The sequence below is a fragment of the Leucopleurus acutus genome (genome assembly GCF_964270905.1).
Source record: "Leucopleurus acutus genome assembly, chromosome: 8".
Lineage (NCBI taxonomy): Eukaryota > Metazoa > Chordata > Mammalia > Artiodactyla > Delphinidae > Leucopleurus > Leucopleurus acutus.
This window is the reverse complement of record NC_139151.1, coordinates 31,893,434-31,965,522: the sequence shown is the minus strand read 5'-3', so window position 1 is coordinate 31,965,522 and position 72,089 is coordinate 31,893,434. Positions and strand designations below refer to the sequence as shown.

The 72,089-nt window shown below is 39.0% G+C and overlaps 2 protein-coding genes across 3 annotated transcripts; one reads left to right on the top strand and one right to left on the bottom strand.

The window, feature by feature from the left end:
- The first annotated feature begins 9,122 nt into the window (after positions 1 to 9,122).
- BIRC2 (baculoviral IAP repeat containing 2) lies at positions 9,123 to 29,171 on the top strand. 2 transcript variants are annotated; one of them, XM_082845621.1, is made up of 9 exons: positions 9,123 to 9,660; positions 10,892 to 13,049; positions 13,145 to 13,244; positions 17,722 to 17,800; positions 18,364 to 18,412; positions 24,003 to 24,242; positions 27,270 to 27,524; positions 28,264 to 28,305; positions 28,386 to 29,171. In XM_082845621.1, exons 2-9 carry the CDS (start codon positions 12,149 to 12,151, stop codon positions 28,577 to 28,579), a joined length of 1,860 nt encoding a protein of 619 aa, XP_082701747.1. In that variant the 5' UTR covers positions 9,123 to 9,660; positions 10,892 to 12,148; the 3' UTR covers positions 28,580 to 29,171. The 2 variants fall into 2 exon arrangements, with proteins under 2 accessions (XP_082701747.1, XP_082701748.1); XM_082845622.1 differs by lacking the exon at positions 9,123 to 9,660 and adding an exon at positions 9,713 to 10,127.
- Positions 29,172 to 54,695: 25,524 nt separating this feature from the next.
- On the bottom strand, positions 54,696 to 68,124 carry TMEM123 (transmembrane protein 123). The gene is made up of 4 exons (XM_082845204.1): positions 67,529 to 68,124; positions 61,174 to 61,590; positions 59,857 to 60,010; positions 54,696 to 57,303 (listed from the first exon to the last, which is right to left on the bottom strand). The coding sequence occupies exons 1-4, from the start codon at positions 67,629 to 67,631 to the stop codon at positions 57,279 to 57,281; spliced, it is 699 nt and encodes a 232-aa protein (XP_082701330.1). The 5' UTR covers positions 67,632 to 68,124; the 3' UTR covers positions 54,696 to 57,278.
- Positions 68,125 to 72,089: the final 3,965 nt, after the last annotated feature.

The window sequence follows — 72,089 nt, the reverse complement described above, 5'->3', positions numbered from 1 at the left end:
CCCACAAGCTGTGCAGCACAACCAAATAAATAAATGAATGAATGAATAAATAAATAAATAAATCATGCCACTCCATTCTGGCCTGCAGGGTTTCTGCTGAAAAGTCAGCTGATAGCCTTAGGGTAGTTCCTTTGTATTGTTGCTTTTCCCTTGCTTCTTTTAATATTCTCTCTTTAATTTTTGACATTTTAATTATGTCTTGGTGTGGTCCTCTTTGGATTAATCCTGTTTGTGACTATCTGTGCTTCTTGGATCTGTGTGCCTGTTTCCTTTTCCAGGTTGGGGAATTTTTCAGCTATTATGTCTTCAAATATGTTTTCTGCCCCTTTCTCTCTCTTTTCCTTCTGGGACCCCTGTAATGTGAATATTAGTGCACTTGATGTTGTCTTAGAGATCTCTTAAACTGTCCTCATTTCTTTTTATTGTTTTCTTTTTTCTTTTCAGCATCAGTGATTTCCATTATTCTGTCTTCCAGCTCACCGATTTGTTCCTCTATTGCATCTAATCTACTCTTGATTCCTTCTACTATATTTTTCATTTCAGTTTTTGTATTCATCTCTGGTTCTTCTTTATATTTTCTAACTAACTCTTTGTTAAAAACATCTAACATCTCTGTCCATTCTATCTTCTCCTGAGTTCTTTGATCATTTTTATGTTCCTCTGTCACCTCATTTTGCCTAATTTGCTGTTTTTATTTCTGTGTATCTGATAGGTTGGTTATGTTTCCTAACCTTGGAGAAGTGGCCCTTTGTAGGAGCCATCTTACACATCCCAGCAACACACTCCCCTCTGGTCACGAGAGCTATACACTCTAGGGGTGCCCCCAATGTGGACTGCATTGGTCCTCTGTTGTGGCGGGCTGACTACTTTGTGTGGTCTAGTAGGTGTGGCTGGCCCCCAGTTTGGTTGGTTGCCAAGTTCTTCCCAGTGTGTAGACTGCTGGCCACTGGTTGGTGGGGCTGGGTCATGGGGCGGCTGGCTGCAGAGCCTCATGGGGTTCCCAGGGCTAGTACAGGCTCACTGGTGGGTAGAACCAGGTTACAGGGCCAGGGTTTCTAGATCTAGTGTCAGCCTGCTGGTGGGTGAGGCCAGTTCCTGACATGGCTTGCTGCAAGCTCTGTGGGCTGCTGGCCCACCTGTGAGTGGGGCTGGATCCCAGAGTGGCTGGCTGAGGGGTTCAAAGTCTCTTGTAGCTGGTGTTGGCCTGCTGGTGGGCAGAGCCTGGGCTCAGGATGTCCTGGGACTTGTGCTGGTCACTGGTAGTCAGAGCCATGTCCTGGGTTCTCTGGGTGCAAAACCCTGGGGTCCTGAAACTAGTGTCAGCCCCCTGGTAGGTGGGGCCAGATCCTGGGGCCACTGGCTGATAGGCCCAAGGTTCCCAGAATTGGTGTTGACCTGATGGTGGGCAGGGCCAGGGCACCGGGGGTCCTGGGGCTGGGGCAAGTCTGCTGGTGGGTTGGCTGGGTGCTGACAAGGCAGTATGTGTGTTGTTGTATTCCTGGGACTAGTGCCGGCCCACTGGCAGGCAGAGCAGTGTCCTGGGATTATCGGCTGTAGGGCCCTAGGGGTTCTGGAGCTTGTTTGGTCTGCTGTGGGTGGATGCTGCCTGTGGGGTCTGGGGTGCCCTGAAGGCTTGTGTCAGCCCACTGGTGGATGGGGCCAGATCCTGGGGCAGCTGGCTAATTGGCCCAATGTGTCTCAGAGCTGGTGTTGGCTTGTCGGTGGATGGGCTGGGTCCTGCTACGGCAGGCTGTGGGGCTGCAGTGGTCCTAGGGCTTGTGCCCACCTACTCGTGGGTAAGGCCAAGGCCCAGGGGTTCCTGGGGCTGGTTCTGGCCTGGTAGATGGAGCTTGGTCCTGGCATCTCTGGCTGCAGGGCACTGGGGTTCTGAAGTTGGTATATTGACCCACTGATGGGTGGAGCCGGGTCCCAGGGGGTCCTGGGGCTGGTGTCTGCTCACTGGTGGGTGGCTGGTTCCAAGGCTAGTGCCAGCTCCCTGGTGGGCAGGCTTGGAGATCCTGGGACTGATGCCTGCCCACTGGTGGGTGAGGCTGGTCCCAAGGCTAGTACAGGCCCACTGGTGGGTGAGGCTGGTCCCAAGGTCTCTAGCTGCAGGGTCCTGGGGTTCTTGGGGCTAGTGCTGGCTCACTGGTGTGTGGAGCCAGGTCCTGGACCCTCTGTTGGATATGACCATATCCCAGGATGTCTGTGGGCTCAGTGGTCTTAAGGCTGCCTGCCTTATTAGTCCTGATGCTAAGAAGCTAGAGTGAGGATTCCAAAATGGCACTTGCCAGCACCAGTGTCCTAGGGGTAGAATGAGCTGCCAAAAGTGGTTGTCTATGTCTCAAGGGTGAGCTCCATTTGCCTCCTGCCTCTCCAGGAGGCTCTCCAAGATCATCAGGTGGCTCTGACCCAGGCTCCTTTCAAATTACTGCTCCTGCCCTGGGTCCTGGAACATGTAAGATTTTGTATGTGCCCTTTAAGTGTGGAGTCTCTATTTCCCACAACCCTCTGGCTCTCCCCAAAGTAAGCCCCACTAGCCTTCAAAGCCAAATATTCTGGAGGTTCATCTTCCAGGTATAGGACCCCTGGGATGGGGAGCCCTATGTGGGGTTCAGACCCCTTGTTCCTTGGGGAGAACCTCTGTAATTGTAATCATCCTCCCCTTTGTGGATCACCCACCAGGGGGTATGGGTCATGACTATACTGTGTCTCCTCCCATGCTACCCATCTCATTGTGGTTCCTTCTTTATAACTTTAGTTGTAGACAATCTTTTCTTCTAGATTCCAGTCTCTTATCAATAGTTGCTCTGTAAATAGTTGTAATTTTGGTTTGCCCATGGGATGAGATGAGCTCAGGGTCTTCCTACTCTGTTATCTTGGCCACTCATCTCCATGATTCTTAAATGAATGAAAGAGTTAAATAATTTATTCAAAGGCATGTTACTCAAGGAGAAACAGCAGAGATTAAAGCAAAATCTGTTTCACTGTAATGCCCAAGTTTTTGTGACATATTGCACATATTTCAAAGATTAGAATGATTTTGCACTGTCATCTATAAAAGGGTATGTTTTCACTAACATAGTTTACCTATGTTAGTGAAGAGAGCTCAAATTTCTAAGTCACCTGAAGTTTTATTTATTTATCGCACTTTACTAAGGCTTTCAAATAATTCTACTACAGATTCAACTTCTCAGTTTCTCTCACATGATTATTTTCAGGAAAACCACAGGAAAAACTTTCTCTAGATCTGCATCAGCTATTTGGATCCTAGAAGTCTTTTATCTTCTCCTCCCTTGACAGGAAATATGCACAGAAAGAACAAGGTCCTCTATGCCTTGCGTTTGCCAACATGACTTCTTGTGACTATTTTTCTCCAATCCTAAGGCTTTTCCTTTTGTTATGAGTTCGAGGATTTGGGACTTATTAAAGAAAAGACCACCAGGTGGCAGTAGCACACAACAAGCTTTATTTTGGTGTGCTTGGCAGGTTCAGACAAGGGGAAATCCCTCACAACAGGCAACCTTCCAGAGTCAGGTGTGGGGCCACCACCATAAGGGGAAGAGGACAAGGGAACTCCCAGGCAAGAGGGGTACCAGAGAGGAGGCTTACATAGCTAGGCGATGCTGCAGACAGCTTAGTCATGGATCTCAGAAGGGTAGCAGTGACTTGGGTTCTTAAGCTGAGGTTTGTCCTGCGGATGCTGGGCATGCAAAACAGGCAGGCTCTAAATGGCTTAAAATACGGTTATTTAGGATATAGTTAAAGCAATTAGATGTGTAAAAATTTGAATTTGGCAGAGGCAAGCTTTTGAGCTAGTGGTCCCAATCTGCTATGAAGTAAAAAATATAGAGCCAATATGCAGGGGCCATTTTTAATCCATTTATGTAAACCTTTATCATCCTAACTTTTAACTCATTGATTTTTTTCAATTAGAGCTGCTGAGATTCTACTTTATATTAAACAAAGTTCACTAATTAAGCTTTTAAATATTTTTGATATTTAAAAATTTTGACTTTTGCTACAGACAACAAAATTTTAAAGCTGTCATGACTAAGATATATAGTGGGTTTTTTTCAACAGATAGAAAGGTAATGCTTGGGATGTTTTAAGTAACTAGACTTCGGGAAGAAAATTGTGATGTGGCCAAAATTTCCAAGTTCTTTTTTTTTTATTATTTTATTTTTATTTTTTAAAATTTTTTATTGGAGTATAGTTGATTTACTCCAAGTTCTTAATGTGTTGGGTTTTGTTTATTGAATTTTTTAAATAAAATACTTCAAAAATTCAGGGAAGTATACATTTCATTTACATACTGAGGGGTAACAGAGTATGCCACCCCAAAATGTACTTTTGGCAAATGGATTATTCTGAGCTAAAGGGTATTGAGATCTATCATGAAAAGCTCTAAAGTAAATTTCCATTTGTAGAGGTGTCTCCCTCTTCAGTATCTGAAAGAGAAGTACTCTTAAAACTCTTATCAAAGGAGAAGGCAAGGACTCAAATCTGCATAACAAACCTCACTAAACAGCTCTTGTTTACCATGTTCTTCTTGGTGACCTTCCTATAACTTGCCTCTCTCACCCAGAAGCTCCAAACCTCTTTTCCTTTGTTGGTATTAAAACCCAAGTTCTAACCCTCTCTTTAAGGTTTCTCATCACTGAGGGTTCTTATTGGTACATGTGCAATGCACATGTTAATTAGCTTGTTTTTCTCTTGCTAATATATTTTTGGCTAGTCTAGTTTACAGGACCCCAGCTGGAGAACCTAAGATGGGCATAGGAAGAGATTTTTCCTTCCCTACGGTATATACTAATGCAGGGGAGAAAAAATAATTTTCCCTCTACCTTTCTGAGTTCTTGGCTGACACCCCTGTAGTAAAAGACTGATTAACAAGAAAAACCAACAGAAGTTTCACATATATACCTCATGTATACATGGGAGATACCCAGGGAAAAATGAGTAACTCCCTGAGGTGGACTAAGCCACAGGCTTAAATACCATTTTCAGCTCAAGACAAAAGAGAGAAAGAAGGGTGTGAGGAAGCCAGTTATGTGTAAATTACCAGGAAAAGCATGGTAAACCAGGGTAAAGTTTGTTATGTAGATTTAAGTCAGTGCCGCCTCCATTTGTCACCCCCCACCCCATCTTTGGCCTGTCTAGCCCAGTCTTAGCAAGAATCCTACTAAGTCAGGTTAGTGAGAATGCTCCCACCCTTGATATCTGACTAAATTCTTTATCTTCCACTTTTGATGTATAAGCCCTTGGCCAATCTTCAGCAAGAATCCACCTGCCCTTGATGTCTCCACTAAGTAATTTTTCTTCCACTGACCCCTTCATTCCATTGTTTGGCTACAAATCCTCAGCTATCTTTGCTGTATTCAGAGTTGAGCCTGATCTCTCTCCCCCATTGCAATGCTCTTATTGCAGTAGTCTTGAATAAAGTCTTCCTTACTTGTAGTTCCTTACTTGTTAATGTTTTAACAAGTGTCAGAATAATTTTTCTTTAATAATACCACATAATCAATCCTAACATTCCTTTATACTTTTAAAAAAATAAACCATTACATATGCAATTGATACACTAAAAAGATTATCGATCTTATTCATAACACAGCAATGAAATTAAAACCACACTGAGATTCTATTTAACAGACTGGCAAAAATCCAAAAGTTTGACAACATACTCCCCTGATGAAGCTGTGTAGAAAAAAGGAATTTACATACATTGCTGACTGGGTTGCAAAATGCCAACAGTTCCATGGAGGGGGAGGGGTATTTGATCATACTTAGCAAAATTACGTATGAATTTGCTATTTGACCTAAGAATCCAACTTCTGGAACATATCCTAAAACAAGATATCCATAACTATTCATTACAGCATTATATGTAATAGCAAAAGATTGGAAACCACCCAGATGTCCATCAATAGGGAAGTAGTTGAATACATTATGGTATATGAAATAAAATTATATTTTATGGCAAGACAAGAAAAATTTAAACATAAAAAAATTTTCTCTGCTCTTTGGTCCCCTCTTCCCACCTCTACTGTGCATTGTGTATCTGCATTATGCATCAACCAAACCTCTCCATTGGCAGGAATACCTGCTCAACAATAAAGAGCAACATTCTCCTAGCCCCAACAAGCCAACTCCTTACAAGATAACATTCCTTCTTAATCTTGTATGGGGCCACAATGACCCATGACCCACTACACGCTAGATTATATTAACTGTCAATAATACATCATTTAACATACAGCCCTCTGTCTCAAAAACTTATATAACTGTGCTTTGACCTGTAAAAGGCAGAAAAGTTCTTGGAGCTTTCTGAGAGACTGTTCCTGGGTTATAACCCTCAATTTGGCACAAGTGGGCTTTCCTGGTGGCACAGTGGTTAAGAATCCAGCTTCCAATGCAGGGGACATGGGTTCAAGCCCTGGTCTAGGAAGATCCCACATGCCACGGAGCAACTAAGCCCGTGTGCCACAACTACTGAGCCTGCGCTCTAGTGTCCACGTGCCACAACTGCTGAAGCCCGCAAGCCCAGAGCCCGTGCTCCACAACAAGAGAAGCCACCACAATGAGAAGCCCATGTACCGCAACGAACCCCCCCCCACAACTCACCACAACCAGAGAAAGTCTGCACGCAACAACTAAAACCCAATGCAGCCAAAAATAAATAAAGTATATAAATTTATTTTTAAAACATTTGGCTCAAGTAAAATTTCCATTTCTTTCTTAGATCAAATGATTTTTTCATCAACAGGGACTAGTTGAATATATTGTGCTACATCTACACAATGGAGTACTGTGCAGAAATGAGGAATCTCTCTCTATATATACTAGTATTGAGTGATCTCCATAATTTATTAGTAAGTAAAAAAAGGTGGAAAAAAGTATGCTACTAGTTATCTAAGAAAAAGGGAGATATGGATAAATGTACATAAACTCTATTTTTAGAATAAAAAACATTAAAAAATGTTTAAATCATTGCCTACAGGGCAGGAAGGGAGTACAGGTGAGAATAAGGATTTTTCCGTGTGCAGGAAGGAAGGAAGCTGTACAATCAATGAGGTTAAATAAAACCTTGAATTCCTGAATTTGAATTGGAAGTTAGAGTTCATGATGCTTTTTATTAAAAAAACCAAAAGGCCATATTTACCCAACTGTGTCCACAGAACAGGTTATAAAAACAATACAACTCAATAACAATTAGTACCACAAACATTCAGATTATGGTCTTTATATATCATTTCCCACTAAAGGAACCAGAGCACTTTGAATAAATGGCTAATTATAGGTATTGGGTAAGAAATGTACAAAGCCAGCCAACAAAGCAATCAAAGACTACTATGGCCATGCCAAAAGGACCCAGGAGTCAACGTGAATAAGCTCCCATTGGTCTACTATGGCCTACAATAACTGCAATGGATTATAACTCAAAAAATATGTTTAAAACCCTGGATTCACAATCATAGCTGTTCACTTTTAGGGTTTTTATCCAACAGCAATTTTTTTTAACAGTTAGGTGATTATCTAATTTTATTTTTCATTAGAATAACCATTCATTCAGTATTACTTATTGACCAGTTAATCCTTTTCTCACTGATATGTAATACCAATGTCATATATCAAATTCACATATACATACATATCTTTTCTGGGCTATTTATCTTGCTCCTTTATTTGTCCATCCTTGTGCTAATACTGAATTACTATGAATTTATATATAACTTGTTATCTAGTGGACAAGCCCCTTCAGTCTTATATTCCTCCTCAAATTGTCTTGGATCCTGTAAATATTTTTCTACATAAATGTGAAAAATATTAGTATAGCAACCTCAGCAGAAAAACACAACTTATTTTTAAAAATCACCAGCAATTCTACACTGGAAATATGAAAAAGATTAACTGAATAAGTGGGTAACAATAAATTTAACACTCAATTACAAGGTTATATAGGATTAAAAGTTATAAAGTAGTATTTATTATACCTGAATGTTATTACGTGGTTTCTTGGGGAAAATATATAAGGACTTCGAGTTTTTGAAATATGAATTTTCCCCTATACTGTTTTGGTAAGGACAACAACTGAAAAAGAGAAATAATCTTTAATAATCTTGAATCCAGAACGAACAATTCTTGCTAATACATATTTTCCCACACATAAAAAGAAAGTCCCGTAACTTTCCCAGAAATTGCAACTTGAACTACATACTGAACTACTATCAAAACTCATGTGCATATTTGTAAGTTTTTAGTCATTGGGAGCCATGACATTTCTTTTCTCTGTATCACAAACTGTTACAAATACTTTCTTTTTACTATTAACGCTGGAACAGAAGCCCTATTCTGTGACTGATTGGCATGCAGAAATGACAGGGACAGGAAATGGGAAACAGTTCAGGGTCTTGGAATTCCCCCGGCTGCCTAATTAAGTGGCTTGTTATTTGGAAGTTTTTGAAATATTTGCCCCCTGGAGTTCCCCTGAAAGAAGAAAACATCTGATTTCATTGACAAAGAGTGTCTTCACGGAACATAAACTAAAAAATTCTCTCGCTGCAATGCAGCAAATATTTACTGTGTTCACCGCACTGCTAGAGAGGGGGGAGAAAAACGGTCCCTGACTAGGAAAACCAAGATTTTGTATTTACAATTTTTCTATCAGTTAACTAGTTAAACATGTCATTGATACAGGGCTCCTCTGTGGTTCACGTATGATTTATATATACACACGTATATGAATGTATACACTCCATCCTAGTCACATTCAGGAAAAAAAAAGGGGGGAGTGAAGCCTGGCCTGAAGCACCGAACCGTTGCTAGTGATGAGCTTCTGAAATTAGGACACTTTCGTCAGTGCATTCGCCTCCAGAACAGAAAAACAAAAGTTTAAAAATAAAAGATACAGTGGTTGATTATAAAATAGATATACTCCCCAAAAGACTATAAAATCAAAGCTTCAAAATTAATCCTCTGATGCTGTTCTGCTTTCCAACACTCGTCTTTTTTCCATTTTCACGGCCAGCTGTTTAAGATTGACATCACAAAGCTGCTGAGGAAAACGGTTACAACCGTTCACTTAACCGAAGCCGAAACGCCGCCGGGTTGACTCCGCCCCCGGACGACGCGATCACCCACGCCGAGGGGAAGCCCCACTAGAGGAATCCGGCTGGGGCTAGACCCCAACCGGGTGACGCGGGGGAGACGCTCACCGCCCGCGCTGGGGCGTTTCCGCAGGGCTTCCCGCGATTCAAAATCTACGGCTCACGCTTCGCCACGTCCCCCTCAAGAGAATGTCAGGAACGGCGAGGGAAGGAAACGTCAAAAGTGCTCACGCAGCGAAATTAAAGGTTGGAACGCCGAGGGGACGCGCGGCCCCGCCGCCCCCGCGGGCTAACAGACTGCGTACGGCCTAGTGCCCGCTTCGGGCCGCTCTTCGCCTGCAGACGCCCCGGCGCCCTCGCGCGGCATGACGCGATCCCGGCCGGCGCGCTGTCGTCACTGTGCGTCGGCGTGGGCCCTGCGCGGGCGGGGGGCTTTGTGAGCACCGGAGCCGAGCCGTCCGGCTTCTTATTCTGTCGGCGTAGCAGCTCTCGGGGCTGTGGAGGATTCAGACTGCCGCGCCGTTTCCGCGTTTGCTACGCCGGCCCAGCGGTGAGTGCAGCTCCTTCCGGGCCCCGGCCGCGCGAGGAGGGTAGGGGCGCTCGGGCCGCGGGGCCCCGCTTCCCTGAGGCTGCAGTTGGGTGAGGGAAGACAGGGCCGGGAGCCGAGGCCGGGGGTCGCAGTGAGCTCTCTGTCCTCTACTCTTCACTCTCGCCGAGGCTGTTTAATTCGGAAGCTCCAGCTCCAAGACTTGCTGTCGAAAATAATTTTTTTTCAATTGACCTGTTTGCAAGTCTGCTCTGGCCGCCGCCCACTTCTCCGGCCCTTGGACTCTGACCAAGATGTTCGTCAAGTTTTTGCAGGGTTTTAAACTTAACCCTCGGTATTCCTTTGTTTAGTATGTTCAAACGGAGACAGTTGTGTGGCGGCAGATTCCCTGTATCAGATAGTTGCAACCGCGCTCTGCCACTTCAGTGGTCTATTGTGTATTGTGAGAAATAGCTCCGGGAAATTAATAGGTAAATTCCATAGTTTCTCTTATTTTCCCTTGCAGTTTGTCTCCCGCCTTCAACCCCCAAAGCCACAGTTTGCCTAAAGAGGGCAAATCCGCCGTACGGTGCTTGTAGATAAAAATCTGTAAAGATAGGACACCAAGTTCTGGTGTAACGAAAGCATTCATGCAAGTAGTCACATTCCCAAGGCCAGTGTTTCACAAGCCATTACTGTATATTGTTCTCAAGTTGTTTTCTGTGGTTGTTGCTTTGGAATTGTGAGGGCATTGTAGAGTTGTAGGGTTTTATGGGTGGGTTCCTGATGCATTTACTCTCACTGGTCAGTTTGCCTAGTCCTGGAGAGACTTGACATTAAAAAATAACTTTACAGTCTACTATGCCATCTAAATAACTGCTGCACTGTTGCTGATGGGTGCAGCCTCTTTCACCACTAGTCCCCCTTTGCCTGTAGAAACTGCCAGAGATTATCCTTAAACTATTAAAACTTGTCACCAGAAGAGGGGAGGAGACCAAGGCCAAAATATGTTTCTGTGTCCATCTGTCTTCAAAGTTGTGCATTTAAAAAAGTATTCTTAGTGCTACGGGGAGTATATTGCATTTATTTTGATTAAAAGCTTTTCTAATTAGTTTTGTTGACAAATAGCTGGAATGAAGCTGTATTATCTAAAGTGTAAATCACTTTTAGAATTTACTGAATAAATTGAAAAGAATATAAATTGTATTCATCGTGAAAATAGTTTTCTAAAATAGCGTTTGTTTTTTCTTTTCAGATATACAGCCCTGAAGAGTCTACTTTTTCCCCCTCATTTTTTCCCCTGCAGTAATAAATCCTATTATGGAGACTCAGAAACTTTATAAAGGGATATAGTTTGAATTCTGTGGAGTGTAATTTTGTGTATGAATTATACTTTTAAAATATGAAGGGTTTTCAGAAAGAAGGCTAGTAGAGTTAATTACTGGTTTATTATGCATGAGCAGTAATTTTGTTGGTAATACAGTACCTTAGGCATTTGTGATAACACTAGAAAGGACAAGCTGTATCTTGATAAATTGATTTACCTTTAATTACAAAATGAATGATATTATAGATGCATGATTCTTAAATGAAAGACAAGTTATTTAATATTTTTGTAAGAAGTTTCAGCTGTGGAAATTTTATGGTTAACTAGTTTATGGAGAAAATACCTTCATTTGATCAAGTATACTAAAGTGGTAGGCAAAGTTAGGAAGAAAGACAACATAATAATGATGCTGCAGGAAATGGAAACAAATACAGACAATATTTAACAAAGAAGAGTTAGCAGTTTGTGAGTTTTAAGCAAAATTCATTTCATTTGACACTGTAAGCAGTATAACTGGTTTAGGTTCAACAACACTTGTAGGTGTTGACATCTCCAAAAGTTGTTAGCTGAAGCTAGTTTAACCTTCTTAAGTAAATACTATGATGATAAACTTTGTGAAATTGGCCTTTAGATAATGTGACCATATGAAAACTTTAATTCTTCTTGTTTACTAGAATAAAAGAAGATTAAAAAAAAATGTTAAAGTGCTCATAGGGAAAGAAGCCCGCATATAGTTTTTTCCTCTTGTAGCATAGTCATTAATTGGCTTGATATCCCGGCTTTGTAGCTTGTAACTGAAAGCAAATTAAAGGCATAATTTAGGTATTCTATCCTTGTTTAGAATTTTTGGAATATAAACCTCCTTGAAAAGTCAAGGAGTCTTAGCATATTTTTGGAGGTGTGTCAACTTCTTTCAGGCTATTAGGTCAGTATTACGCCAAATAACGAGCAAATAACATTTGAGTTAATATAATCCCAGAAAGTATTAAATAGTATCTTCGTAATTTAGGAGAGATATTCATCCTACCTGAGTATCAACTCAGGTATAAATCCAGTAAAGAAGGTGTAGTGAATTTTCCATAAGTAGGGGCCTATCATTTGATTCTTTTTTATGGAAAAAATCTAATGTGAAGGGAAGAGAATTGTCATGTGAAGGGTTTTAGCAGTCAAAAAGTAAAATGACTCATGCACAAAACTACCTCCCAAAGACTTTTCCCAGATCCCTTGTATCAAAAAATTAAGAGTATGATGGAAGATAGCACGATCTTGTCAAATTGGACAATCGTCAACAAACAAAAAATGAAATATGACTTTTCATGTGAACTCTACCGAATGTCTACATATTCAACTTTCCCTGTTGGTGTTCCTGTCTCAGAAAGGAGTCTTGCTCGTGCTGGTTTTTATTACACTGGTGTGAATGACAAAGTCAAATGCTTTTGTTGTGGCCTGATGCTGGATAACTGGAAACAAGGAGACAATCCTATTGAAAAGCATAAACAACTGTATCCTAGCTGTAGCTTTATTCAGAATCTAGTTTCTGTTACTAGTCTGGAATCCACCTCTAAAAATGTTTCCTCTTCAATGAGAAACAATTTTACACATTCATTATTACCTACTTTGGAACATAGTAGCTCGTTCAGTGGTTCTTATTCCAACCTTTCACCAAACCCTGTTAATTCTAGAGCAGTTGAAGACTTTTCCCCAATGAGGACTAACCCCTACAGTTATGCCATGAGTACTGAAGAAGCGAGATTTCTTACTTACCAGATGTGGCCATTAACCTTTTTGTCACCATCAGAATTGGCAAGAGCTGGCTTTTATTATATAGGACCTGGAGATAGAGTAGCCTGCTTTGCCTGTGGTGGGACTCTAAGTAACTGGGAACCAAAGGATGATGCTGTGTCAGAACACCGGAGACATTTCCCCAACTGTCCATTTTTGGAAAATTCTCTGGAAACGCTGAGGTTTAGCATTTCAAATTTGAGCATGCAGACACATGCAGCTCGACTGAAAACATTTATGTACTGGCCTTCAACTGTACCAGTTCAGCCTGAGCAGCTTGCAAGTGCTGGTTTCTATTATGTGGGTAAGAAAATGTATGGCTATACATTTTATCTAGTTCATTTTGATTTATATATTAGGACACGTATGTATTCAGTTTTTTTATTGTGTTTTCTTTAGGTCGCAATGATGATGTCAAATGCTTTTGTTGTGATGGTGGCTTAAGGTGTTGGGAAGCTGGAGATGACCCATGGGTTGAACACGCCAAGTGGTTTCCAAGGTAATTGTTTTGAAAGGTATTTCTACACAAATTCTGTGCTTAAAAGGAGTAGGCATACTTGAATGATTAAGTTTACATTTCAATATAACAAAGCTTCTTTATACCATTAGGGAATTAGCCTTTTTAAAACACCAAATTGTAACATTAATTGTTTTGGTACAAAATGTTGTATAATGTTGTATGATTTCTTTTGTAAGCCATGTATTCAGGATATAATTTAACTTATTCTTGATGAGTCACTTACAGTTATGGCCATACATTTCATTTATGTTTTCCATTTTGCTTTAAAGAAGACTTAAGTATTATAAAAATATGTAAAATAGAACGAAAAGGAGATAAGTAAGAAAAAGATAAGAAGGAAAAAGGAAAATAAGGGACATGAAATGGATCTAGGAAAAGGATAAATACAAAAATGCATATAATAAAAGCTGATTGTACAATCAGTATTAAGTCTGATTATAATTGTAAATTATTTTTTCTCTGTACAATTTTATCTTGTCAAGGGAGATATGTCAAATATCTCCCTTTAGTCACTCTGTTTCTCCCACTATGTCCTATTTTTTACTATAGCCTAGAAAGAATTTAGAGGCAGTGCTGTTGATGGAAATAGAATTAGAAATTAATTCTGTCTTTGTTACTGAGTAGCTATGTGAACTTGGACAAGTCATGTGACACCTTTGATCCTTTCCTCATTTGTAAAATGAGGGAGTTGAAATAGATAATATGGTCTTTTAAAAAAATTGTAAAATGTACCTAACATAAAATTTGCCATTTTAACCATTTTTAAGTATACAGTTCTATGACATTAAGTACATTCACATTATTCCTCATTCATTACCACCATCTATTTCCAGACTTTTTAAAAATCTTCCCAGACTGAATCTTGTACTCATTTCATTAATTCCTCATCCCTCCGTCCCTGCAGCCTCTAGCAACCACCATTCTGCTTTCTGTCTCTATGAATTCGACCATGCTAGGTACTTTATATAAAAGTGGAATCACATCATGTAGGTAATGTTTTGACTGGTGAGTGCCTTTCACAATAGTGAGGAATCTCTTGAACCTCTTTAATATTCATAATGTATCAAGATAAATTGTGACTTTTTAATTCTCAAAAGTGATACATATTTTGTTTACTTTAAATTATTATTGTAGGAAAAAAGCATGTTCCATTGTCAGAATTGTATTTTCTTTTCTTTTTATATTTTTGGCCCCACCACATGGCTTGCGGGATCTTAGTTCCCCAGCCAGGGTTGGAACCCAGGCCACAGCAGTGGAAGGGCCGAGTCCTAACCACTGGTCCACCAGAGAATTCCTGATTGTCAGAATTTTAAGTGATTTGATTGTGCTTGGCTCTATGAGAGTATGTACATATAATTTGAAATTTAATACTGTATTAAAAAGACAGAAACAGCTTTCCAATTCCAGTGTTTCAGTTGCTACATTTTGTCCTTTATAAAACAAAACCAAACAAAATCTTAGTTTACTTCTGTAATTTGTGTTTTGTTTTAGATGGTTAAGTAAGGGAAAAGGCCAGTGGTGCTTTTTGTAAGCAACAGATTTCAATTGTGGATAATCTTTAATCTCAGAAAATGAAAAACCAAAGTGGATAATCATTATCATTGTATTTTAACACAATTTATTCATTAATTAAATATTTATATGCCTACTGGATACTGTTTTATTTTATTTTTTCCCTTTTAACATTTTTAGTAATAATCATTTGGAAGAAGAGGTAATAGGGTTTACATTTCTATATACAAAGGAATTTCTGTTTTTCATCAGTATTGGTATTTACACAACAGTGTGGAATCAAATAAAAAACCAAGCCAAAGCAAAAGAAAGAAGAACCAAATTAAAGTGAAAGGCAAAAATTGTGGTACCGTTGCATATGAGGTTGAAAATGAAATGAATAGGCAGACAAATGCAGATTTTGCAGCAGACCAGGAAGAATACTGGGTTTCATTTCGATTGAGCATGATAATTCATGACAGTAACAGCATTGTCTGAAGGCAAGAGTCCTAGGAATAAGTAGTTGAAAGTAATGATGGGAAATCAGACATCATCATGAGGATCTTTTTTTCCTTTCTAATATCTTTTTTTTAAATTGAAATATGTGACACAATATTATATTAGTTTGAGGTGTACTACATGGTGATTTGATATTTGCATACATTATGAAATTGTTACCATGATAAGCCTAGTAACCATGTGTCCCCATACAGAGTTATTGCAATATTATGACCATATTCTTTATGCTGTATATTACATCCCCATGGCTTATTTATTTTATAACTCAGGTTTGTACCTGTTAATCCCTTTCACCTATTTCCCTATATCCCCCTGATCACTATTTTAGATGCTGGGAATATATCAGTGAATAAGACAGACAAAAATCTCTGTCCTCATAGAATTTATTGGAGAAGGGGGAAATACGGGGCAGCCAATGTTCATTATACTTCCTGTCTTTAGTCGTTATGAATATAAGTTAGTCAGTCCCAGGATAAAAATACTTTAGAACTATATTAAGATCATGAGCAATGAAAAGCTGTATTCTCTGCATGATGAACTTGAGTCTTGAGCATGCTTACATGATCTCTACTAAATCTAACCATTTACCAGTTGAAGGACATTTGGGGCAATAATGAATAAAGGCACTCTAAACATTAGTAAACCTTTGTGAACATATGTTTTTGTTTTGCTTAGGTAAATGTTGTACTTAGGAGTAGGATTAGTGGGTTGGATGGCAAGTTTTGTTTTCTATTGTAACTTTAGAAGGAACTGCCAAATCGTTTTCTGAAGTGGCTGTACCATTTTAAATTCCCACCAGGAATGTATGATACCTCTAAGAATTCCAGATTCTTAATGACACACGGTATTGTCAGTCTTTTTGATTTTAACCATTCTAATTGATGTGTAGTGGTATTTCACTGTGATTTTAATTAGCATTTCCTTAATGATTAATGATGGTGAGCTTCTTATTTGCCATCTATATACAGTTGTCCCTCAGTATCAGTGGGGGATTGGTTCCAGGACACTCCCAGGGATTCCCCTCAAGAAACCAAAATTCATGGATGCTCAAGTCCCTCATATGACATAGTACAGTCAGCCCTCTGTATCTGTAGGTTCTTCATCCTTAGAACTGTATTTTCTTTGATGAAGTGTCTCTTTTAAATTTTTTTTTTTTTCATTACTAAGTTCCGAGACTTTTCAATATATTCTGGATACAAGTCCTATATCAGATGTCTTTTGCAGCGTTTCAGTCTGTGGCTTGTCTTTCCTTTTCTTATTAGTGTATTTGATGAGCAGAAGTTTTTAATTTTGAAGATGTCAGTTTATCAATTTTATCTTTTATGGATTGTGCTGTTGGTCTCTTAGCTAAAAAATCTTTACCTAACCTAAGGACAGAAAGATTTTCTCCTAGGGTTTCCTTGATGGTGCAGTGGATAAGAATCTGCCTGCCAGTGCAGGCGACACAGGTTCAATCCCTGGTCCAGGAAGATCCCACATGCATGAGCAGCTACGCCTGTGTGCCACAACTACTGAGCCTGTGCTCTAGAGCCCGTGAGCCGCAACTACTGAAGTCCCGTGCCTAGAGCCCGTGCTCCGCAACAAGAGAAGCCACTGCAGTGAGAAGCTCGTGCACCGCAACGAAGAGTAGCTCCGGCTTGCCGCAACTAGAGAAAGCCCGCATGCAGCAACGAAGACCCAACACAGCCAAAAATAAATAAATAAAATAAAAATTAGAGGAAAAAGAAAAGATTTTCTCCTGTGTTTTCTTCTAGAAGTTAAATTGACAGGTTTTGTATTTAGGCATATAATTCATTTTTAGTTTGTTTTTGTGTATACTATGGACATAAATCAAGTCTTGTTTTTTGCATATTTTATCAAGTTGTCTAGCACCGTTTGTTGAAAAAACAAAAGGGAAGAAACAGAAACATGTTATATGAACTTCCTGGAACACCATTGAGAAATTCTAGTAGTTTGAAAGCAAGTATTTGGGAAACACTGTCACATGTATAGATGAAAATACTTGATTCTCTATTTTTTAGAGAGAGGGTTTGTGTTAAGTATAATGGTAGAGTGGACAATGGAGATAGATTAGCAGATATTTTGTGAAAGATCACATTTTAGGAATAGCAAATTAAAGTTTCTGCTATGTTAAGTCCCCAAAGTAAATTATCTAGAACAGTATTTTTCAAGCCTTAGCTTGTGCTCCTTTGAGATCCAGACCTTTTTATTGTTGTGATTGTATTAATGCAATCAAACAAAATATCACAATGCATCAATGCATAGTAAGAATTTGTAATATTGTATGAGGGTTTTGTTCCTGTTAGATGTGTATATGTACTAGGTTGTGATGTAAAATGTTTGTACTTTGGGATACAATCAAATAATTTGAAAGCCACTTTTCTAGAGTAATCAGATTATATTTTTGTTATAAAAGAACTTAAAAATTTTTCCTCTTACGTTTTAGGTGTGAGTTCTTGATACGCATGAAAGGGCGGGAGTTTGTTGATGAGATTCAAGCTAGGTATCCTCATCTTCTTGAACAGGTAAATATGTTTTTATAATTGGCAACATTGAGTTCTCCTAGATAATAATTACAAATATGATTAGAAGTGACAATTACATCTGTTTTCTCAATTATAGTTACATGTTTTGTGTCCATCTTAATGGACATGTTTGTTCAGGGGCTTTTAAAAAATGACTCTTTTTTCCTTTTTTTTGAAAAATCACTCAACCTGCCACTGTACAAATTTGTGGTGGGGTTGGAGAAGAGCTTTAGTGTCTCCTCCGTATTTTTGAGAAAAACAAAATAACTTGTTAGCAGTTTGGAGTCTCTGAGAGTGATTCAGCTGAAATATGACTTTCTAAGTGGGATGAGAAACCATTAATACTTTTTCCTGTTTTCTTGAAACTAGAGAAATACTTGAATTCTAATTTGGAATTGGGTGATGTGTAAGGAAATGTTTTATGATGATTAAAGTAAAACATAGCAAATTGAAGTATGTTTTCAAAAGCGTGTATACAGTAATTAAGATAAACTTAATGTTGCTATGTTCAGGTTGTTTGAGATTTCTGATTTTATCTATTATTTTTTTCTACTGTTGCATAGCTATTGTCAACTTCAGATACTCCTGGAGATGAAAATGTTGATCCACCAAGTATGTATGAAAATATTCCAAATATAGGATAGGATTTTTTTGTCAGAATATTAAGAATGAAAGTATGTAAACAAAGGACTTCTGAGGTCATAGAAAAAAGTGCTAGAAAGTTAATAAATATTATGTATCTACTAAGATTCATGACATTTTTAGAGGATTCTTGGAAGTATTCTAGTTTTTGTTCTTAAAGTGCTGACATTCTCACTGGAGAGAAAAGACAAGTGCAAAAGAAAAACAACTTCAGGGAATACCAAATGAGAAGAGCAAATAATAAGCCCTCCAAAGAGGAAATGTTTGTATAAGCTAGCATGTTTGGAAAGACCCAGTTCACATGGTTTGAAAATTGGGCTAGATATTATGTATTTGCCAGGTATGTAGTAGTTTAGTGCAAGGATAGGAAATATGTCTTCTGGTTATAATTTAATTTTAGCCACATCTGGCATTTAGTGTATAGTGTTATTCAGGTCTCCTTTTTCCTTATTAACTTTCTGTCTGGATGATCTAGCCAGTCTTGAAAGTGGGATATTGAAGTCCCCTACTATTATTGTATTGCTCTCTATTTCTTCCTTTAGTTATGTTAATATTTGCTTTAAATGTTTAGATGCTTCAATGTTTATTGCATATAAATTTACAATTGTTTTGTGTACTTTTTGTTTTGTTTTGTGTACTTTTAATGAGTTGACCCCTTCATCACTACATACAGTGATCTTTGTCTCTTGTCACTGATTTTGACTGAAAGTCTATTTTATTTTCTGTAAGTATAACCATTCCTCATTACTTTTGATTACCATTTGCATAGAACACCTTTTATATCTTTTCATTTTCAACCTTTCTGTGTCCTTAAAGCTAAAATGATTCTTTTATAGGCAGCATACTGTTGGATCTAGTGGGTTTTTTTTAATCCATTCAGCCATTCTGTGTCTTTTGGTTGGAGAATTTAGTACATTTACATTTAAAATAATTATTGGTATTGTAATTATTGATATATAAGGACTTTTTATTAATTGTTTTCTGACTTTTTTTAGTTCCTTCGTTCATTTCTTCCTCTTTTGCTCTCTTCCTTTCTGATTTATTTTCTGTAGTAGTGTGCTTTAATTTCTCTGTTGTATTTTCTGTATGTACTATAGGTTTTTTCTTTGTGTTTACCATGAAGCTTATGTAAAATATCTTAGATACAATAGTCTATTTTAAGCTGATAACAACTTACCTTCATTTACAAAAACTCTACAGTTTTACTTCTTCTCACCCCATGTTTTACACTATTGATGTCATACATTTTATATTCTGCATCCAGTAACAAGTTAATATAGTTATAGTTAATAATATTATTGTTTTATGTTTTTTATTTTTATGTTTTTTTCTATAAATTTTTCTTTTAATTTTTATTGGAGTATAGTTGGTTTACAATGTTGTGTTAGTTTCAGGTGTACAGCATAGTGATTCAGTTATACATATACATATATTCGTTCTTTTTCAGATTCTTTTCCCATATAGGTTATTGTAGAATATTGAGTAGAGTTTCCTCTGTAAGTCCTTTTTGGTAATCTATTTTATATATAGTTATGTGTGTATGTTAATCCCAAGCTCCTAATTTATCCCTTCCCCCCACATTTCCCTTTTGGTAACCATAAGTTTGTTTCTGAAATCTGTGAGTCTGTTGCGTTTTGTAAATAAGTTCATTAAATCAGTTTTTAAAAAATTAGATTCCATATATGAGTGATACCATATGATATTTGTTTTTCTCTGACTTCTCTTAGTATGATAATCTCTAGGTCTATCTATGTTGCTGCAAATGGCATTATTTCGTTCTTTTTTATGGCTAATATTTCATTGTATATATGTACCACATTTTCTTTATCCATTCCTCTATCAGTGGATGTTTGGGTTGCTTCCATGTCTTGGCTATTTGTAAACAGTGCTGCAGTGAACATTGGGGTGCATGTTTCTTTCCAAATTATGCTTTTCTCCAGATATATGCCCAGGAGTGGGATTACTGGATCTTATGGTAGTTCTGTTTTTTAGTTTTTTAAGAAACTTCCATACTATTCTCCATAGTGGTTATACCAATGTACATTTCCCACCAACAGCATAGGAGGGTTCCCTCTTCTCTACACCCTCTCCAGTGTTTATTGTTTGTAGACTTTGATAATGGCCATTCTGACTGGTGTGAGGTGATACCTCACTGTAGTTTTGATTTACATTTCTCTGATAATTAGTGATGATGAGCATCTTTTTATGTGCTTTTTGGCCATCTGTATGTCTTCTTTGGAGAAATGTCTATTCAGATCTTCTGCACATTTTTTGATTGAGTTGTTTTTTTTTTGACATAGAGCTGCATGTGCTGTTTGTATATTTTGGGAAGTAAGCTCTTGTCGGTCGCATCATTTGCAAATATTTTCTCCCATTCTGTGAGTTGTCTTTTCATTTTGTTTATGGTTTCTTTTGCTGTGCAAAATATATTGTTGTTTTTTAACTTATGCTAGAGATACAGTATAGGGTGTTATGAATTTGACTACATATTTACCTTTACCAGTAAGTTTTATTTCATGTTGTTACTTAGCATCTCTTCATTTTAACTTGAAATCACTTTAGTATTTCTTCTAAGCCAGGTTTAGTGTTGATGAACTCCCTCAACTTCTGCTTGTCTGGAATGTTTTTATCTCTCCTTCATTTCTGAAGGACAGTTTTGCCAGTGTTCTTGGTTGGCATTTTTTTTTTCTTTTAGCACTTTGATATATTAAGTCATTCTCTCCTGGCCTTCAAGGTTTCTGCAGAGAAATGTGCTGATAGCCTTAGGGGGTTCCTTTGTATATGAGGAGTCATTTTTTTCTTGCTGCTTTCAAAATGGTTTCTCTGTCTTTTAATATTTTGACTATAATGTGTCTTGGAGTAATCTTTGGGCTGCTCTTACTTGAGGTTCCTTGAGCTTACTGTTTGTGGATATCCATATCTCTCCCAAGATTTAGGAGCTAAAGTTTTCAGCTATTATTTCTTTAAGCTTTCTTCCGTTTTTTCTGTCTTCTGGGATTCCCATGATTTGACTGTTTATTCATTTGGTTGTGTCCTATAATTCATGTAGGCTTCCTTCACTCTTTCATTCTCTTTTCCTTTTGTTCCTATAACTGGCTAATTTCAAATGATCTCCATTTGAGTTCTCTGATTCTTTCTTCTGCATTAGCAAGTCTGTTGTTGAAGTTCTCTATTGATGTTTTTCAGTTCTGTCCTGGTATTCTTCAGCTCCAGGTTTTCTGCTTGCTTCTTTTTTGTGGTTTCTGTTTCTTGATTAAACTTCTGATTTTGTTCATGTATTGTTATCTTCATTTCATTTAGTTGTTTATCTTTGTTCTCTTGAATTTTGTTGAGTTTTTTTAAGGTGACTCTATTGAGTTCATTGTCAGGCAAATCATAGATCTTCATTTCTTTGGGGTCAGTTCTGGATCTTTATTGGTTTCTTGTGATGGTGTCATATGTGCCTGATTTGTATGATATTTATATGTAGCCTTGCCTTGGTGTCTGTGCATTTGAGGGAGCAAACGCTGCTTGCAGTCTTTATTGACTGGTTTTGGCAGGTAAAGACCTTCTGCTTTCAGTCTTGATGGATACTGAGCTGTTTCTGGGTTTGTAGCTGGGACCATGGTCAGGGATTCAGGTGCCTGGTACAGGCCAGTCTTCTCAAAATGGCTCTCCTTGGTCTTGGAATACACTTGGGTTTCATAATCTTATACCTAAATCCCAAAGCCTCCCACAAAAGGCACTTTTGTCCTTGGATGGATTCTAAAATGTTGTTGCGTGGGGTACAAGTTGGGGGCAACTTAACCGGCAATCTTGCTATCATAGTTTCCTGCATTCTTCTTAAGGTATGTTCCTCACTTGGCTTCCTGGACACCACATTCTCTTTTGTTTTGTTTTGTTTTTTTTCGGTACGCAGGCCTCTCGCTGTTGTGGCCTCTCCCGTTGCGGAGCACAGGTTCCGGACGCGCAGGCTCACGGGCCCAGCCGCTCTGCGGCATGTGGGATCTTCCCGGACCAGGGCACGAACCCATATCTCTTGCATTGGCAGGCGGACTCTCAACCACTGTGCCACCAGGGAAGCCCTGGACACCACATTCTTGGTTTTCCCCTATTTCCCTGGTTGATCATGAACAATTTCCTTTGGTGGTTACTCCTTTTTCAAACCTCTAAATGATGGAGTACCTCTCAACATTCAACCCAAATGTATTTCTCCATTTCCTGAGCTGCCGACTGTTTAACTACCTGTTTAAATCTCTACTTGTTTATACTGGGTGTCTCAGAGCTAATATAACCAAAGCAAACATTTTCTCCCTGTCCTTCATCCTTCAAATTTGCTCTTTCTCTGGTCTTCCCAACTCAGTTAATGGCACTCACTTCCTAAGGTCAAAAGTTGACTTAAGTTAGACATCATCCCTGATTCCTCCTTTTACTTGGTATATTTAATCTGTTAGAAGTCCTTCCATCTCTGCCTTTATAATATGTCCCAAATCTTACCACTTCTCTCCATCTCCACCACTATTAGCCTGATTCAAGCTGCCGTGAGTGCCATAACGTCATTTTATGACTTTTTGTCATAAAATCCTAACAGGGCTCCCTGATTCCATTTTACCTCATTAAAATTTATCACAGAGCTGCCAGAATCATCTTTTGAAAAAACAAATCAGGTTTTATCAGTACCCTACTTAAAACCCTCCTAGAATATTGTAGCAAACTTAGAATAAAATATAAATTCCTCAAAAGGCTCTACATCATCCAGGCATCACCCTCGTCTCTGACTTTGCATCACCTTTCTGTTTCTTGAATATATCAAGCTTTTCTCTTGACTTGAGGCTTTTATACTTGCTGTTCTCTTTGCCTGAAAGACTTCTTTCAGATATTCCCATAGCTCACTCCTTATCTTTCAGGTGTTTGTTCTGGTGTGTTCTCTCTTCAGACAGGGTTTCCACATATGTTTGAGCAAGGGAGCACATGCACATTGTATATTTATTTTTATTATAAAACAGTTTTCCAGCAGGTGGCAGTAAAGTGTCTTGAAGAATTATGTCATTTTGTAATTTTCACAGAAGTGCCATATTGGCTAACATTGACCCTGTTCTCAGAAAATGCTTCTCTGATCACACTCATCTATCCACCTTTCTAGGTCTTGTCCATCCTTTAAGTTCAAACTCTAATGCCATCTTTTCCATGAAGTTTTTGTTGATTTCCCCCACTTTTCTAGCTGAATTAAGATAATTTTTCACTTCTAAATTTGTGTAGCATCTCAGTTTCCAAAATTGACTGTACATCAGAATCATTTGAGGAATATTTAGAATATTCCTATGCCCCATCCCGAAGAGTCTCTAATTAAGTAGATCTAGGATGTGGGAAGTGGTATTTTTTAAAAGTACAGCCTATTACTACACTCTCATTTGATACTTATCAGGTTCAAATGTTTGTTGGAGTTATAGGTAGTTGGTGTATATAGCTCATCTCCCTTACCAGGATATAATCTGTACTAGAGTAAAGACTGTATCATAGTCATTATTCTCTGTATTTTTATATTTATGGAATTTATACAAATACATGTCTTTTAAACTAGTTGTTCATTTTGGACCTGGAGAAAGTTCTTCAGATGATGCAGTCATCATGAATACACCTGTGGTTAAAGCTGCCTTGGAAATGGGCTTTAGTAGAAGCCTGGTAAAGCAGACAATTCAGAGTAAAATCCTAACAACTGGAGAGAATTATAGAACAGTTAATGATATTGTGTCAGCACTTCTTAATGCTGAAGATGAAAAAAGAGAAGAGAAGGAAAGACAAACTGAAGAAACGGCATCAGGTATTTGGGAATGTTAGTCACCTGCGTTACTTCCATTGAGGGCTCATAGGACTGTCTCACATGTTGCAGGACAGTGAGCATGCCCGTCTGTTCACTAACTGCTGGTGACAGCCACCAGTCATTTCCAGCCTCACATCCCCTTCACTGTGGGTAATGTATCACCCTAGTCGAGAAGCACTGACTACAGTTGTTTTTGTTTTTTTGAATGCTTATTTTCCAAGAAGATTGCTGATTTATGCTAAGCAGAGGATTTTAGCATAATTCCTTTCTTGAGCTATATTGCATTTCTTCCTCATACATTAACAAATTTAAACTATTTTGAAAAAGCAAGATTTTATAGTTGGGTGCCTGTCTTGTTTCTACTTTTTTAAGTTCCTTCAAATCATAGTCTTAACATGGTGTTTGACTGTCTAATCCTTGCTTAGTGATCCTTATGCAAAAAATAGAACCCATGATGAAATCCTAGGCTTTGATGAGAAGCACCTGCCCAGTCCAAAGATAGTAGAGAACTGATTTTGGTATTCATCCAGTTTTATGTTAAGCCTCAGACTCCCAAAACAAGTCTTTTGGGTAATCATTCCTTTAATAAATGTTAATTGAGGATGAGCACCTGTGCCAAATAATGTGCTTGCTATTCATGGTGCTTGCTTTCAAGGAGCTTATAGACTAGCTGTGGAAACTAGTATGCAGAAGATAGGGTTAAAGGGCCAGCAGAGGTGAAGGTTGCATATATAGTGTAAATTGGGGCATTTGGGTTGGAAGACACTTTCTTGGTTTAAGCTTTTAAGTAATGTTAGGAATAGTTTGAGAACCTCATTGTTTGGCCATGTTACACAGTGTTTGAAGTCTGATTTCTAGTTGAGACAGGTTTGTGTTTAAACCCTGGCTCTGTCAGTTACCAGGTTGGCAATTAACTAGACCTCAGTTTTTCTCATCTGTAAAATGGGAATGATAACAGTATCAATTGCATGGAGCAGCTATAGGAATCAAATGAGATGTTACAAGTAAAACAGTTTAGCACAGTGCCTAGAACATCAAAAAAAAATTTTAAGTAGATTTGTTTGGGAAATGGGAAGGGCTTCGTGAAAGAAAGGGCCTGAGGAAAGTGAAAAGATTTTAAGATTGTTAACCAGTAATAAAACACAGGTTAAATGAAATCACTCTAATAAAACTGGTCACCATAGTTTTGTGACTTTCTTATTCTTTGTAAGGTCCAATGAATAGTCTTAAATTATGGATTTTTTGTTGTTTGTTTTGTTTTGTTTTTGGCCAAGTGGCATGTGGAATCTTAGTTTCCTGACCAGGGATCGAACCACGCCCCCTGCAGTGGAAGTGCAGAATCTTAACCACTGGACTGCCAGCGAAGTCCCTTGAATTATGGATTTGAAATTGTTTCTTAATAAGCAAACAAGTCAAAAGGAATAGGGAGGAAGAATTTAGGATACTAATAAGAGAAGATCATTGAGACACCTGACTACATCTAGACTAGAATGGGAAGTAAGCAAAGCCAGGAGACAACTCTTGTGTTAGTAGTTGGGAATGACATGGAGATCGAAGAACAGATGTTAGTAGTGAGGTGAATTAGTAAGGTAGAAGGCTATAAGTTGTGGTCAGAGAAGAGAATTCCATAATTTTGAGATGAATAGAGCGTTTGACTTCTAGAAAGAAGTAAAAGGTCAAGGAAATGGTCTTTTTTTTTCCCGGAACTTTACAATAGACTTCTTTTTTATTTCTCATTAAACTTGTAAATATGGAAATGTACTTTTTTTTTTTTAAAGGTTGAAAGCAGGCAATTAAATATTATGGTGATTGCGGGCAACAGAAGAGGAACTTTTTGAAAAATACTGTAGGAATTTATGCCCATATTCCATAAATGTAGGAAATTTAACAATGGCTTTTGTGCTTTTTAAAAAAGATTAGGCTTGATTCATACAGAGTCTTTTTTAATTGCTATAAACCTAGACCTTTATTTTTTTTTATTTATTTATTTTTTTTTTTGCGGTACGCGGGCCTCTCCCTGCTGTGGCCTCTCCCGCTGCGGAGCACAGGCTCTGGACACGCAGGCTCAGCGGCCATGGCTCACGGGCCTAGCCGCTCCACGACATGTGGGATCTTCCCAGAACGGGGCACGAACCCGTGTCCCCTGCATCAGCAGGCGGACTCTCAACCACTGCGCCACCGGGGAAGCTCAAACCTAGACCTTTATAAGACAATATTGGTAGCTAATTTTATGTGCCAGATATTGTGATAAATACTTCACATGTATCTCATTTAATCCTTACAACTCTTTGAGAAAGGTACTATTATTATCTGCATTTTACAGATGAGGAAACTGAGGTGTATGGAGGTTAGGGCACATAGCTAGTAAGTGGCTAAGCCAGTGTGGGGCTTTAGGTCTGTCCTAACTCTACAGCTCAAACTCTTCAACACTGCTTACTGCTTCTTCAACATGGAGTTGAAGACACTAATCTAGGAGACCTGATTCTATAACTGATTCTTTCTGTGACCTTGGATAGGTCACAGTTAATGATATTGTGAGTCTGTCTCTCCCTATCTGAAAATGAGAAGCAGTCATACCTGCCTTGTTTAATTGATAGGATCTTTTTATCAAAGGAGACAATTCATATGAAAATGCTCATAAAAGTAAAGTGATATAATGCAAAGAGAAGTCAGTAGTAATTCCATGGGGGCAAAGTACAGAGGTTGCAAATTTATACTGCCCTCTAAAATTCACTGCTTACTCTCAGCAGGATAAAGCAGGGTTTTAAGACAGGTAAATATATAGACTTTAATAAGTTAAAAAAACAGAGACCATGTGTGTACTTATATATAATATGCCTTAGCTAAATCTTCTGAAAGTTTTCCATGTGACAGACATTAAACTGCAGAGGAGTAATTTTGTCCTTCTTTTTCCAGCTCCTATTTATTTAGTGTCTGAATTGTTCATAGGGTTGGTTGTTAGTATATGAGTGTAGTTGGAGCAGTTTATAATCTAATGGATTTTTCTTTCTTTTTTTTAACATGAAGATGATTTGTCCTTGATTCGGAGGAATAGAATGGCTCTCTTTCAACAGTTGACATGTGTGCTTCCTATCTTGGATAATCTTTTAAAGGCCAATGTAATTAATAAACAGGAACATGATATTATTAAACAAAAAACACAGATACCTTTGCAAGCAAGAGAACTGATTGATACCATTTTAGTTAAAGGAAATGGTGCTGCCAACATCTTCAAGAACTGTCTTCAAGAAATTGACTCTACATTATATAAGAACTTATTTGGTGAGTTTGTTGGTAAAGTTATTTTAGAAATTCTTGGGATTATGTCCATCTTTGTGTTTGACAAACAAAACGAATCCAATTAGCAAACTATACATTTAACTTGTTCTAAAAAGTGAAGTCTTTTATTACCCAAGTAGCATGGTAAATAATTTCTGATGATAAATAGCTAGAATCTGTGTTGTTCAGGATATAGTAGGTGAAAAATAATAGGTAGTAGATGAAGCAGTCTTGTATTTGGTAGAGTGATGCCTTAAAAAAATTTTTTTTAATTGAGGTATAGTTGATTTACAATATTATATAAGTTCCAGTTGTACAGCACAGTGATTCAAAATTTTTGTAGATTATACTCTGTTTATAGTCATTATAAAATATTGGCTATATTCCCTGTGCTGTACCATAAATCCTTGTAGCTTGTTTATTTTATACATAGTAGTTTGAACCCCTTAGTCCCCCTATCCTTATCTTCCCCTCAACTTCCCTCTCCCCACTGGTAACCACTAGTTTGTTCTTTATATCTTTGTCTTTATCTTATTTGTTATATTCACTAGTTTTATTTTTTAGATTCCACATACAAGTGATAAAATAGAGTATATGTCTTTCTCTGTCTTATTTCACTAAGCACAATACACTCCAGGTCCATCCATGTTGTTGCACATGACAAAATTCATTTTTTTATTAAAAAAAAATATTTTTAATGAGTTATTAGAGTGATATTTTTGTTATGTTTTTCTTTCTTCAGTGGAAAAGAATATGAAGTATATTCCAACAGAAGATATTTCAGGTAAAACAAAATTAAGACTTAGGACCAACATGAAATATTACCCTTTCATTTTTTTTAATGGAAGTTTCTGTTGTTACTAGGTCTGTCACTGGAAGAACAATTGAGAAGGTTGCAAGAAGAAAGAACTTGTAAAGTGTGTATGGACAAAGAAGTTTCTATTGTATTCATTCCTTGTGGTCATCTGGTAGTATGCCAGGAATGTGCCCCTTCTCTAAGAAAATGCCCTATTTGCAGGGGTATAATTAAGGGTACTGTTCGTACATTTCTCTCATAAAAGAAAAATAGGCTATTTGTTGCCTGCATATAAAAGTATTTAAAATACTGTTTGAACATTTGAAGCTATCTGAAGTAAAAAAGGAATTATTGGTTCTTTAATTAGTAACATTTTTGTTCTACTCTGCTTTCTTTGGTACTAGTAATCTTGTTTCCAAAAGAATACTATATATAATATTTAATCTTAACCTCTGTTTATATGAAAGGTAAGATTTATGTTTGAGTTATATTACTGTACATGTATGAACACAGGAGTAGTTAAAGGAGCAATCTTAATGCTATTATGTATCATTTTAGGAGTGACTAGGTTTGGTATTCTTTCTGTAAGCTTTGAGTACTACTTTAGAGTGTAGTTGAAAGAAATGGAAACCAGGAGCTCTGGAGTTTATCACAGTTATATTGCCAAATTCTCATTGGTGTTTTTTCAGTTGTGTTGTGAAATAAGGATTTTTCTCTTACAGGTAAAAATGCTTTTCCCTAATTTGTGAGAAACATCTTAATAAAGGTCTTTAAAAAGACTACATCATCGATTTTTTTCCTCTGATTTAAAAAGTAATTTCCTTAAGCCTTCACAGGGTTATATAAGGATGAGATAATGTACATAAGCATAGTATCTGTCACATTGTAAGCACTTCAGATGCTAGTTATTAAGTTAAAAAATTGAATTCATGAAATATTACCATGAAGTGTTTTTTTAAATAATAATGGGATTTATGAGAATTTCCTTTAGATGGTAATATCTGTCTAGTTGCTTTGTATATTATAGATATTATTTGAATTAAAAATCCATATCAAAAATTATTAACAAATAGAATTATGTAAATCTTCATTGGAATTTAAAAAAATAGTTTAATCATTTTGTTGTTGAGTAAGTGTTGGTGGGATGAGGAGGTGGAATACAGGCAATGGTAAGTATCTTTTTTTGGGTCCAGTCATATTTGACCTTTCCCAGGTCTGGGTCTATGGCAGACATCTGAGGCCAGGTAGAAAGGAGGTCTAATATTAAAAACTCTTCTTATCCTAAAACTCCTTTAGATCCCTTTAAATAGAGAATATAGTAGGAAGAAAGAAAATTTATCCTTTTTTTTTTTTTTTCCCCCACAGAGCATAGGTGCTCTTTAATGACGGTTAAATAAAAATAGGCAGGAGTTCTATAGAAAACAGTATCCATAAGGCCCTGGCATGCATCCCAAGGGCCATGGGGGTGGGTCCTGTGCCACCCTGGCCGCAGCATGGCCCCGTTCTTCTGTGACTTGTGGGACGCTCACCACTTTTGGCCTGGGCCTGGGTCCCCAGAAAGCCCGAGTCCTCTGCTGGGCAGAGAGCTGCCCTGCAGGCTCCACGAAACTTCCATGGGCCCAGGCCTGGCCCTATAAGAAGTCTGAGGCTCTGTGTCTGTCAGGGAGCTGCAGCAAGTTTTCCATGATGCAGGAGAGGTCCTGGCTGATGGGGGTGTGTGTGGCAAAGCCAGGAGCAGGTGTGCTTGTGAGAGTCTGGGGCCCACCAGCTGGGCTCTTGCTTTGTTTCCATCCTGATGTGTTGATGCATTTATTTAAGTCCAAATGCATATGTCTTGGTGCAAGACCTTATGTCAGTGAGAGAAAGTTTCTCCCTGCCATCATAGAGGGAATCAAATCATTTTTGACACTGGTATTTAATAAAACCTATATTGAGGATTCACTGTGTACCAGGCACAGGGATACTAGATTCTTTTAATAATTAAGATGTGTTGTCAGCTGAATTGTGTCCCCCAAATTTGTATGTTAAAGTCCTAATCCTGAGTATCCCAAAATGTGACTGTATTTCAAGATTGGGCATTTAAAGAGGTAATTAAGGTAAAATGAGACCATGTGAGCCCTAATCCAGTACTGTATGACTGGTATCCTTATAAGGAGAGATTAGGGCACAGGCACACCCAGGCAGTGGACCATGTGAAGATACCTGAGGAAGACGGTCATCAGCAAGCCAAGGTAATGACTTCCCTGGTGGCACAGTGGTTAAGAATCCACCTGCTAATGCAGGGGATATGGGTTCGATCCCTGGTCTGGGAGCATCCCACATGCTGCAGAGCAACTAAGCCTGTGCACCACAACTACTGAGCCTGCGCTCTAGAGCCAGCGAGCCCCGACTAATGAGCCTGCGTGCCACGACTACTGAAGCCCGCGCACCTAGAGCCGTCTGTGCTCTGCAACGTGAAGCCACCACAATGAGAAGCCCATGCACTGCATTGAAGAGTGGCCCCCGTTTGCGGCAACTAGAGAAAGCCTGCATGCAGCAACAAAGACCCAACATAGCCAAAAATAAAAATAATTAATTAATTTTAAAACAATCTTGGGGAAAAAAAAAAAGCCAAGGTAAAAAAGCTTCAAAAGAAACCACATCTTCCAACATCTTGATTTCAGACTTCCAGCCACCAGAACTCTGAAAAAATAAATTTCTGTCGTTTAAGCCACCCAGACTTAGTACTTTGTATGGCAGCCCTAGCAAACTAATACAAGGTGCTAAATAATTCAAAGCACGTTAGCTATAATCCTTTTGTTTGGCTGTACCCTGCAGGCCTGCAAGCCCTTTACTTGCCCCACCTGTAGACAAAGACCGAAGAAAAAGCCCAACGGTTTAATGCAGGGGTCCCCAACCCCCAGGCCACAGACTGGTACTGCTCTGTGGTCCATTAGGAACTGGGCCACACAGCAGGAGGTGAGCTGTGGGCGAGTGACCGAAGCTTCAACTGTATTTACAGCCACTCCCCATCGCTTGCATTACTGCCTGAGCTCCACCTCCTGTCAGATCAGTGGCAGCACTAGATTCTCATAGGAGCATGAACCCTACTATGAACTGTGCATGCAAGGGATTTAGGTTGTGTGCTCCACATGATAATCTAATGCCTGATGATCTGAGGTGGTGATGCTAGTGCTGGGGAGTGGCTGCAGATGCAGATCATCATTAGCAGAGAGGTTTGCACACAGACCATAATAAATCAGTTGCTTGCAGACTCATATCAAAACTCTATCAGTGAGTGGCAAGTGAAAACAAGCTCAGGGATCCCACTGATTCTGCATTATGGTGAGTTGTATAATTATTTCATTATATATTACAATGTAATAGTAATAGAAATAAAGTACACAATAAATGTGCTTGAATCATCCCAAAACCGTCCCTCCCCCCACCCCCAGTCCATGGAAAAATTGTCTTCCATGAAACTGGTCCCTGGTGCCAAAAAGGTTGGGGACCACTGGTTTAATGGATAGGGGGATTTTCCATGTCTGAAGTAAGGTCCCCCTGGAGTGACATTTCACTGTCTGGTAGAAGGGGGCGGGACATGGCATCAGGTACCAGTTACAAGGCGAATTGATGTCAGGTTGGCTCTTCAGTTATCAGGGAAACCAGCAGAGGTGCCATGCCCCTCACTGCCCCTTTGATAAGCTATCTTAGTGGAGATGTTCTGATCTAAAGTCAGAACAATCATTAGCTGGGACATAGTGCAAGTAGGTAAGGTCAGTAAGGTGAGTAGGGTGTAGGTGAAGCAGGCACTGGTTGAGCAGGGGATGTACAGAGAGCAAGAGAACAGCCATCTTGAGGGCCGGACCATGCACCTTTAAACAACTGCAAAATAAAGTTTGAACATGGGTCTACTTTGACTCCTTAACTTGTGCTTTTTAGGCAAATTGTCCAACTAAGCTGTATTAATATTTTTGAAAATTTCATGTGCTACCATCCAGCATAAAAATTAACTTTCTATTTGAGTTTGAGAGTTTATCTTGTTTGGCTTTATTCAGCTAGTCAGTTTTTTTTTGTTTTTTGTTTTTTTTTTTTGCGGTAGGCAGGCCTCTCACTGTTGTGGCCTCTCCCGTTGTGGAGCACAGGCTCCGGATGCACAGGCTCAGTGGCCATGGCTCACGGGCCCAGCCGCTCCGCGGCATGTGGGATCTTCCCAGACTGGGGCACGAACCCGTGTCCCCTGCATTGGCAGGCGGACTCTCAACCACTGCACCACCAGGGAAGTCCCAGCTAGTCAGTTTTAATAATGTAGAAAAACATTTTCGCATTCAGTAAAAATACTGCATGAAGTATAAGTAAATGGTAATGTAATTAATATGTTATCCACTAGCCAAATCCTCATATGCACCTAGATCAGAGAGTAGGATTTAACCTCTTGCTGGATAAGTCCCTTTTTGCCCTTCTAATGATAATAATCAGTGTCATAATGGGATTCATTATGTTGAACAAATAGGTGAAATGTCAGATCTTTGTTAGGTTTATTTATTGCCTTATTTAATCCTTAATACCTTAAGAGACTCGTTATCCCTTTTTTTGTAAATGTGGAAATTTAGGCTCAGTGAAATGATGCAGGTTGCCAGAGATATGTGTCTCAGCATGTTCCTCCTTGGGTTTATCTGTCTGGGACTCTGTGCTTCCTGGACTTGGGTGACTATTTTCTTTCCCATGTTAGGGAAATTTTCGACTACAGTCTCTTCAGGTATTTTTCTCAGGCCCTTTCTCTTTCTCTTCTTCTTCTGGGACCTCTATAATGTGAATGTTGGTGTGTTTAATGCTGTCCCAGAGGTCTCTGAGACTGTCCTCATTTCTTTTCATTCTTTTTTCTTTATTCTATTCTGTGGCAGTGATTTCCACCATCCTGTTTTCCAGCTCACTTATTCATTCTTCTGCCTCAGTTATTCTATTGATTCCTTCTAGTGTATTTTTGTTTCAGTTATTGTGTTGTTCATCTCTGTTTGTTCTTTAAATCTTCTCTCTTTGTTAAACATTTCTTGTATCTTCTTGGTCCATGCCTCCATTTTTTCCCCAAGATTTTGAATCATCTTTACTATCATTACTCTGAATTCTTTTTCAGGTAGATTGCCTATCTCCTCTTCATTTAGTTGTTCTTGTAAGTTTTTATCTTGCTCCTTCTCCATTGTCTCATTTTGTCTTACTTACTGTGTTTGTGGTCTCCTTTCTACAGGCTGCAATTGTAGTTCCTCTTGCTTCTGATGTCTGCCCCCTTGTAGGTGAGGTTGGTCCTGCTGCTTGAGCAGGCTTCCTGGTGGGAGGGACTGGTGCCTGCCCTCTGGTGGGTGGAGCTGGGTCTTGTCCCTCTGGTGGGCAGGGCCATATCAAGGACTGTGTTTTGGGGTGACTGTGAGCTTAGTACAACTTTAGGCAGCCTGTCTGCTGATGGGTGGGGGTGTTTTTCTGTATTGCTGGTTGTTTGGCTTGAGGTGTTCCAGCACTGGAGCCTGTAGGCTGTTGGGTGGGGCTGGGTCTTGGTGCTGAAATGGGGACCTCTGGGAGAACTCATGCCAATTAATATTCCCTGGGGCCTCTGCTACTAGTGTTCTTACCCCCACAGTGAGCTACAGCCAACCCCCACCTCCCTAGGAGACCCTCCAAGACCTGTTGGTAGGTCTAGCCTAGGTTCCTATGGAGGGACTGCTTTGCGCTGGGTCCCAGTGCATGTGAGACCTTGTGTGTGCCCTCCAAGAGTGGAGTCTCTGTTTCTCGCAGCCCTGTGGGGTTCCTGCACTCAAGCCCCACTGGCCTTCAAGGCTAAATGCTCTGGGGGTTCTTCCTCCCAATGCCAGACCCTCAGACTGTTTTGGAGGGCTATTTTTATGTGGAAATGCCCCTGTGTAGGTTATTTTTTTAATTTAATTTTACTTTACTTTTTACTTCACTTCACTCCACTTCACTTCACTTCACTTCACATTTTTACCCTCCTTCCTCAGTGTATGCTGGCCATTACCCCTTTGATAGGGGGTGTAAGTGATGTTGTGGTGACCAGAGCCTGCACTGGACGTTGAGTGGGGCCTTCCCTTTGCTCTTGGTTGTCACTGCCCTGTCTGGGGTGGGGCCTGCTCCCTAGTTGTTGGCGTAGAGGCCCCCAGATCTGTTTCTTAGCCGAGCTGTGCAGGCAGCTCAGACTCTGGACTGGCCCAACCCCTGCATGTACATGCCCACAAAGCCCACAGCTGCTAAAGCCACACCCATCTCAGCTACGGGATCACTTGTCTGGGTGTTCCGCAGGCACTGGATTTATGAAGCCGTCAGCAGAGGTGTAACTCCTCAGTTTGCTCATCTGCGAGGAGAGATTTCAGCTCTTCTTCCTTAGTCACACAGTCCCTGGGGCTCAACTGTGGTTTCAGCCCCACCTCTGCGTCTGCTCCCAAGGCTGCCAGAGCATGCAAGTCCATCAGGTGGGAGGGTGCTGGGGCAGCAATCGGGGGAAACAGGCAGCCCAGGTGGGGAGGGGGTAGAGGAGGTGATGGCCAGGGGTGTGTGAGCCTACTCCAGCGGGAGCCCTCCTTAGTGTCTGTGGAGGCAGGGGCTGGTGCATGGGGAGAAAGGCTGCAATGGCGGCCTCACCCTTTGCACGTCACTCAACAATGGCACTTTGCTTCTGTGGTGCTCTGGGCTTCCTTCCATGAGCATTCCTGGTTGCGGAGCTCCTCACTCCCATTGTTACTGGGCCCAAGCTCGTTCTGCTCGACACATGGCAGGCCAATAAATCAGGAGACAAGTTGTTGGAACAAGGAATAATGATTTTGATTGGAAAGCTAGCAGACTGAGAAGATGGCGGACTAGCATCTTCAAAAAACCATCTTACCTCAGGTTGAATTAAGGCTCCTTTTATACAGAAGAGGGGGAGGGGGAGGGTCCACTGTGGCATTGACCAATGGCTGAGCAGGACCACTAGCTGTTGCTCGTTGACAGTTGCTTGCTTGGGGGAGGGGCCCACTGTGGTGCCTGTCAGTGGCTGAGTGGGACCGCTACCAGTGGCTCATTGATGGTCGCTCACTTCGGGGAGAGGCCCACTGTGGCACCAACCAATGGCTGAGCAGGGCTGCTACAGCTCATGCCTGCCCTGCCAGTATTACTATTACCCACTGTCAATGTCCATTCCACAATCTTGTGGGAAAGGAGGCAATGAACTTTCTGGCCAGTTCCTACTGAACAGGGGCAATGAGGGAGTGATTGTGAAATGGAATTGATCAGCTTTGGGTCGGGAATACTCCTTAAAACTTTTAGTAACCAATACAATTCTCTTTATCTACAACGATTTGAATCTGATGAAATTACTTCTACAATGAAATTTTCACCTCAATACTTATTCTTTTTGAAGAGCAACCTTAACCCTTCTAAGGGTTCACAAACCCATTGCTCTCTAGGCCTCTCAGGAGTTATGTCATTTTCTGATGACAGTGGTGCTGCTTTAACCCAAGTGTGATGAATCCATGGCTTTACTCCAGCTAACTTGACAGATGAGTGTGTGGTAAGTAATATCACTTGTGGTCCTGTCCACCTTGCAGTCAGCTGGTGTTCAGGCCCTTGCTCTCTCCAGGTTTTAAGGAGAACTCAGTCTCTAGGCCAGAAAGGGTATAAGGCTACCTTAGTTGGATAGCCAGACCTGCTGGAAGCAAACTCATGAACAAAGGTTAGTATAGTGCCCAGAGTTTTAACAGAATTGGCAACTGCTAGATCTTTCAGAGCATTTATATCAATAGATTCTCCCACCTGGGCAGACACCCGAATGGCCTACCGTACAATATTTCAACGGGGCTAAATTTAAGTCTCTTCTGGGAGCCACTCTGATCCATAGCAGGGCAACTGGCAAAGCCTTATCCCAAGTTAAATTAGACTCGACTTATTTTAGCAATGCTCCTTTTTGATGTATAATTCATTTTCTCAGCTTTTCCCATTGATTGTGGTCTCCAGGATGAATGTAGCTTCCAATTAATTTGCAGTGCTTTAGACACTTGTTAGGTTATGCTAGAGACAAAAGCAGGCCCATTATCACTTTGAAGGGAGTTAGGCAGTCCAAATCGGGGGATAATTTCCTTAAGGAGGACTCTAACTACTTCAGATGCTTTTTCTGTCCTGGTGGGATATGCCTCTACCCATCCTGAAAGTGTCCACAAATACAGGTGTCTGAAATTTCCTGTGGCTCGAGGCATTTGAGTAAAGTCTATTTGCCAGTCCTCAGTGAGGTAGGTTCCTCTGTGATGAGTCCCCATCTGGGGAAGTCTGATAGCTGTCTTTGGGTTATTTTTAGCACAAAGCATGCAATTTTGAGTGACTCACTGGATGGCCCTTTGTAAGTTAGGACCTATTATATATTTTTGAATCCGTTATAAGGTGGCATCTCTCCTGTAATGGGTACTATTATGAATGTGCTGCAGCGCAGTGTCCAAGAGTGCCTCAGGAATCAAAACAATTCCTTGTGCACTACATTTCCAGCCAGATGAATTGTGATCAAGAGGGCATCCCTACTCTTTGGCCCTCTCCTTCTCCTTTCCTGAAAACACTGGCTGGTACTTTGACAAGTCAATCTGTGGGAGAAGTGACCCTATCCTGACTTGATAATCCCCTTCCTTTGCTGCTTTCTTTGCAGCTTGGTTAGCTAACCAGTTGCCTTTTATTCTATGAGTTTCGCCCTTTGGTGGCCTGGGCAGTGCATTATGGCCACTTGGGAGGGTTTATAGACTGCTTCTAATAGTGATAGGATTTCAGAAGCATGTTTTATGTCTTTATGTTTTGAAGTGAGGAGTCCCCTTTCTTTCCAGATTGCCCTGTGAGCATGCACCATGGAGAATACATAGTGAGAGTCTGTGTATATATTTACTCACTTGCCTTCAGTGAGTAGTAAGGCTCTTGTCAGAGCAATGATTTCTGCCTTCTGAGCTGAACTCCCTGGGGGCAGAGCTTCTGCTTCAACAATCTTTCTAAAGGTTACCACCAAATACCCAGCACATCACCTACCTTGGTCCGTGAAGCTGCTTCCATCAGTGAACAGTTCCATATCTGGCTCAGCCAACGGCTGGTCCGTTAAATCCGGTCTGCTAGAGTACACTAGCTCGATCACATGTAGGCAGTTGTGCTCTGGGGATTATGCAGCATCAATTGGGAGCAATGCGGCTGGATTTAGGGTTGAAGAGACCAGGAGCCTTATATTGGGATTGTTTAAGAGAATGGCTTGGTACTTTCCCATTCTCCCAGAAGTTAGCCAATAGCCCCCTTTTTGTTCCGGTAAAGAAAGGACATGGTAAGGGACACACACTGTGGTGGGTTGCCCCAAGGTAAACTTACGAGCTTCCAGAAGTATGTCACAATTAGCTGCTACAGCTTGAAAGCAAGTTGACCATCCCTTAGCAGTCTGTTCTAGTTATTTTTGAGAAGTAGGCAAAGGGTCGAGGGATATTTCCCAGAGTTTGAATTTACACCCCAAGACTTATGCCTTTTTCTCTCATAGACATATAATTTGAAAGGTTTTTCTAAGTCTGGTAGTCCTAAAGCCAGGGCTGAGACTAACTTTGTTTTTATTGTTTCAAAGGCTGTTGTGCATTCCGTAGTCCAAGTAAGGAGCTCAAAATCATGTCCCTTTAAAGCCTCATAGAGGGGCTTTACTATGGGCCCATAGTTTGGGATCCAGATCCGACAGAACCCTACCATTCCCAGAAACCCCCTCAGTTGCCTGCAAGTCTTGGGTGTTCCAAAGCCTGCAATTGCCTGTTTTCTATCAGGCAAAAGACCCCACTCTCCTTGGGAAATGACAAAATCCAGATATGTGACTTGTTGCTTACATACTTGGGCCTTTTTCTGGGAGACCTTATATCCACAATTACCAAATAGTTCAGGGTTCTTATTGGTATTTTGTAGACACTTATCATATGTAGGGCTTGCGATGAGCAAATCGTCCACGTATTGGAGTAAGAGTCTTTCATCCAATATTAAGTTTCTAAGGTCCCTAGCCAACGTTTCCCCAAACAAGGTAGGGGAATTCTTAAATCCTTGAGGTAGGACTGTCCAGTAATAACTGTTGGACTACCTGTGTTTCTGGATCCTGCCATTCAAAAGCAAACAGCTGCTGTGATTCTTCTGCAATAGGAAAGCAGAAAAAGCATCCTTCAAGTCCAAAACTGAGAGCCAGCTGTATTCTACTGGAATAATTGTTAAGTAGTGTATGGATTAGGTACCACAGGGGGCAAATCTTGGACTATTTCATTAATGGCCCTCAAGTCTTGGACAAAGTGATACTCTGTTGAGTTTGGCTTTTTGACCAGGAGGATAGGGGTGTTATATGGGAACCTGCAAGGTTTAATCAGTCCTGTTTTCAAAAACTTTTCAAGAATTGGCTGAATTCCTTTTGGGCCTCTTGCCTCAGAGGGTATTGTTCTAGATTAGGTGTCCCAGCATCCCCTTTTTAACGGGATTAGCATTGGCCTTCTCTGGGGTGCCATCAGCCCAACACTTCTGGCCTTACCTTTTCATAGACCTCGGAGGGGAAAGGGCTGTGTCTCCTTTTCTGGGGTGTCCATGAGTGCTATCTGTAGTCTTACAGTGTGCTCTGGTGGGACCCTGATGTCAAGCTGTCCTGGCGAAAAAGTTACTTGAGCATTTAATATACAAAGGAGATCTCAACCCAAAAGAGGGATTGGACATGCTGGAACATATAAGAAACTGTGTTTCAGGGTGAGGTCCCCTAATTGGCATTTTAGAGATTGTAAGAAAGAACGATTTTGTACTTCTCCAGAAACTCCCGTGACCGGGTTGGACTGAGATGTTTTCTGTGCCACCTTGGTGTTTGCCACAGAATATGTTGCACCTGTATCTATCAGAAAGTCAATCAACTTGTTCCCCACTGTCAGAGTTACCTGGGGCTCCTGGGGAAATTGGAATTGGACGCCTCAAGTGGAAGGGAGCCCGGGCCTCTTCATCATCACAGTGTTGCTCTCTTTGTACGATATGAGAGGCTCCTGTCTCTTTTATTGTCTTCTTTCTTATTCTTTAGCCCAGGGCAATCTTTTTTTCCAATGCCCTTCCTCTTTACAGTAAGCACATTGTTCTCTCCCCAATGGAGGCTTACCTCTCCGGGTTACTTGCCTTCCGGGAATCCAGTGCTGCTGCCAGAAAAGCTGTGCTGCGTCTTGCATTCCTTTCTGTCGCTGTTTTCTGTTGTTGAACGCTTTAAAAGCAACATCTACCAATTGAGAAGGGTTCATTCCAAATGAACCATCTAACTTTTGTAATTTTCTTCTTCTATCTGGGGTAATTTGCCCAGTGAAGGTCATGTTTACCATTCTCATATTTTCGGGGACCTCAGGGTCTGCATCAGTTTACCACCTATAAGTTTGATAAATTCTTTCTAGAAACTCTGACGGGTTTTTGGTGTATCTACTGAATTTTGTTTAAGCTCTTTTGCCTGGGTACTCCCTTTCGAAGACCCTCTAAGATAAACTTCCTATAATGTTTCCTATCATACACTTTCTATACCAGAGCGGCATATCTCCATTATTATGATCCTAGTCAGGCTCAGCAATAGGAACTGCCCTAAAATCTCTGTGCTCCATCTATTCATCCCTCCCTCTGAGCTAACCCCTGGCAACCACTAATCTTTTTAATGTTCAGTGGTCTTTTTGTTTTCTCTTATATAAGATCTATTGGTGACTCTTGCATTTTGATTGGATCTTTTACCATCATGTACCATCTTGTATTCATCATTTGGAAAATATTTGTTTACTGAATTATGTAGATCTCCCAAATGTTGACACATTTCATTATTCAGTATTCAAATCACGTTTGTTAGTCTCACCAGTACCACCAATATCGGGGCAAATCTAAGTATTGGGAAGCTCTCAAGCTCACAGAGGTAGATACAAATTTTCTAAAATTTTAATTTTTGCTTAAAAGCTTGATTTTTATCATTTAGCTACAGCACTATCAGCTGTTTTCTCAGACTCACTTCAAGAGAATGACTGTCAAATACTTAAGACTGTCAGTATTTTTTCAGTCATTCTTTTAAATAAAAATGCTATCCCATGAAAAAAGCAACTAGTTCAGCTTGCAATTCAACCACACAAATGCTTTTCCTTGAGACAATTGTTGTACTTTTGTATGTAGCATGAGGACTTTGTGTTTTTCCATTTCGTCAGTATTAAAATGATGTCTGCTTGAGTCACACTTAAATAATTTTACTGCTTCATCGAAAATATTCTTACATGCAAGTTGGCAATTTTTTATACTGTGAATATGTGGCAGTAATAGACCTTGGCTGCTACTACCTCGATTCATGCTAAGGTCAACAGTTTTACCACCATTGTATTTGTACCGTCAGTGAAAATGGTAAATAACATCTTAGTATTGTTTTTGAATTTCCAGAGCCCCAAAGAGTTTCAGGAACCCTCAGAGATCCATGAACCACCCTTTAAGAACCAGTGGTGTGTGGTAACCATAAAATATTATTCGCTACAAAAATTAATCCAGAAAAAACTGTATTAAGGGAGAGCATTTAGTCTACTTCTTTGAGGTTTCCTTTGGCATAGAAGGAACTCTCTTTGCCCCTGCAATTACCTTCTTGGTGCCTATTGGAAAGAAACTTGGGTATGCCTAGTAGCTCAATCTCATCTTCCCTCTTTTTCCTCTTTGGGAGCCAGCCAGACTGCCTGCAGATTTTGTGATTTTTGGCAACACAGCGGCCTGCTTTGGTTTTTCAGTATTTCCAGTAACTGAGTAGTAAAGTTTCATTTTGGGATTCCGTATTAGGAAATCTACACCTAAGTGTTGTCCTCAAAGTCTTTATCAGTAATAAAGATGCCATTTTAATCTATGTGTGATCATTTCTTTTTTTCAAATATTTTTTTACTTATTTTTGGTTGCGTTGGGTCTTCGTTGCTGCGTGCGGGCTTTTTCTAGTTGCGTCAGGTGGGGGCTACTCTTCGTTGTGGTGCGCAGGCTTCTCATTGCGGTGGCTTCTCTTGTTGTGGAGTATGGGCTCTGGGCACATGGACTTCAGAAGATGTGGCACTAGGCTCAGTAGTTGTGGCTCGTGGGCTCTGGAGTGCAGGCTCAGTAGTTGTGGCACACGGGCTTAGTTGCTCCACGGCATGTGGGATCTTCCCAGACCAGGGATCAAACCCACGTCCCCTGCACTGGCAGTTGGATTCTTAACCACTGCACCACCAAGGGAAGTCCCATGTGTGTGATCATTTCTTTTACCCTTTATTGGTTCTGCACTCGGGTAAAAGAGGGGTGTATTATTTATTGGGCCCCACAAGCCCACAACAGATTGTATTGCCTGGTTGATCTGTTGGGATATACGTGATTAGCTTAGTGGAAGCAGAAAAACCATAACAATTGATAATTATGTGAGGTCCTGTTACATTTCTGGTATAATTGTGTCCAGACAGGTTTTAACCAGTGAATCCTTGGCACTTTTAATCCTTTGCAGCTCTGGCAATAAAAGGTAGTATATAATTATCTTGTAAGCCAAGTGACTGTGTATTGTGGTATTGTGAAAAGAGCCCAGAATTTCAAATCCAAAGACTTTGTCTCTAAGCTCAGTTCTACCATTTAGTAAGGATTTTAGCAAGCCCTTTATAACCCTCTTTGATCCTCGGCTTTTCTTTGCAGATCAATTTCTGCCTTACTTATTCCTCATAAGATTATAGTGGGGTCTAATGTGGGACTGCACATAAGAATTTCTGTGTTCTCTGTTAGTGGCAGTGCTGATGACAGTGTCATTGGTCTCATCCCCAAGCAGCAAGCATCTTCCTCGATGTCAGACCTGGATAAACTGAGTCACAGCATTGTGTTCCACTCAGTGTTTTTTTTTTGTTTTGTTGTGCTTTGTTTTTTAAAGGCCAGGTAAAACTTGAATAGATACTTGTTGTAAAAGATTCAGAGTATTGATATATAAAGTAAATGTTAAAGTCCTCCCTTAATTTCTCCCCACTGCTACTTTCAGTCTCATTCCCAGGGCTTAATCACCCAGGGGTAATCATTAAATTTGCTATGTATTTAATGTGTGTGATTGTGTATACATACATGTGCATAGAAAATATGAATGTTCTTGGGACTTCCCTGGTGGTGCAGTGATTAGGACTCCACACTCCCAATGCAGGGGGCCCGGGTTTGATCCCTGGTCAGGGAACTAGATCCCACATGCATGCCACAGCTAAGAGTTCGCATGCCACAACTAAGGAGTTGGCAAGCCGCAACTAAGCAGCCCGCCTGCCACAACTAAGACCCAGGGCAACCAAATAAATAAATATTAAAAGAAAATATGAATGTTCTTTAGGTTGCTTTTTCACTCAACAGTATGCCTTGAAGAACTCTACTTTTCCATGTCAGTAGGTAAATACCCCATGATTTTTCTATGAAAATAGAAATCATAATCTTGGTTTCAAAGTTACAAGGAAACTAAAGATTTTTCTCTGTTCTTATCTGGTATATACAATCTCTATAGCATTTCAGATGATTGCATGTACAATCTCTGTTTCCACCAGAATTCACTGTCTCTTGAGGAAGCTTATCCATTTTGAAGCTATTGTGATTGCTAAAGTAATTCATAGAACAATGTAATTTGGAATAATTAGGATATGCTTTACAGATGTCAAAGTTGAAAAAGCATGGGGGCAGGTATAGAGACTGGTGATAGGTTTGGCATGTGTAAAGGCACAGAGGTGCAGAAGAATAAGATGGAGTACTGAGGCTCTGAGAGATATATTTTAATTCAAAGTAGAAAATAATTGCTGTAAGAGAGGTTCAGATAAAGTGCTATGGGGATTATTAAGAAGAATTTTAACTAAGGTAGTAATCAATTGGGTATTGAGGATTAAATAGGATTAGAGTATACAAAGTTGGAGAATGGAGTTATTGGGAAGTATTTTCCAGGTAGAAGGAAAAATATGAAGAAAGAGAAAAATGCATGAAGTAGTTTTTGGAAAAAGTGAGTAGTTGTAGGGTCAATGAAAGTATTTAGGGAAACAAGGTTAGAAAGTTAGGATGGGAACCAGATTTAAAAGGGCTACAGATTATGGGCTTTGCTGTCTAGACATCATTCTAAAGGTAAAGAAGAACTACTGATTTTTTCAGTAGATGAGTTATGTGATTGTAGCTGTTATAAAGAATAATGTAGTGGCAGAATTGAATTTCTATATAAAAGGAGTTTGGGAAGGCTAGTTGGTTGGACTTGAAGCTCAATTCATAAACACCATAAATAATACTGAAAAACATCATTTGTGCCAAAAAAGGGAGAAGGGGATGTAGATTATGCAGATGACTAAAGCCAAAAGAGAATCCAGTACCCTTTAAGCAGTCAGTCCCCATGCCCTCTTCCCCATTGCCCCTGGCAAACAATTTGCTTTTTGTCTGTGGGTTTATTTAATTTGGATATTTTATATAAATGGAGCCAAACAATATGTGGCTTTTTGTGTCTGGCTTTTTTCACTTAGCATAATGTTTTTGAGGTTCTTCACATTGTAGCATGTATAAGTACTTCATTCCTTTTTATGGATGAGTAAGATTCCGTTGAATGTATATACCATTTTATTTATCCATTCATCCATTGGTGGACTTGTGTAGTTTCTACCTTTTGGCTACTGTGATTAGTGCTGCTATGAATGGTCTTCTACAAGTATTTGTTTGGGTACCTGTTTTCAGTTCTTTTGGTTATATACCTGGAATGAGGTTATTTAGGAACTGCCAGACTGTTTTCAACAACAGCTGCACCATTCATTTTACATTCCAAACAGCAATCCACAAGGGATCCCATTTCTCCACATTTCCTGCAACACTTTGTATTTTTTTCTTTCTTGCTCTCTCTTTTTTATACATGTCCTAGTGGATATGAAATTGTTTCTCATTATCGCTTTCATTTGCATTTCCCTAATGGCTAATGACGTTGAGCATCTTTTCATGTGCTTTTTGGCCATTTGTATATTTTTGGAGAAATGTCTATTCCAGCTCTTTGTCCACTTTTCAATTGGCTTGCTTGTCTTTTTGTTGTTGAGTTGTAGTAGTTCTTTATATATGCTGTATATTAGACCCTTCTTAAAAATATGATTGCAAATATTTTCTTGAATTCTGTAGGTTATCTTTTTACTTTCTTGATAATGTTCTTGATGCAAAAGTTTGGTTTTTAATTTTGATGAAGTTTGATATATCTAGTTTTTCTTTGGTTGCTCATGATTTTGGTGTTATATTTAAGAATCCATTGCCAAATTCAGGGTCATGAAGATTTACCCATTTTAAGAGTTTTATAGTTTGGCTTTTATATTTAAATTGTTGATCCATTTTGAATTAATTTTTCTATATGGTGTGAGGTGAGGGTCCAATTCCATTCTTTTGCATTTTTGAACAGGGACAACAGGATATTCGTTGAAGAGACTATTCTTTTCCCATTGAGTGGCCTTGGAACCCTTGTCAAAAATCAATTGAACATTGAAGGAAAAACTTAAAGAAAAAAATAAATGAAAAGATACCTTGTATACATGAATTGGAAGAATTAATATTGTTAAAATGTCCAGACCACCCAAAACAATATACAGATTCAATGCATCCCTATCAAAATTCCAGTGGCATTTTCCACAGAAATAGAAAAAAATTCTAAAATTTGTATGGAACTACACACACACACAAAACCCCCAAACCTCTGACTTGCTAGAGCCATCTTGAGAAAGAAGAATAGAGTTGGGGGCATCACACTTCCTAATTTCAAATTATGTTGCAAAGCTATAGTAATCAAAAGAGTATGATACTGGCATTAAAACAGACACATAGACCAATTGAAGAGAATAGAGGGCCTAGAAATAAACCCAAACATATATGGTCAGCTAATTTTTGACAAGGGTGTGAAGAATACACAACAGGAAAAGGGTAGTCTCTTCAATAAAATGTATAGGGAAAATGATATCCACATGCAAAGGAATAAAACTGGACCCATATCATACACCATACACAAAAATAACTCAAAATGGATCAAAGACTTAAACATAATACCTGAAACTATAAAACTTCTGAAGGAAAAAAATAGGGAAAAAGCTCCTTGACATTACTCTTGGCTATAATTTTTTGTATATGACATCTAAAATTCAGACAACAAAAGCAAAAATAAACAAGTGGGACTACATCAAACTAAAATGCTTCTGCACAGCAAAGGAAACAATCAACAAAATTAAAAGGGAAAAATATTTGCAAACCATATATCTGATAATGTCCAAAATATGTAAGCAACTTGTACAACTCAATAGCAAAAAAACAACTCAATTTAAAAATTGGACAGAGCAACTGAATAGACATTTTTCCAAAGAAGACATACAAGTGACCAATAGGTAAATGAAAAGGTGCTAATGTGACTAATCATCAGGGAAATGCAAATCAAAGCCACAATGAGATAGCAACAAACACCTGTTAGGATGGCTACTATCAAAAAGACGAGATAAGTGCTGGTGAGAAAGTGGAGAAAAAGGAAACTTGTACACACTTGGCAGGATTGTAAATTGTATACTCACTATGGAGTTTCCTCAAAAAACTACAAATAAAACTATCATGACCCTGCAATCCCTCTTCTGGGCATATAAACAAAGAAAATGAAATCAGTACCTTGAAGAGATATCTGCTCTCTCATGTTTATTGCGGCATTATTCACAATAGGTAAGATGTGGAAACAACCTAAGTGTCCATTCAACAAAGAATGGATTAAAAAATTGAGAGATTTTATATATATAATATATATATTTCAGCCTTGAAAAAGAAAGAGATCCTGCCATTTGCAACAACATGAATGAACCTGGGTGACATTAGACTAAGTGAAATAAGCCAGACACAGAAAGAAATGAAAACATGATCTCACTTGTATGTCAAATCTAAAAAAGTCAAATTTAGAAGTAGAGAGTAGAATTGTGGATGCTGGGAAGAAGAAAGTGGGGGAAATGGGGAGATATTGGTCAAAGAGCACAAAATTGCAGTTATATTGGATGCATACGTATAGAGATCTAATGTACAGCATAATGACTATTGTTATTATAGTTAATAATATTGTGCTGAATAATGGAAATTTGCTAAGAGAATAGAATCAGGCATTCTCATCACAAAAATATCACATGGTAAATATATTTTTTATTTAAAATATAAAAGTTTTAAAAATGGGCACTTGCTCTCAAGTGTACAGCACACACACACATCTTAATTGGCCATAGATTATGGGTTTATTCCTGATGTTCAGTTCAATTCCATTGGTCTATATGTCTATCCTGTGCTAGTATCACACTGTTTTAATTACTGTAGACTTGTAGTAACTTTTTAAATTGGGAACTGTGATCCTCCAACATAGTTCTTATTTTTCAAGATTGTTTCTGCTATTTGGGGGTCCCTTGTAATTCCATATGAATTTGAGGAAAAAGCTGATGGACTTTCAATAGGGACTGCATTGAATCTGTGGATTGCCTTGGGTAGTAGTGCCATCTTTACAATATTAAATCTTCCCATCCATGAACATGGGGATTTTTTCCATTATTTAAGTCTTTAATATCAGCAATGTTTTGTAGTTTTCAGTGTACAAGACTTGCACTTGCTTGGTTAAATTTCCTCCTAGGTGTTTTATTCTTTTGAATGTTGTTTTCTTAATGTCCTTTTGGACTGTTCATTGCTAGTGTATAGAGACACAACTGATTTTTGTGTGTTGATCTTGTACCCTGCAACTTTGTGAATTTATTAGCTCTATATTCCTTGTTGTTTTATTGGGAATTTTTATGTCTAGAATCATGCCATCTACAAATAGAGATAGTTTTACTTTTTTTCCAGTTTTGAAGATTTTTCTCTCACCTAATTGCTTTGGCTAGAATTTTCAGCACAATGTTGAACATCAGTGATGAAAGTGGGCTTCTTTAGTGGGAAAGTTTTTAGTCTTTCACCATTGAGTATGTTAGTGGTTTTTGTTTTGTTTTTTAATAAATGCCATTTGTCAGGTTGATGAAGTCACTTCCATTTCTAGTTTTCTGAGTGTTATCATGAAAGATTTTGGCTATTGTCAAATACTTTTTCTCCATTGAAAGGATCATATGATTCCCCTCCACGTTTGTTTATTAATGTGGTACATTGCATTGATTGATTTTGTTGTGTTGAAATGCCTAGCATTCCTGGGATAAATCCCATTTGATCAGGGTGTATAATATTTTTAATATGTTGTTGGATTCAGATTGCTAATATTTTGTTGAAGATTTTTGCGTTTATATTCATAAGGGATATTGGTTTGTCGTTATCTTGTGGTGTGTTTGTCTGGCTTTGGTATCAGGGTAATGCTAGCTAACTTCACAGAATGAGTTAGGAAGTGTTCCATCTCAGCTGATTTTTTTTTTTTTTTAATATCCTTTGGTGCAGAGCATTTGAAGTTCCTAGAAACTTCCTTCCTGATCCCACAGCAAAAGCAGCAGGACAGGACATTTTGAGAATCCTTTTGCTATATGCCCTCCTGTCAACACTTTGAAGCAGCAGCAATAGCAGAAAACACAGAACAGAAGAAAAAGAGCAGGCTTGGGGGCATGAGAAAAGTTATACATAAAAGAGGTGGCACTTTAACTGGTTCTTAAGAAATTATTAATGATTATGGTATTTTATTAATAAAAATAAGCAAGGCTTTTGAGTAGTCGGGAGGTGATAAAACTAGACATTTTGGGGCAGAAATCTATCTCTTCCTGAAATGGAATGGAAGAGGGTTAGGATGGATGGATGTGTGTAGGGGGAAGATAGGTGTAGTGGTGCTGCTGCAGGAAAAGGGCAGGAAGCTGAGTACTTTCTATTCACAGTAGAAATTTTCTAGGACTTAATTATAGATCTCCAACTAGTTTTCTTCTTAGTTATCAGCTATTTATATCCAGAGATATGTATTAAATTGTGTTCTCCCCTTTACTACAAACTCACTAATGAATCTGTGAATCTGCAATCACACAACAGCAGAGTAAATATAAAATGTTCATACTTATTAAATGTTTCTTTTTATTATACATTACTTCTTAGGAAATTGTCAGTCACTGCACTCTTACACAAAATACTTGCAGGGACAATAACAAACATTTCTTCTGCCAGAAACATATTTAATGAAAATATACCATATGCTATTTAAATTACACTCTTAGTTCCTTGCATAGAACAAAAATTAATTTTCCTATATTGATTAAATGTAAGCTATGGATTTGGAGAGATATATTTGTACACATATTACTGATGAAAACTTACATCAAGGATATACAGAAAATTACAAATCAACAGAAAGACAGAAAACCTATCAGAAAAATGGGCAAGAGATTCAAACAGGCACTTCCCAAGAGTATAGCCAAATGGCCAACAAACAAATGAAAATGTGTGTAACCTTGTATAAAGAGTTATCAGAGAAATGCAAAGTACACCCACAGTGGGATACCACCACACATCTGCCAGAATGACTAAAATTCAGGACAGATAAATCAAGTGCAGATTAGGATATGAGACAATTAGAACTCTCAGGCTACCATGGGGGTGCAGACTGATTGAATCACTTTGAAAAACTGTTTAGCTTTTTTTTTTATGTTCTTTTTAAAAAAAATTTTTAATTTTATTTTTTATACAGCAGGTTCTTATTGTTTAGCATTTTCTACTGCAGCTATACTCACAAATTATCTGACCCAGCAATTCCTGTCCTAGGTATATACCCAAAAGAAATGCTTACAGATTTGCATCAATGGCCATGTATAATTAGTTCATATCCATGTTATTTGTGTAAACCAAATTCTGGAGACCCAAATGTGCAGGAGATAAACAAATCGATATGCTCATAATGGAATACTAAACAGCAATGACTATAAATTAGTGACTGCTTACAATTATGTGAATGAATCTCACAGACGTTGACTGAAAAAACCTAGATGCAAAAGTAGCATGATTCCATCACATGAAATTCTAAAACAGGCAATACTAATCTATGACCTTAAAAGTCAATGGGCTTCCCTGGTGGCGCAGTGGTTGAGAGTTCGCCTGCCGATGCAGGGGACACAGGTTCGTGTCCTGGTCCGGGAAGATCCCACCTGCCGCAGAGCAGCTAGGCACGTGAGCTATGGCCGCTGAGCCTGCTCATCCGGGGCCTGTGCTCTGCAACGGCAGAGGCCACAACAGTGAGAGGCCCGGGTACCAGAAAAAAAAAAAAAAAAGTCAAGCAGTTGTTAACCTCAGAGGAGAAGGAGAGAAATGTGGTTGGGAGGGGGCAGAGAGGGACTTCTAAAGTGTTGGTAATATTCTAGTCTTTGACCTGGGTGGGGGTTAAAGAGGTTTTCTCACTTTGTGATAAACCTTTGTTCACTTTGGGATAATTCATTGTGCTGTATATTTATGATTTATACATTTTTAATTTTATTGAGATATAATTGACATTTGACACTGTATAAGTTTAAGGTTTACAGCATAATGATTTGACTTACATACACTGTGAAATGATTACCACAATAAGTTTAGTTAACATCCACCATCTCATATAGATACAAAAGAAAAAAAATTTTTTCCTTGTAATGAGAATTCTTAGGATTTACTCTCTTAACTTTCTTACATATCATACAGCAGTGTTAACTGTTAGTCATCATGTTGTACATTATATCCCAGTATATATTTATCTTATAACTGGAAGTTTGTACATTTTGACTCCCTTTATCCAATTGTCCCCTCCCCCTACACCCCACTTCTGGGAAACAAATCTGCTCTTTTTCTATGAGTTTAGGTTTTTGTTTGTTTTTTAGATTCTACATATAAGTGAGATATTTACTATTTGTCTTTCTCTGTCCACGTATTTCACTTAGCATAATGTCCTCAAAGTCCATCTATGCTGTTAAAAATGGCAGGATTTCCTTTTTATGGCTGAATAATATTCCATTGTATATATATGCACCACAACTTTTTATCAATTCACCCATTAGTGGTCACTTAGGTTGTTTCCATGTCTTGGCTACTGTAAACAATGCTGCTAATGAACATGGGGGTGCAGATATCTCTTCAACATAATGTTTTTATTTCCTTTGGTTACATTCCCAGAAGTGAAATTCCTAAGTCATATGATAGTTCTATTTTTAATGTTTTGAGGAACCTCCATACTGTTTTCCGTAGTGGTTGTACCAGTCTACAATCCCACCAATAGTGCACAGGTGTTCCTTTTTCTCCACATCCTCACCAGCATCTGTTATATCTTGTTTTTTGGGGGATGATAGCCATTCTAACAGATGTGAGCTAATATTTCATTGTGGTTTTGATTTGCATTTCCTAATAATGAGTGATGTTGAGCATCTTTTCATATGCTTGTTTGCCATTTGTATCTTCTTTGGAAAAATGTCTAAATGTCTATTCAGTTCCTTTCCCCCTTAAATTTTTTTTTTTGCTATTGTTGCATGAGTTCATTATACACTTTGGATATTAACCCCTTATTAGATATATGGTTTGCAAATATCTTTACCCTTTCCATTGGTTGCCTTTTCATTTTGTTGATCATTTCTTTTGCTATGCAGAAGCTTTTTAGTTTGATGTGGTCCCACTTGTTTATTTTTGATTTTGTTGCTTTTGCTTTGTGTCATATCCAAATACCATTGCCAAGACCCATGTCAAGGAGCTTTGTTCCTATGTTTTCTTCTAGGAGTTTTATGGTTTTTACATGTAAGTCTTTAATCCATTTGAGTTAATTTTTGTGAGGAGTGTAAGATAGGGGTCTAATTTCACTCTTTTACATGTGAATATCCAAATTTCCTAGCACCACTTATCGAAAAGACTTTTTCTCCATTGAGAATTTTTGGCTCCCTTGTCAAATATTACTTGACCCTATATGCAGGGGTTTATTTTTGGGACCTGGATTCTGCTCCATTGTTCTATGTGTCTGTTTTTATGTGTCAGTACCATACTGCCCTGATTACTATAGCTTTATAATATAGCTTGAAATCAGGAAGTATGATGCCTCCTGCTTTCTTCTCTCTCAGGATTGCTTTGACTCTTTGGGGTCCTTGTGGTTCCATCTAAATGTTTGGATTTTTGTTCTACTTCTGTAAAAAAATGCCATTTGAATCTTGATAGAGATTGCATTGAATCTCTAGATGGCTTTCGGTAGTGTTGATATTTTAACAATATTAACTCTTCCAATCCAGGAACACAGGATACATTTCCATTTATTTGTGTCTTCTTCAATTTCTTTCATCAGTGTTTTATAATTTCAGAGTAGAGATCTTTCATCTCCTTGGTTAAGTTTATTACTAAGTATTTTATTGTTTTTGATGCTATTGTAAATGGGACCATTTTCTTTATTTCTTTTTCAGATACTTCATTGTTAGTGTATAGAAATGCTACTGTTTTTGAATGTTAATTTTGTATACTGCAACTTTACTGAGTTTGTTGAATAGACCTAAAGTTTTTTGGTGGCATCTTTAGGATTTTTTTATATATAAAATCATGTCATCTGCAAATAGGGACGATTTTACTTCTTCCTTTCCAATTCTGATGCCTTTTCTTTTTCTTGCCTGATTGCTCTGGCTAGGACTTCCAGTACTATGTTGAATAGGAGTGTTGAATAGGAGTGGTGAGAGTGAACTCTTGTCTTGTTCTTGATCTTGCAGGATAAACTTTCAACCCTTTCACTAATGACTATGTTAGCTGTGGGCTTGTCATATATGACTTTTATTATGTTGAGGTACATTCCTTAATACATAAAATGTTAAGTTTTTTTAATCATGAATGGATGTTGAATTTTTCAAATGCTTTTTCTGTGTCATTGAGATATTTTTTCATTCATTCTATTAATGTGATGTATCAGACTGACTTATTTGCATATGTTAAATCGTCCTTGCATCACCAAGATAAAAATCCCAGGGATTTTGGTGAATGATCATGGTGAATGATCCTTTTTGTGTGTTGCTAAATTCAGTTAGCTAATATTCTATTGAGAATTTTTGCATCTATATTCATCAGGGATATTGGCCTCTGGTTTTCTTTTCTGGTAGTGTCCTTTTCTGGCTTTGGTATTAGGGTAATGCTGGCCTCATAAAATGAGTTTGGGAGTGTTCCTTCCTCTTTGATTTTTTGGAAGCATTTGAGAAGGATTGCCATTAATTCTTCTTTCAATGTTTTGTATAATTCTCCAGTGATGCTATCTGGTTCTGGTCTTTTTGTGTTGGAAAATTTTTGATTACTGTTTCAGTCTCCTTATTAATAATTGGTCTGTGCAGATTTCCTATTTCTTCTGAATTCAGTTAGGTAGTTTGTATGTTTCTATTTTTTCTATTTCAGCAGTGGGCCAGGATATGACTCAGCTTTCTGGGATGGGGGTAGACCAGGCTCCAGGGCTGCTAAGTCTCTTTGTTTGAGGACCCAAATCAGGCAGACCTGCACCCCACTGATTTCCCTGGTTAGACTGTGCCACCAACTTGATTCTGCAGATGAGCCAAGCTGCTGGCTGGGACTACACCTGCATGCTGCAGGTTGGAACTCAGTCTGCCACATTCTGAGTGTTGGTTATTGCAAGCCCTTCCCCTCTTCTCTGTCAGATTCCTGGTGGTCAAGCCCCACAGACTTCCCTGCAGTTCCCATGGGGTGAGACTGGAGTGCGGGCTCCCAAGAAGTGAACCACAATGCTGGGGGAGCTAGATGTCCACTCTGGGCTGTTTTCCAAATGGGGTAACCAGAGGTTCAAGGGAGACCTCTTGGCATGGTGTTGTGCCAGGCTGGGGGGAGGGGCAGTGCAGTCACCATGTAGCCACTCCTCTTACCTTTTTTTTTTTTTAATTTATTTTATTTTATTTATTTTTGGCTGCATTGGGTCTTCTTTGCTGTGCTTGGGCTTTCTCTAGTTGTGGCAAGCAGGGGCTACTCTTGGTTTTGGTGCACAGGCTTCTTATCGTGGTGGCTTCTCGTTGCAGAGCACAGGCTCTAGGCACATGGGCTTCAGTAGTTGTGGCACTCGGGTTCAGTAGTTGTGGCTCACGGGCTTAGCTGCTCCGTGGCATGTGGGATCTTCCCGGACCAGGGCTCGAACCTGTGTCCCCTGCATTGGCAGGCAGATTCTTAACCACTGTGCCACCAGGGAAGTCCCTCCTCTTACCTTTTTAATGTGGTCTCTCTTCATTTCTGTGGTGCAAGGGGGTGTTTCACCCTCACTCCTGCATTCCAGGATTTTCTCAGTGCATGAATAGTTATTAGCTGTGCTTCTGTTGCCATCTTGGTGAAGACAATCTGCATTTTTTTTGTATGTATAACATACTTCAATAATTAGCTGAAACTTAAAAGGGTATTTTTTTCTGGACACATGTGATGTTTATTATATCTACACTCATACCATTGTTGACCCAAACAAGACACACATTCAAGCCTGAAGTTGCTGGGGGAGTAACTTTGCCCAGAGTGAAGCCGAAGTAATGATGGGGAGGAAGAATTGTGTACAAATATTGCTGTAAGAGTACCTTTTGTTATATAAATTTTCTGAAGACTGCACCTTTTCCCCTTGGTTACCTTATAATAACATATAAGTTATCCTTAGATATAGTTAAATTATTTCCAGTTGTAAAGGAAAAGAAGTGTTGAAAATACCATACTATACGTTAATGCATTTGCAGCTGATTTACATAAGGAATGGTAATTTTTAAATTTCTACCACGAATATACCTGTTTTTTTTTAAAATAAAGTTATTTATTTTATTTTATTTTTGGCTGCATTGGGTCTTCATTGCTGTGTGCAGGCTTTCTCTAGTTGCGGCAAACGGGGGCTACTCTTCATTGTGGTGCATGGGCTTCTCATTGCTGTGGCTTCTCTTGTTGCAGAGCACGGGCTCTAGGTGCATGGGCTTCAGTAGTTGTGGCATGTGGGCTCAGTAGTTGTGGCTTGCGGGCTCTAGAGTACAGGCTCAGTAGTTGTGACACACGGGCTTAGTTGTTCCACCGGCATGTGGGATCTTCCCGGACCAGAGCATGAACCTGTGTCCCCTGTGTTGGCAGGCGGATTCTTAACCACTGTGCCACCAGGGAAGTCCCGAATATACCTGTTTTAAAAGTTCTACCCAGAAGAACAAATAAGAGGCTTCAAATGAAAATCCTTTGAGCAGTGCCTCTCATACTCTGGTGTTCATCAGAATAACCTGATAGGATTGCTAAAACACTGCTGGGCTCCACCCCAGAGTTTGTGATTCAGTAGGTTTGGGATGGGACTCAAGAATTTGCACTTTTAACAAGTTTCCAGGTGATGTTCCTGCTGCTGCTGAACCAGGCAACCACACTTACAGTGTCAGATTAGCCCCCACGATCTGCCTTTTTACTTTGGGCATTTTCTATTTGTTAATTTCTCTTGAGTTTGATAAAATGAAGCAAAACCATGTACTACTCTTAACAAAATTTTATTCTAAAAATAGATCTCAGTAACAATGAAATGCCAAAAGTTGGTCATTGTAATAAAAAGAAAAAAGTAACAGAAATTTGCTTTACATTTTTTCTGAAAAATACAAAATTATCACTGTAATATACTGCCAGCTCTCATTATCTGTATTTGAATTATTCATTCTATGGATTATCCAAGGAAATTTTAAAATCATAGGTTGAATTCTACCTAATATTTAGACATACATCTGAATTGCTTTTATCTTCAAGTAAATACATTATCAAAGAATGCAAATAAAACTGAACATTTGCTGAAGTAAACATAATAAGGAAGATAAATTTACCCTTAGGAAATGTGCTCCAAAGGGAAATACTGGTTTATATAGCTGTTTCCCTCAATTTCTGCAGATAACCAAAAAACAAAAACAAAACAACAAACCAAAAACCCCCAACACCTGATTGCATTGAAGTACTGATATTTGAAAGTAACAAATTATACAACTTATATACAGAAAAAAGACATAACTAAAATATTTCGAACCTAAAGCACAGGAAACTTTAAAGGCAAATAATGACATTTAGTACTTAAAAAGTGGTTTTATATTTTTCAAAGTGCTAAGAAACAAGTATTCAAGAAAAGTTCAGTCCTGTCTACAAAGTTCTGACTGACTTAAAGTACTGAAATATCAAGAATGCAGGAGACAAATCAAATTTAGAAAGCCCCCATTACTATAAAATGTATCTTTAGTATATTTTGCAAAGAAATGAAGCAGTGTTTAAAAGACCAGTTATGGTTAAGTTAGTAACATACAACTTATCAGCCCACATCTCTTTTTTCAAACTAATGCAAACACATGTGTTTCATAATATTTCTTCCACATTCCATGTGTCACATCCATCCATCCTGTCATATCCATATTCTGGATAATTTTTATTATTCATTTTCATCACATCAATTGGCCATAATGCACAGTGAGTAGAAATGATCCTTTTATATCAGAATTCTTGATTCTCTGCAAACCAAAAGCTGATCACAAAAGTTACATTTAATTCCTATTAAATGTAGGTACATATTTTTTAGGACTTCTTAGCTCATTTTTGGACTGTCAGACATTGGTGTGATTTACTGTGACCATCTAAGATAGAAGAAACAATATCTTAGTACACAGTATGACTAAATACCTCTTTTGTCAAAACTTGACCCTGAGTTTTGAGTGCTGGAATATAAACTGTAAAGCTGAAAACACTCCAAAATATGCTGGCTGATAATGGTGTCCCTCAATATTGCGTGCTTCCTCTCCATTAACATGGTACATCTGAACGTGCCTCCCCTCGTCAGCACGGGAGGAAGAGGACCCAAATAAGGAAGCAGGAACTTTTCTGTCTTAAATACTCCGCAGGAATTTATTCCAAAGTACATTGGTGTCTTAGTATAAAAATGCTGTTTCCCCAAATCTTTGAGTAACATTGACAGTGCACGAAAATGTGGCATTCTCATCCTATAGGTTTAGTAGCCTGAGGGGAGCCCCACAATCCCTGGCCTGATAAACAGCATTCATCTATCGTTTGGACTAAAGAGAGTTCTAAATGTTGCTTTGGAAATCATATAAGAGTCTCTTTTTTTAAGGTTAGGTGTGTTTACATTACGTTAACCATTTCTAGATATTGAAAGCAGGTCTACATCTGTTAAAAATGTTCACTAAATATAAAATTAACAGCTGAACATGAAGTAAAGCAATTTCCAGTGGTGACAGTATTCTCACAGTAGCAAATAATCTAACTTATTATTTAACACTAATAACTAAGTCTTTAAAACATTATTATGTTAAACATTGCAATTTACTGAAATTACAGAGGAAAAAAAAGGCAATTACATCAACTGCCATTGAAAGCGCCAAAGAAGTTATTAAAAATACAGGCTCTCCAATGGCTCTCTAACAGGGATAAGCCCACATATTGTTTCTAGTTTTATTTGACTTTTTTTTTTTGGTGGGGGAGGGCATGCATTTTATTTCTAAACCAAATAACTAAGCTTTAAACATATGAAATATGGATGCTTTCTGAAGAGACACTTCAACTAAAATTATGCTTAAGACTTGGCTTATTCATATAATTTCTGCTATGTGGCAATGGTAATTAGGATATATCCAGCTCTTAACAGCACTGAGGTTCTTTGTGTGACCAACAAAGACATCAAAATCCTGAGTGCTGAGACAAGCTCCTTATTTGTATGAACACATGGCATCATACCCTTCACTGATGATGTTTTCCAATTACTGGCCCTATGTGACCAATGACACAAAAAAATGGGACAAGACTTGTCTTACTATATATTTTCTAACCATTGCATTAACTGTATGCTACATATGTTCATTAAAAAACCCAAATCAAACCCTTTTTACCTTTAGCAATCATGAGGAATCTTTACATATTTATATAATACATTGTATATTATATTCATGGCCTGTTTATGCTATTTTCAAGAAGAGAATACTGTTCTAAAGTAATAATAAATCAAAATTAATTGATAGGGTTGTATCAATCTTCTTTCCATTGATCCTTGGAGTCCCTTAAATGATGGCATCATGTTCATCGCTGTAATATATCAAAAGTTAAAGTTACTTTATGTTTTGTATTTGTATCAAACTACTTATAGTTCATAATCTTAAGTAATAAATAAATTTCAGAATCAAAACTGTCATTGCTTTGTGTAAAGTTTCTTAAGAAAAAGTACCTGGTATACTGTATTGGTTAAGGATTCAAGCAGTGTATTCAGGTTGCGAAATGGACCTATGCTCAAATCTCTGCAGTGCCTGTGTGACTTTTCATCAATTAGCTATTATAACCCTCTTTAAAAAAGAAAACAACCAAAACAGTGATCATTTCTTGAGCATCTTCTATGTGCCAGGTGTTACGCTACAGACTTTACATCCATATCTCATTTAATCATCACAGTACCCCTAAGCAGAGGGCACTTAAAAAAAAATACATATATATATATATAATGTTATTTATTTATTTAATCAATCAATTCCATTTCGCAGAAGATCAGAAGCTAAGCAAGCATGTGAACTCTCGTCTTGACCACTGTACACTGTACTACATCATTTATATAAACGTGGGTAGGCACCCTGCTAGTCAACAGTAGAACCAGAATCAAAATTAAGTCTGTCTGCCCCAAACCCCATCTCTTACCACTTCACTCCACTGTCTCTCCATGCAACTCTAAGAAACACAGGAGTTAACACTATAATCAGTGTTTTAATCAGTGTTATTATCCAATAAATGAAAACTAGAAATGCTAATAATTACTAGATATAGAAGGTCTCAGGTTCCTTAATGGGACAAATATTAAGTCCTTACTTATGGAATGTCATTATTTATAACTTCAAAGGAACTACTGGCTTTAAAATGCACTCTTTAAAAAATGTAGCACTAAGAAAATCATGGCCTATTAAACTACAACACAATGCTTTCTCATCCCATAGACTGTAAGATACATCCATTTCAGAGGTGTTAAAATGTGGAAATACACAAAAACAAAAATGTGTACTTAGACTCAACTAAATATGGTGTTTTCACCATCTACTGGTTCTGATATGAATAAGACTCCTGTTAGAGTCACACTGCCTTCCTTACATGCCACACAGCTCCGTCCTTACAGTTACGGGGATTCTGGACTCTGATGTCCTCCACAGGGCATGCAGCATTATGTGGTCATGTATACGTGAGGAAAAAGTCCATAAAGCTAAAATTATATACTTTGTAGTTAAGGCACTTTAAAATGAAAACAACACATTTAAATTTAATTCCTTCAATATTTTATAGCCTCAAGTATATCAATAAATATTGATATTATAAAAAAGGAGTTGCATTAAATTTACTATAATCAAAATGTGCCTTCTGTTTAACTGGTGAAATTTACCAAGAAAACAGATGATAAGTATTTCTAGAAACACAGTGGTTTTAAAAAATATTTCAAATTTTAAAGCATTTTTAGAGTCAACTCTGTTTAGTCAGTTTCCTTCATGTATTTTTTTCTTTTACGGGTTGATCTAAAAGAGAAAAGAATGAATGTTTCTGAATGTGCTTTTAATCTGACAAAACACCACCTTGATGCGCTTTTAAAGTAAGTTCGATATGATGGATACTGTATGTGGAAGGTAACTTCTAATTTAAATATACTTTTTTTAAAGTCTGGTTTTCTTAGTTCAATGAAAAATTTGAGACATATTTTCATACTATATTCTCCTCCTAAAAATTCATAATGTACATCAACATATCAAAGGCTTACAGTATTCTTATAGTAAAGTAACCTATTCTATTTTACTTTGCTCAATTAGTAGTTCCCAAGTGTTTCTGACATGGAAACCCTGTGTGAGACACATATGCATATGACAACTTAAACAAATCTTGGATAATGGTCATCTATTCGATGGTATTTATTTTATACATACATTAACAATCAAAGGAATGGATTTGCTCTTGTACATATAAGGCTCAAAAGAAAAAACCGAAAGGACTTTGTTGGAATAACAAAAATTGGGAGATGATACCTCCAAAAACCATCAGATCTTTAGAATGACATAGTTTGTTGTTGGGGACTTGTTGATAACGCTCACCTGTAAAGACAGTTTTGCTACAGATTAACTGATAATGTATATTATACTAACAACTCAGTATCAGGGAAAATGAGGCTGTCAGAAGAATTTCTTTATTTTCTTTGTCACAGAAAGCAAAAATCACGTTTTTATCAAGGATGTTATTTTAGTATGTCTTGTGTTTGTCAGTAACACTAGGTCAACAGCCTCAGGAGACCTGATAATGGTATTTCTTGCAATTAGAGGCATAAGCAAGTGAAAAGGACTGGCTAAACTTGGGTCTCTGGTAAAAAAAAAAAAAAAAGTATGATACTAATAAAATACAATCATTTTTATAGGTATATCCATTTGCATTTGCAAATAATTATAATCACAGGCTTGCACACAAACAATTTGCTTTGGGCATAGAGGATTAATGGGAATATAACTCATAAATCTATAAATTATTAATCCCTGAGATGAACACTCGCTCTACTCTGATATTTTGTCATGATATTTAAATACAGAATTAATAATAATAAAAAAGTCCTGGCCAATCAAAACTTACATGGTTCTATACCGAATGCCTCTTCTTGAATAATACATTTTGCATCCAATGTAAAGAAAAGATAAAACTCCCAGTGTTAATACAATACCACCAACAAAGCTGCCAGTATCAAATTTTGATCCTTTATTTTCCTTAGAAATAATAGTTGCTGTGACTAGAAGAAAACAAAAGGAAACAAAAAAATAAGGCTTTAGTGCTTTTTAAACATATTGTAATAAGCTAAAACATTCTGAATTTCTATGTAAGAATGCTGATCTGGGGACAAGGGGGAATCGTAAGCACATCAAGGTGCTCTCCAGATGATTTTGTGTCTAGTGACTGCCTGGTTCTAGTTTTCTTCACTTGATCCAACACATCCCTTAAATCCCCAGTGCCTACAACCCCAAGATCTTTAGGTGAGACTGGGCTTGGATGGTCTACCAAAACCTCAGAGGCAGCAAGATTTGGTTAATTCTTTTATGAATTTTCTTAAGAGTTCATGCCTTAAACAAAACAGGTCTGGGTAACAGCTGAAATCTTGAAACTGGATCCAATTTGAGTAAATGTTTCTAATTGAAATTTCTCCTTTTGAATAAATTGGGAATTTTAACTATTTTAATTTTATGGAGTCAAGAGCCCCTGAGACATTAAAGTTGATTTCAATACATAAATTGTAGTAATAAAAAAATAAACTATTTGGAATAGAAGTATATAAAAACACACAAAAGAAACCATGAAGTCTGCTATTTGTTCTGATAAATGTAATCACTAGCTTTTAAACAGAACTGCAACTTTGGATAACTTAAAAGAGAATCTTAAGGTTTTTGAATTCATGGTTTCACAGGCATTATATTTTAAACAAATGCAAAAAAATAAAGAGTGCTGAGACTAATACTACATATGTGACTATATATAATACCATTAAAAAATATTTTTATGGCACAAGTAAATTAAAACCAAAGTTCTCCATGATTTAGGTTTAGAAATCATGGAGACTGAGCCTGCCTAATTCCTTTCTAGAATGAGGTTCAAAGAGTTAAAGGTATGACAAGTTTTCAAACCATGCAAAATAAAATCCCATGTTAGGATAATTATTTATTTACGGATGGATCTCATACAGTCATGATTTGGCATGGTTAAGTTGGAAGCTAATTTTTTTAAAGGGACAAGATAGTTACTAAGTCAACTGACTCTTCCTGATCTCTACAAATAATTTATTTAGGAAATGAGAAATAATTATCTAAATTTCTACATTTTTACAGAATGGAATGATGTAAATGTGGCATTTTAACAACTATTTTTTCAGCATAGGAAAAATAGGTCCATTTTTATACATACTTGTTACTGATGAAGAAACAGACGTCACCGAACTATTGTGGGTTGTGGTCATTGTGGATGTTGATATCTGGGATATATTTTGTGAAACACTTGTGATTTTGAGTGTAGACCTTAAGGTGGTGGAAGTCATATTTGTTGAGACCGCTGGTGTTATCATTTTAGATGTTGCTATGCGTTTTGAGGTGGTGGCTGTCCCGTTATTTGAGACTGAAGCAACTAGAATTGTTGATGGTTTTTCTGTTTTCAAGGTAGTGGCGGTCCCGTTATTTGAGACTGAGGCAGCTGCAGTTGTTGATGGTTTTGCTATGGGTTTTGAGGTGGTAGCTATCATCTTTGAGACTGGGGAAACTGGAGTTTTTGATGGTTTCACACTGAAGTTGGAAGATTCACTTGTATGGCTGAAAAGTACCTGTGGGACTGCAAGAATATGAAGAAACATTAAAGCCAGAGCTATGACGTAGATAATTAACTCCCACTTCACTGACTTTCGTGGTCATACATAAAGAAAAAGGTCTAACAAACACAGCATCATGAAAGATACTTAGCTTATTAATACTTTGCACTACACAGCAAGAAGCCATAAAACGTATAGTAAAATATTCAACAGGAACCAAGCCTGGATTTACGTAAAGTAAGAAATTTTTGTGAACGTATGGGAAAAAAAGAAACAATCCAGAAGACTGAGTTCTTTCGATACAGGGACAGTGTCTTAACCATCTCTGTGTCTGAATATTCCATGCTTCATGTCACAAATATTAGTTGAATGGATTATGAAACCAATGGATATAAAAAGGGTTTTTAAAGTTTAAGGTTTCTCTGCCACATTCTTCCAAAAAGCTTTGAGGACAAACAGTAGCTGCATGCTTCTAAACCCCCAGTAGGATGTGAGCATGAGCGAGATACTCTTCCTAAGAGTAAAACCAGCTTCCCATGGTGCATTAGGAAGTGAAACAACATCACAGAACATGGCTAGTTGGAAATCTCACACTGGTGATAATTTTCTGTCATTGGGAATTTATTTCTAAAATTATTTCTGAAACCTTTAAAAATGCAAAAGCCGGGCTTCCCTGGTGGCGCAGTGGTTGAGAGTCCGCCTGCCGATGCAGGGGACACGGGTTCGTGCCCCGGTCCGGGAAGATCCCACATGCCGCGGAGCGGCTGTGCCCGTGAGCCATGGCTGCTGAGCCTGCGCATCCGGAGCCTGTTGCTCCGCAACGGGAGAGGCCACAACAGTGAGAGGCCCGCGCATCGCAAAAAAAAAAAAAAAAGCAAAAGCCAATTTTGTAAAGGAGAATCATTGGTGTTAATTTAAAATAAACAATTGGAAATAAATAAATAAGGCGCTATGACCAAAAATAAATACTAAATATCTATATATGTACAAAATGCCCTATGACCAAAAGCAAACCTTTCTGTCTTAACAATATTCTTTCATACTCTATCTTCATTGTAACATCACAACCTAACTGATATTTACAACTAAAGATACTTTAGTTATTATAATTTAGTATATACTATTTAAGGAATGAAAAATCTCTTTGCCCTATTAATAGGATGTAATTTATTTCTGTGTTTGTTTCCTAGTCTCAAAGTTTACTTGCAGGTTTAGTGGTTTGTTATGTTGCCTATATACTCCCATTTTACTCTTTATGGCCAAGAACTAAAGTGGAAAGAATTACCCACTGGGCTTGCCTTCTCCTTTCCCCCAGTGACAGCAGCACAAGGCCTTCAGGTTCTCTGTACCACTGCTGCTGTCACATACCAAAAGTGATTACTTCATGCATTATCACCCTTTCACAATTATTCTGGACTTTTTTTTTCTTTTTTTGCGGTATGCAGGCCTCTCTCAATGTTGTGGCCTCTCCCGTGCGGAGCACAGGCTCCGGACGCACAGGCTCAGCGGCCATGGCTCACGGGCCCAGCTGCTCCGCGGCATGTGGGATCTTCCCGGACCGGGGCACGAACCCGCGTCCCCTGCCTCGGCAGGCAGACTCTCAACCACTGCGCCACCAGGGAAGCCCCTATTCTGGACTTTTTATTCAAAGAATTCAAATATTTATTTTCAATTTTACAGGCTGGTTTTAATAGTGCTTATCTGCCCATCTGCTTTTACTCTTTAAATTCCTATCACATTTTGTGAACTTTGGGTCTTTACTGTGTGATCTCTTCCACTGAGTATTACCTAATTTTTAAAAATAGACCAAAGGAATCAGTACTTTTGTATTATATAGGTGAATAAATCATAATTATTCAAGTAGAATGCTATGAACTTGGACTAATCTTTTATTATTCAATTCTGAATGCTCTATAAACATATAATATAATTTAGCGTTGAAATAATCACCTATTATTTTAATGTAGAGAATGAATTCTATTATAATGAAATTAAATACAGCAAAGAACCATCATTTATATCATATCTTTAGAACAGAATGATCTTTGCAGAGTAAAACAATGAACACAATTCTGCTTTTGGATTCCACACACACACACAGCCTACTCTCTTCTCCCTGCCATAATAAGGTATTCTTCAGAGATACTGTATGAAGTAACATGGGCAAAAACAGGGAGCTGTAACAGGTTAGTTCTTCACTAAGAAAATCCAAATGTGTTACAGAAACCACTAAGCAGCTAAAATTTTCTATAAATTGACAAAACAGGCCAATAATTTTTATGTTAAGGTGTATTTCATGATGTTTAAATGGGATAACTGCAATGCAAGGATGCTCTCTTCAAGGTCAGAACTCACATTCCATGACTCAACCCCCTTGTCTGTAATATAAGTAAACGGTCATTTGTGCTCCTCTGCAAATGAGACCATCCCACCACGGACATCTGGGGGTCTTCCTTCTCCCTTAACTGTTCAGCTACTGACCAGTGCCCTCCAGGGCGTGGCTCAGTGAGTACCTGCAGAGATGTCAGAAGAACAGAGCATCCATGCAGGGCTTGGAAAGGGTTTAGCCCTATCTGACTTTGCTGTTTTAGCCAGTCAGTCTCCCCCTGCCTCTGAGAAGCAGAAGTTGTAAAGGCGTGGAGGGTGGGTGACATGAGTGAAGGTGGTCAAAAGGTACAAACTTCTAGTTATAAAATAAATAAGTCATGGGGAGGTAATGTACAGCACATGGTGACTACAGTTAATACTACTATATTGTATATTTGAAAGTTTTTAAGAGAATAGATCTTGAAAGTTCTCATCGCAAGAAATAAAATTTTGTAACTAAATATGATGAAATAGGTGTTCTATGTTATATACATTATTATACATTATGATAGATGTTACTTATTATGATCATTTTGCAATATATAAATCATTATGTTGTACACCTAAAACTAATATAATGTTATACGTCAATTATATCTCAATCAAAAACAGTACAGAAACATCAAATCAAAACAAAACAAGTTATAAAGGCCCAAAGAGGGTACGTTACTGGAGAGTGTCAAGTGTGCTCTGTGTCCACCGCCACCTCTGCCCACGGAGGAAAAGAGGAGAACGCAGCCCCTCACCTCAAACTAAGCCGAGGGAGTCACCTGAAGAGCAGGCCCAGTATCTCCTGGACCTGAAGCGACAAAGACTAAGATTTGACTCAAGCCTGAAAAGTAACTCTAAAGGCGAGAGGCTATGGCTGAGCTGTCTCTACCTGTCAGCAGAGTTTAAAAGGCTGCGCTGGGAGTAGACTCTTATTTCCACTGACAGCAAAGGTGCGTGTTTCCCAAGAACCAAACCAGGCCCCGTGAAACATAGCCAGCATGGGGCTGCCTTAAAAGATAGCCTCCCCAGAGAGTTCTATGCAGAGGGATAAAGATAACCAGCAGAGAAGTGGAACACCAAAAGCTAGGGGCCAAGGGTGTGTAGTGAGGGGGTCAGCTGGAGGGGAGGCCCTACTGCATCAGGGGAGCTGAAGGGGGAAGCCCCAGCTGTAAGGTCTCCCCAGAATCTACCAAAGAGAACCACATCCGCCACCTAGGGGGCACCTTCGTCAGACGAAAACATCCCAGCTGGCTTTTCCCCTTAAGCCCCTTTAGGCCTGATCCTGGAAGGGTAAAAACCAGGAGAAGTGAGGGGGAGAAAGGCAGAGCAAGGAAGGAAGCCGACAGCATCAAATTCCCCACTGTCGGTTCCAAACGTGAAGCAGGCCCAGGCTGGCAGAGGGAGAAATTCCAATCATTGTAGACTTTTATTTATTTTGGTATTATTCTGAAAACGAGAGACACCTTACTAAATACAACTGATTCAATAAACTGGACCTACGTACTATGGATAACACCTCAGCTAATGTAAGTGGAGCTGCGGGAAGGGGTGTATGTGGCACACAGTTGTTAACACTTATTTAGTGTTATGTGTCCCCCTAAAATTCATATGTTGAAGCCCTAACCCCCAGTAGTTTAGGATGTGACCTTTTTTGGAGACAGGGTCTTTACAGAGGATTATAATGAAGTTAAAATGAGATGATGAAGATGAGCCTTAAATACCTGGTGTCCTTATAAAATGGGAAATTTGGAGGCAGACAGACATACGGGAGGAACACCATGTGAAGATGAAGGCACAGATCACGGTGATGCTTCCAACAGGCCAAGGAAAGCCAAAGATTGCCAGCAAAACACCAGAAACGAGGCGAAAGGCACAGGAAAGATCCTCTCTCAGGGGGCAGCAACCCTGTCGACAATCTGACGATACATCTCTGCTGTTTACACTACCTAGTCAGTGGTCCTTTGTGTGGCAGCCCTAGCAAACTAATGCACTCAGGACCACAGTTCTTTCACTGCTAACAAAACGTGTCTACAGGCAGCTGTGCCACAGCACTCGCCAGTGGCTGTGCTGAGCTTGTTCCTTTCACAGATCCTTGCAACTAATCACTGTGAGATGAATTCAGTCATTCGGTACTTGTCAAACTACTCTCAAAACTTCTTAAATGAAACCTAAGATCACCTATAGATTTCAGAGCTATAAAAATTTCTTGACCCTAATTCTTGGTTTCAACTAACATAATCACAGGAAAACAAAGTGAAGGGCTGTAGTAAGAGCACCCATGCACCCTCCATCCCAGCAACTGCCATGTTCAGGCGCAAAAGGGACAAGACAGAGAAAGTACAAATGGGGATGAGTTGATGTTTTGTCACTGCTGAAAAAATACTCAAGACAGTCCAATCAGCACTCCGTTCCTGTTCTGTAATAAGAGAACTATCCCTGGAGCACAATTTTTCTATGACAGAATTCGCACTTCCATGTACTGAGCTCTTCTCTTTACCAAGTGCTAGTGATATTTTTCAGGCATGGTGGGAACGAGCTCAAGCTCTGGATCAGCTCAGCCACTTACTTGCTGGGTTACCTTAGACAAGTTACTTAACCTCTCTGAGATTCAGTCTCCTTCCTCATCTATAAAAAGGGATATCACAGGGGTTTGGGAGAAATAACTGACATAATTTGTATTGAGCACTTAGCACAGTGCCTCCTACGGAGGACCTGCTCAATGAATGGTTACTCTGTATCTCAGCATTTGTTTTACAGAATATACCTCTCCTACGGAGCTGCACTACACAGTTCCCTTATAGGAGGCTGAGTAGTAGTCAGTCAGATCTACTTCCATGATTATCACCACTGCCATTTGAATAACAGCACATCGAAGAGGATGCTCTTAAAGGTATTTTCAGTTCATCGATATAAATATCCAAGAAGAAAAAAGTGATGTTCCAGGCCTTTTTCTATTAACACCAGCCGGCCACCTTCTTATTAAAGCAAGACCAAGGACACGATGAAGCAGCCTGTTTTTTCCTAGTACCAAGTAAAAGTACTCATCCTCTTCAAAGTCTGGATTTATTCCAAGTATCTTTGTATAACTATGTTGTGTTGAAATAACTTTCTTTACTCCTATAACCTTGAGCCCCAAACTATCTAAGTGCCATTTTTGTCCTTTAACCTAAATATTTCAAAGTTAAGAGTGACAATTTGTTTTCTTTGGGGTATCAGATACACACTTAAACCAGAGTTGAAAATTCACATTCATTTTTTAAAAAAAATCTCAGTTATTTTAAAACGGGATAGTAGTAGTTTTTCATTTCCTATTATAGCTGTCAAAAATACAGAGCTATTTAAGATCACGGATCATAAATTTCTGGTGCCACAGAGTCATTTTGAGGGTTCTATGATTCTAAGTACAGACTGCAGCTAGTACTAGTCTTGTGTGTGTCTCTTGGAATATTTTTAAACACTGAGAACCTTGAGAACCTCTTTCCCATGGATTTCCACGGATGGGGGTGGGGATGGTTTCATGATGATTCAAGCACATTTCATTTATTGTGCACTTTATTTCTATTACTACATTGTAATATATAATGAAATAATTATACAACTCACCATAATGCAGAATCTGTGGGAGCCCTGAGCTTGTTTTCATTTGCCACTCACTGATAGGGCTTTTTAAAATTTTATTTATTTTTTGGCTGCATTGGGTCCTCATTGCTGTGCGTGGGCTTTCTCTAGTTGCGGCAAGCGGGGGCTACTTTTCGTTGTGGTGTGCTTCTCATTGTGGTAGCCTCTCTTTGTTGCGGAGCACGGGCTCTAGGTGCGCAGGTTTCAGCAGTTGTGGTGCATGGGCTCAGTTGCTCCACGGCATGTGGGAACTTCCCAGACTAGGGATCAAACTCATGTCCCCTGCATTGGCAGGCAGATTCTTAACCACTGAACCACCAGGGAAGTCTGCTGATAAGGTTTTGATATGACTCTGCAAGCAAATGATTTATTATGATCTCTGTGCAGTCAAACTTCTCTGCTAATGATAATCTGTATCTGCAGCCACTCCCCAGCCAGATCATCAGGCATTAGAGTCTCATAAGGAGTGTACAACCTAGATCCCTCGCGTGCACAGTTCACAGTAGGGTTCGAGCTCCTATGAGAATCGAATGCCGCCGCTGACCTGACAGGAGGCGGAGCTCAGGTGATAATGCAAGCAACGGGGAGCGGCTGTAAATACAGATGAAGCTTCCGTCACTCGCCCGCGCTCACCTCCTGCTGTGCGGCCCAGTTCCTAACAGGCCACAGACTGGTACTGGTCTGTGGCCTGGGGGTTGGGGACCCCTGCTATAGAGAATCTAAGTATCAGTGTAATCCCAGAAGTACTCATTATTTAGAAAGCAAAGGGGCCTTTCCTCATTGTACAAAGTCAGTAGATTCATTATGAAAATTCTCCTTGAATTCAAATTACCTGAGGACCAAAAATCCACAGAACTGAAAAATATAGATTAGAAAAAAAATCTTAAAAAGTTATCTTTTAAAAAAATCAAGAAAAATCTAGATTTAAAACAATCTAAGAGAAAATTGGGCTTTAAAAAATATATCATCATAAAGAGCTATCCATTTTCTGAAAATCAAATATATTTTCCTAAACTTCTAAATTCAAAAATTAAAATTCCAAAAAGGAAAAAAAAACTCTCTCTCTCTCTATATATATATGAACACAGAAAAATAACAACTGGGGTGTTTTAAATAAGTTATAGTACATCTGTAATAAATTCTGTTCCCACATTTTGTTACACTATCATCACTCTACCTAAATCTTTTAATATAAACTCTGGCAGGAGCTGGAAGAGGCATTTTCAGTCAAGGCAATTATCTGCCTTACGGACAGTGAGAACTAACAATTGTGACACAGTCCAGGTTTGTTTAAGGAAATTCATTCCGAAGGGCGATCCTGTGCATTCCCAGAGCTGTACAGAAAGCAGATGAGCAAGAGAGGGTCAGAAAAGAAACTTGGCTTTTCAAGGCAGTCAGAACCCAACTCAGCCAAGGCTGAGCTGGCTGGGGCTGTGTAGACAATATCCAGGCTTTGTTATGATATTGCCATAGGTCTTGCCCATTCTATTTCATTACCACAGACCCAGCCCACAATTTGTAACCCTAGCTAATTAAAAATAAATAAATAAATAAGGAAAGAATCACATTCACAAGGGCATCAGGCAAGCTGATATTACTTTTCCTCTGTTCCTGCTCCAAACCTTCCCAGCCTCTCATCCTGGCAATCTTCACTCTCCACAGAATAGAATTCACTCTATCTGCTATTCTTCCCCAACACATTCCAGTCAGCCTGGCTTCTCACTCCTCCCAGCACTGAGTATTATTGGGCTGGCCAAAAATTCATTCAGGTTTTCCCCTAAGACGTCACAGAAAAACTGGAATGAACTTTTTGGCCAACCCAATACCTACTCAGTGCCAAGAACAATGCTAGGAGGCTCTGCAGAAACAAGAAAGATGCAATCCTTCTCAGGTACTCCTTTATTTTTAACTTTATTTTATATCTCCTTATTTTGCATTTTTCTGGACTCTTAATTGTATTATCTTACCTTTTAAATGGAATTAGTTGGTTATTAATTGCAAGAACTACATCTTGCATTTTCATTTTACTCTACGTAAGTGCCAGGCACAGTTTTGGAAGAACTCGATCACTTCTAGCATGTGCTCCACACTATGCAAGGAGGGAAGGCCAAAAGCTATCTGTTCACCATGATGACAGGGCCATGGTCTCCTCTGCTGCCTAATCTTCTGCTACTCTTTTCTGCTCCAGCAGATTTACTCAGCTTTCCCTATGCAGTTTATTTATTTCTGTTGCTTTGTTATATTACTTCCTCTGCCTGGGATGCTTCCCACCCATTCTTTACCTGGTGAAACCCTATTACTGCTCCTGGCCCAGCCCAGAAATTACACTGAAGTTATATTAAATGTACAAAACAGGCCACGTAAAAGACAAAGATTATCAACTGGATAGCAAAACTATGAACTGTTCATAAGCAATATATCTTAAAACTAAGATTCCAAAAAGCTGAAAGGTATTGAAAGTGAAGGTATAGGAAAGAAATATACTATACAATTACTAATCAGAGAAAAGGTGATGAGTGGTACTAGTTCATGACGGTGACATGGGAAGATCCTAAACTCATCTCTTCCCGTAGACACACTGAATCTACAGCCAATTACACAACAATTTCCTCTGGGAAAAAAGACACCCCAAAACTGGCTGAGTGACTCCTACACATCGGGCAAATGAGAAAAAACCAACACTGAGGCAGGTAGGAGAGGCTGACACAATCTCGCCATAAACTCTGCAACCCGCTCCTGCCCTCAACCTGCTGCAGTGACACACAATCAGAAGGGAACTCAAAACCCGTAGCTTCTCCCTGAGGAGTGAAAGGTTTGAACCCCACATCAGGCACCCGACTTTTAAGACCTGCACCTGAGAGGTGAGCCCTCTAAGCTTTGAAAACCAATGGGGCCGTGTCCTTGAGACCCCCAAGGCCATAGCCAACTGAGAAATGGCTCTTAAAGGGCACTCATCTTCAGACTCACCCCACCCCAAGGACCAGCTCAGAGGCAGTCAATTGAGAGGCACCCAGACTTTATGTGAAAGAGGCTCATTTGCTAATCTTAAAGTTTGGTATGAGCAGAAGGAATCTAATCTAACACATGTCTAAGGGCCTACTGGGGCACCCTCTAGGGACAGAGGCTGGCGGGCACCATCTTTTTGCTCTCCCTCACTCCAGCTCACCAGGATCTCCCAGAAAGGAGCCTATGCCCATCTCTGGTGCCCCAACTTTTGTGGTTGCTGCCAGGGGAGACCTTTAGAATGACTGGCTCTGGTCAGCAGGGTATATGCTCACAAGTTCCATAGGACTATAACCAACAGAGAAAGAGCTCTCAACCAGCTACCACTCCCCAGGACACAGCAAGAGGCAACAGACCCAGGAGCTCAGCCTTTCTGTGAAAGAGGCCTATTATCTTATCAGCTAGGCCTGAGGGGCAGGCTTCTAATTAAACACACATCTAAGGGCTGACCACAATCCTTTCCAGAGACCTGGGGGGTGGGTGCTATCTTCATGTTCTCCCTCTGCCACACTCCAGAGCACCAGTGTATCCTGGAGTGGATTTGTATATGTGTCTGGTGCCCTGTTTTTTGTGGCTGCCCCCCCGCCCCCCACACCACCAGGGGATGCATTTGATTGCCTGGCTCTGGAGGCCAGGGGGGGCTTGTGTTCCTAGGTCCCATGGGACTGTAACAAATGCAAAGGTAGTTCCTGGCTGGCTGCCACCCCCAGAGAACTGTGCAGATAGCAGATCTTTCTGAGAGAGCGGCCTTCTTGCTTGTCCAGGAGCTTTGGCCTGAGGGGCAGGCTTAGGGTTTGGCACACTTTTAGAGGCCTACAAAGGCGCTCTCGGGAATGCAGGCCAGGGGACACCATCTTTGCACTCTCTCTTTGCCTCATTCCAGGTCTCTGGGATCTTCTGGAAAGGAGGCTGTCCATTTTTCTGAGGCACCAATTTTGTGATGCTGCCCAGGGGACACCTCCAGATCACCTGGCTCTAGCTGCCAGTGGGACTTATGTTTGTGGTCCCAGAGAACTGTATATATTTGCATACTTTGAAAGCTGTTACCTGAGGGTTTAGCTTCCAATCAGGTTTAGTCTAGGTGCTGACTGAGATCCTCTCCTACGCTGACAGGTCTTGGCATACTCTCAGCTACTAGCATCCATTAAAAACAAAATAGACTACTTAACAATCAAAAAAGTTTGAGAGACAACCAAGAGCTAGGGCAGGATTGAACAATAAGGTTCATCTCCTACATGGACTCACTCCCTCAAGTCTGGGCAAGGTGGCTGTTTCATCTAATGCATAGAAACCAATGTAGAGAATCAAGGAAAATGAAGAAACAGAGAAATATGTTCCACAGGAAAGAACAAGATAAAACATCAAAAAAAGACTTTAATGAAACAAAGATAAGTAATTTACCTGATAAAGAGTTCAAAATAACTGTCATAAAGATTCTCACTGAATTTGGGAGAAGAATGGATGAATACAGTCAGAACTTCAAAAAAGGGAAAATATAAGAAAGTAACAAAAGAAGTCACAGAGCTGAAGAATACAATAATTG

Coding starts and splice junctions, on each gene's coding strand:
- BIRC2 (XM_082845621.1), top strand. CDS start 12,149: ATGCACAAAACTACCTCCCAAAGACTTTTCCCAGATCCCTTGTATCAA. Junction 17,801..18,363: donor ATCCTCATCTTCTTGAACAG/GTAAATATGTTT, acceptor ACTGTTGCATAG/CTATTGTCAACTTCAGATAC. Junction 18,413..24,002: donor TGAAAATGTTGATCCACCAA/GTATGTATGAAA, acceptor CTTTTAAACTAG/TTGTTCATTTTGGACCTGGA.
- TMEM123 (XM_082845204.1), bottom strand. CDS start 67,631: ATGAGGACCCAATGCAGCCAAAAAATAAATAAAATTTTAAAAAGCCCT. Junction 61,591..67,528: donor CCCACAGATTCTGCATTATG/GTGAGTTGTATA, acceptor ATATTCTTGCAG/TCCCACAGGTACTTTTCAGC. Junction 57,304..59,856: donor GGCATTCGGTATAGAACCAT/GTAAGTTTTGAT, acceptor GATATATTACAG/CGATGAACATGATGCCATCA.